General features: G+C 37.9%; 1 protein-coding gene across 2 annotated transcripts; it reads right to left on the bottom strand.

The window, feature by feature from the left end:
- Window positions 1-8575: 8575 nt before the first annotated feature.
- Window positions 8576-51395, bottom strand: PNPLA8 (patatin like phospholipase domain containing 8). 2 transcript variants are annotated; one of them, XM_043463094.1, is made up of 10 exons: window positions 51250-51395; window positions 43171-44185; window positions 42869-43018; window positions 33945-34096; window positions 29437-29531; window positions 26137-26308; window positions 22619-22676; window positions 20345-20539; window positions 13713-13908; window positions 8576-10364 (listed from the first exon to the last, which is right to left on the bottom strand). In XM_043463094.1, the coding sequence occupies exons 2-10, from the start codon at window positions 43927-43929 to the stop codon at window positions 10090-10092; spliced, it is 2052 nt and encodes a 683-aa protein (XP_043319029.1). In that variant the 5' UTR covers window positions 43930-44185; window positions 51250-51395; the 3' UTR covers window positions 8576-10089. The 2 variants fall into 2 exon arrangements, with proteins under 2 accessions (XP_043319029.1, XP_043319028.1); XM_043463093.1 differs by having other exon boundaries at window positions 43171-44322; window positions 51250-51392.
- Between the last annotated feature and the right edge of the window lie 20694 nt (window positions 51396-72089).

Consider the following 72089-nt stretch of genomic DNA (forward strand, 5'->3'; position numbering starts at 1 on the left):
GCCAGTAGTTCTACCAGACAATCTCCCCTCACTCTCTCAGATTTTCAGATCCTTCCAGGGAGAAGGGTAATACCACTCCTAGTAGAGAACCACTGTGGTATACAAGGACACAGAAAGTATTCACACAATTAGATGTTAGAATTATACTTCACAGATTAAACTTGAGTTTACAGATTCAGTTTAGTAAACAGGACCTGAAATCTCTTTACAACATTTCACAAAATGATGTTCTAGGGAAGACGTATAGAAGAGTCATGGTTTAGAAAATGGGTTCATCTGCCACTTCCTAGCTGGGGTATCTTGGGAAACATTTTCTTTCTAAGGGATAATTATGCTATTCACTTCATAGGCTTACATGTGAGTATTAAAATGTGCTACATAATACATGCAGCCTGCTTAGCTCAGCTCCTGGTACTTAGCAAACACTCAAACGTCATGGCTGTAATGCATAAAGGGAGCAAAGAGGAAGTTTATGCATTTAATAGCTGATTCATTCATGAGGAGCACAAATCTGTCAGAATAACATACATTGGATGAAAAAGGTAAATTATGGCAGCTTTAAAAACAACTAAAAAATAAATCAAGCGGTCAACTTCTGCTACTAGAAATGTCTCATCTGTTGTCCTACCAACTGGTAAAAGAAAAATAAGAAAGTGTGCACTTTCATAAACTCACAAAGCCTGAGATGAGCTTTCATGTTTTTAATTTGTTTTAATTGGTGGCTAATTACTTTACAATATTGTGGTGGCCATACATTGTCATGAATCAGCCACAGGTGTACATGTGTCCCCCCATCCTGAACCCCCCCTCCCATCTCCCTCCCCATCCCACCCCTCTGGGTTGTCCCAGTGCACCAGCTTTGAGTGCTGTTTCACGCATCAAACTTGGACTGGTGATCTATTTCATATATACACGTTTCAAGGTGATTCTCTCAAATCACCTCACCCTCACCTTCTCCCATGGAGTCCAAAAGTCTGTTTTTATATCTGTGTCTCTTTTGCTATCTTGCATATAAGATCATTACCATCTTTCTAAATTCCATATATATGTGTTAATATACTGTATTGCTGTTTTTCTTTCTGACTTACTTCACGCTGTATAATAGGCTCCAGTTTCATCCACCTCATTAGAACTGACTCAAATGCATTCTTTTTAATAGCTGAGTAATATTCCATTGTGTATATATACCACAACTTTTTTATCCATTCATCTGCGATGGACATCTAGGTTGCTTCCATGTCCCGGCTATTGTAAACAGTGTTGCAGTGAACACTGGGGTACATATGTCTCTTTCAATTCTGGTTTCCTTGGTGTATATGCCCAGCAGTAGGATTGCAGGGTCATATGGCAGTTCTATTTCCAGTTTTTTAAGGAATCTCCACACTGTTCTCCATAGTGGCTGTACTAGTTTGCATTCCCACCAACAGTGTAAGAGGGTTGCCTTTTCTCCATACCCTCTCCAGCATTTATAGTTTGTAGACTTTTTGATAGACTTTTTGATTCTGACTGGCATGAGATGGTAGCTCATCGTGGTTTTGATTTGCATTTCTCTGATGAGTAACATTGAGCATCTTTTCTGTGTTTGTTAGCCATCTGTATATCTTCTTTGGAGAAATGTCTGTTTAGTTCTTTAGCCCATTTTTTTATTGGGTCGTTTATTTTTCTGGTATTGGGCTGCATGAGCTGTTTCTTTATTTTGGAGATTAATTCTTTGACAGTTGCTTTGTTTGTTTTTATCTTCTCCCACTCTGAAGGCTATCTTTTCATCTTGCTTATAGTTTCCTTCATTGTGCAAAAGCTTTTAAGTTTAATTAGGTCCCATTTATTTTTGCCTTTATTTCCACTACTCTGGGAGTTGGGTCATAGAGGATCTTGCTGTGATTTATGTCAGAGAGTGTGTTGCCTATGTTTTCCTCTAGCAGTTTTATAGTTTCTGGTCTTACATTTAGATGTTTAATCCATTTTGAGTTTTATTTTTTTTTATTCAGAACTGATTTCCTTTATTTTTTTTCAGTGGGTTTTGTCATACATTGATATGAATCAGCCATAGATTTACACGATTCCCCATCCTGATCCCCCCTCCCACCTCCCTCTCCACCCGATTCCTCTGGGTCTTCCCAGTGCACCAGGCCGAGCACTTGTCTCATGCATCCCACCTGGGCTGGTGATCTGTTTCACCATAGATAGTATACATGCTGTTCTTTCAAAACATCCCACCCTCACCTTCTCCCACAGAGTTCAAAAGTCTGTTCTGTACTTTCTGTGTCTCTTTTTCTGTTTTGCATATAGGGTTATCGTTACCATCTTCTAAATTCCATATATATGTGTTAGTATGCTGTAATGTTTCTTTATCTTTCTGGCTTACTTCACTCTGTATAAGGGGCTCCAGTTTCATCCATCTCATTAGGACTGATTCAAATGAATTCTTTTTAATGGCTGAGTAATATTCCATGGTGTATATGTACCACAGCTTCCTTATCCATTCATCTGCTGATGGGCATCTAGGTTGCTTCCATGTCCTGGCTATTATAAACAGTGCTGCGATGAACATTGGGGTGCACGTGTCTCTTTCAGATCTGGTTTCCTCAGTGTGTATGCCCAGAAGTGGGATTGCTGGGTCATATGGCAGTTCTATTTCCAGTTTTTTAAGGAATCTCCACACTGTTCTCCATAGTGGCTGTACTAGTTTGCATTCCCACCAACAGTGTAAGAGGGTTCCCTTTTCTCCACACCCTCCCCAGCATTTATTGCTTGTAGACTTTTGGATAGCAGCCATCCTGACTGCGTGTAATGTACTCATTGTGTTTGATTGCATTTCTCTGATAATGAGTGATGTGGTAGCATCTTTCATGTGTTGTAGCCATCTGTATGTCCTCTTTGAGAAATGTCTGATTAGTTCTTTGGCCCATTTTATTGGGTCATTTATTTTCTGAATGAGCTTCAAGAGTTGCTGTATATTTTTGAGATTAATCCTTTGTCTGTTGCTTCATTGCTATTATTTTCTCCAATCTGAGGGCGTTCTTTTCACACTTATTATAGTTTCCTTTGTTGTCAAAAAGCTTTAAGTTCATTAGGTCCCATTTGTTTAGTTTTGCTTTTATTTCCAATATTCTGGGAGGTGGGTCATAGAGGATCTTGCTGTGATTTATGTTGGAGAGTGTTTTGCCTATGTTCTCCTCCAGGAGTTTTATAGTTTCTGGTCTTACATTTAGATCTTTAATCCATTTTGAATTTATTTTTGTGTATGGTGTTAGAAAGTGTTCTAGTTTCATTCTTTTACATGTGGTTGACCAGTTTTTCCAGTACCACTTGTTAAAGATTGTCTTTTTTCCATTGCATATTTTTGCCTCCTTTGTCAAAGATAAGGTGTCCACAGGTGTGTGGATTTATCTCTGAGCTTTCTATTTTGTTCCTATGATCTATATTTCTGTCTTTGTGCCAGCACCATAAGTCTTGATGACTGTAGCTTTGTAGTATAGTCTGAAGTCAGGCAGGTTGATTTCTCCAGTTCCATTCTTCTTTCTCAAGATTGTTTTGGCTATTCAAGGTTTTTTGTATTTCCATACAAATTGTGAGATTATTTGTTCTAGTTCTGTGAAAAATATTGTTGGTAGTTTGATAGGGATTACACTGGATCTATAGATTGTTTTGGGTAGTACACTCATTTTCACTATATTGACTCTTTCAATCCACGAACATGGTATATATCTCCATCTATTTGTGTCATCTTTGATTTCTTTCATCAGTGTTTTATAGTTTTCTATATATAGGTCTTTTGTTTCTTTAGGTAAACTTAATTCTAAGTATTTTATTCTTTTTGTTGAAATGGTGAATGGGATTGTTTCCTTAATTTCTCTTTCTGTTTTCTCATCATTAGTGTATAGGAATGCAAGGGATTTCTGTGTATTAATTTTATATCCTGCACATGTTGATTCTTTTGAGCCACTGTTTAAATTCATCACTGGCTCCTGTTCTAACTAAATACATTTCAGGAACTTCTACACTTGAGAGTTTGTTAATTGCTTAGCCTATGTAAAAGGATTTTGTTTTATTAGTTAGTATCAACACAGAAATCTACAATGAAGAAATATGAAAAGGAAAGCACGCTAACTTCTAAACCCAAAATCTAGCAAATGTCTTAAGTATCTACCACACTGATCTTCTCTAAAGTAGTCTATAATTCCTGTTTTTCCTGATTGAGACTGAACAGCAACCCAACTCATTCAATCAGAAATAAATTCAAAACATTTTACATAAGAATAGGGAAGACAAAATGTTAAAATCTAACTCAGTAACTTACCAGTTACTGAGCACCTGCAACAATAAAATATCATCTAATGCAGAATTAGATCTGATCTTTCTCAATCAATATTATTTCCTGAGAATTAAATCCCTTACACCAGTTAATTCTTACACAGAATTAACTGTAACATTTAGTATATACACATATTGCTGTACAATTGGAATTGCACACTTAAAAATACTTAGAAATAAATTCTACAAAAGGCGTACAGGATATATACACTGAAAACTATAAAACACTGTTTAGAAAAAAATTTTTTTAATCTAAATAAAATGGAGATAGTCCATGTTCACTGTATACTTCAAAGGACAGACAATTGATCAATACTGTTAATATGTCAGTTCTCTCAACTTAATACACTCAGTGCAATCCCTATCAGAATTTCAGCTCTGTGTATGTATGTGTGTGTGTGTACATGTGCTCCAACAAGCTGATTCTAACATTTATTTTGAAATGCAAAGGAACCAGAAAAACCAAAATAAGTTTGAAAAAGCGTAAGTTGAAAGAATTCTGTCTGATTTTAAAAGTTACATACAGCTATAGTAACAGGACCTGTGGTACCAGTACAGAATTAACATACAGGTCAATGGGACAGAAAAGAGAGTCCAGAAATCAACTCACAAATATAAGGATAACAGACTTCTGACAAAAGAACAAAGACAATTCAGTGGTGTGAGGACTTTTTTTAAACAAATGATGCTGGTGGTGTTGGTGTAGTCACTAAGTTGTATCCAACTCTTAAAACCCCATGTACTGTAGCTTGTCAGGCTCCTCTGTCCATGGGATTCTCCAGGCAAGAATACTGGAGTGGGCTGCCATTTCCTTCTCCAGGGGATCTTCCCAACCCAGTGGCTCAGATGTAAAGAATCCACCTGCAATGTGGGAGACCTGGGTTCGATCCCTAGGTAGGGAAGATCCCCTTGGAGAAGGGAATGGCACTCCACTCCAGTATTCTTGCCTGGAAAATTCCACAGACAGAGGAGCCTGGCGGGCTACAGTCTAGGGGTTCACAAGGAATTGGACATGACTGAGTGACTAACAAATGATGCTGGCACAACTATTATCCGTATGCAAAACAGAGAAAGAGAGATTTGACCCTTATTCACACCATATAGGTTTCCCAGGTTGCTCAGTGGTAAAGAATCCGCCTGCCAATGCAGGAGACATGGGTTCCATCCCTGGGTCAGGAAGATACCCTGGAGAAGGAAATGTCAACCCACTCCAGTATTCTTGTCTGGAGAATCCCATGGACAGAGGAGCCTGGCGGGCTACAGTTTCCATAGGGTTGATAAGAGTTGGACATGACTGAGTGACTGAACACACATGTACACATATACAAAATTAACTCAAAAGAATAAATTGATAACCTGACCATCAAAATTAAAAACTCATATGCATACTTAAAAGACACTACTGAAAATATGAAAAGACAAGCCACTGACTGGGAGATACATATTATCTGGCAAAAGACTTGCATCTAGAACATAAAAAGCTTTTGCACAACTCAATAACAAGAAAATAAACCATTTAAAAATGGGCAAAAGAGATGAATGGATATTTCATAAAAGAAGACATACAAATAACTAATAAATACCTCAAAAGATACTCAACATCAATAGTTACTGGAAGTATTAGTTGCTCAGTCATGTCTGAATCTTTGCAACGCCATGGAATGTAATGAGAAAGAGCCAATTACTGTTATGTTACAGCCTGGATAAATCTCAGCAACATGCTAAGTGAAAAGAAAACAGATGCAAAAGATTATATACTATATGATCCCATTTATAGGAAATATGCAGAAACAGTAACTCTATACAGACAGAAAGCACACTGGTTTCTGGAGTAGGGGACAACAGTAGGCAATGGCTATAAACAAGCATGAGGCAAGATCTGTGGATGACGGCATTGCTCTAAAACTGGACTATTTGATGGTTGCACAACTCCATAAATCTACCACAAAGTGTTGAACACTTGCAGTGGATAACTTTTTTGGTGTGGAAATCACATCTCAATCAAGCTATAAAAAATGAAGGAAAAAAAAGATACATCACGTGAAAGCCAGAATGATCCAATATGGGTGATGTAAAGGGTGGAGTCGATCTTGAAACAAAGACGTCAGTTAATAAATATTTGCAAAATGAATAATGAACTTTTGAACCTGGCTACTTGAGAGAAACAAAAAGTTCAAAATGTTTATGATTTTTCTCTTTACCTCATTTTTATTTAACTTTTTTTTTGGCATGTGTGACCTTAGCTCCTAAAAATCCTCTGTAGTAAAGTGCTGAAATATGGAGTCTTAACCACTGGACTGCCAGGGAAGCTCCTTATTTAACTTTCTTTTTTTTTTTTATTATTAGGGATAATAGTAACAGTACCTCTTCCACAGGGATATAAATAATATAATAAGATAGTGGACATAAAGCTTTCAGCATAGTGTTTGGCATGTAAGTGCTAGATATTAGCTAGTAATAATCATAAAAACATTCACATTTCCTCAATAGATGTGAAAACACTTAAATACATTTATATTTCTCTACTTTCAGAGCTATGAAATTTCCCTTACAGTAAAAATGGAACTACAATCTAATAACTTTATTGGTTTAGCTGCAAAACTATTGACAGTAGATACATTTTGGTTTTTCATTTTTCAAAATATAGCCACCTGCAAGGCACACATTGCTGTATTTTTAAAAAATCAAAATAATTTTAAAAATGAGATAATTCACTAGCATGAATGAAAACTAGTTGATTTAAATGAATTTATCAAGAAGCATAAACTGTGTGCCAAAGACATCAGTTAAATCTTACGAGAATAAGTGATATGAATGAATAAGTAGGAATATCCTAATTTCTTCTTTGACTGACAGACATTTAACTCATTTGATCACTGTTTACTTTTATAAGTTATCACAGAATTATTCCATTAGAAGGAACCTAATTAGGCCATTATCTATCTTTAAAACTTTAAAACATTCTTCTCATAAAGAACTGATCGTACTTTAAAAACAGTCCAATAAAGAATCCATAACCTACTTGGTAGTGTGTCTTCATATTTCAGGAGAATATTCTTTTCTTCTGTTCTTTTCTGAAAAGAAATCCACTCTGCTTTTGGATCCACTGGCTTCATTGTAAAGTGAAGGTTATCTCAGGTGAATGACACAATTCTTCAGATAACCAGTTTCAAGCACAAATGGGGACAACGGAAAATGGGTGTGCCACCCAACTGGGTGCCTTTTGTTGGAGAGTGAGAAAAGCAGAAGCAACAAGAACAGAGACAGGGACATGGGAACATACTTAGATGCCACGTGTGTGGTTCCAGAAAAAAGCTTCAGCTAAAGTACCCTGTGATGTTTAAGAGGGAAATAATCGGTCAAGCAAAAAAAAGGGATGGAGAGTTAACTTTAGCTATAAAACAGATGAACTGCATCATGTTAGGACAAGAATGTAATTTACAAGTATGTAAACTGGATTAAGTAATACTTTTAATGTACTTGAACTTTGCTATATTACAATATAGCAAAATTCAGAATATTTTGATTTCTAATTATCTGCATTTTTCTCATATGTACAAGTTCTTCTAGATGTATATGAATATGCAATATTTGTGGTCTGAAATGACTGTTTTACACTATCTTTAAAAATCAACGGTAGCTTCATAGTTACTTACACTGTGTCTAGAAAGTGTAATTTGGACGTTACAAGGCGATGCTTCTAGTCACATTAACTAGCACTGATACTTATGGAATATTCAAAACTGTAACTGGAATTTCTGGGTTGACCAAAAAGTTTGTTCAGGTTTTTCTGTAAGATGTTACAGAAAAGTATGAATGAACTTTTGGGCCAACCCAATATTTCTAGAGCATAGCAGGTCAGGTAAAATTTTGAGCCTGGAACTCTAGTGGTCCCAGTCCTTCAGTCATTAGCAGATTCATTCCAAGTGAAAGGAGAAGGCAGTTGTCAGAAACTGCTGGGCAGGAAGCGGGGGCTGTGTCCTCTCAGACTGCATGCTCAGTATTCCTGACTTCCCTCCCTCTCAGAAGGTTCCTTTGTCATCTTCTTTCTCCTAGATAAAGTGTGGCGTGGGGGAGGGAGAGGTGCAGGGTGTAATTATAACCCCAGCCAGGCTCTCTCCATCCCAGCCTAGATGCCTCTAAGGACAACTCTTCCCAAGGCACCATTTTTAATAATGGATAACATCAGCAGCAAGTACAGAAGTGAAATATTACCAGCACAGCACTGATCACATAAATAAGAACAGAACTGTCCAAAAAAGACTGAGCTACAACTTTTATTTTCTATATTTTTAAAATAATTGATGAGTTGGATAATTTATTACATTTTCTTTCTGAAACAGAGAATTCTTTGCCTCTTTGAAAAAAGCAGATATTTTACCTGTGTAGGACTGAAAATTCATTTTCACAACTCTTCTAATCTTTTGCTTCTATATTTGTAGAATTTTCTTTCCAGCTGCCCTAAGAGCAAATAAAATTTTAGAGCTAGCTCTTCCCACTTTCCCAGAATAAAATATCTGAAGCCCAGAGAGGTCTTCCACCCTGCTCCAAGTCAAAACCGAAGGACTGTGCATCAGAGCCCAAATTAGCACCCAGACTCTCAGCTCCCCCAGCATCTGTGAACCACGCCTCACTGGCTCTATGCAACACTATTCAAAGACACAATAACGGGTTTAGCTCTAGTTTATGTAGAGAAAGCAGAGGACACCCACCTCTTTTCATTTCTCTTGACAAATCTAAACGTGGTAAAGGATTTACATGGCCGATAGATAATACAACAAAGATGAATTTGGTTAGCATAACCAATGATGCAAGTGGCTGTGTATATTATTAATCTCTGTGAAGTCTAGATGGTTAAAGGAGTTAAGATAAAACAAGCCTGACATTTTTTTCAAAGCATACTGTTGACAGAGCTACAAAGAGATGACAGGCTACATTATAAATAGTAAATAATTAAAAAATGACTTCAGCCTTTTAACAGATTATTTCAACAGTTTATTTTTTGCCAATGATGGGGTATTTCTTCACTAAATTCAAATAATTAATTTTATATGAATGAATGATAAGCTAGAGCTAGAAAACTGACACACAGCATTACCTTGAAATTTTAGGGGGGGGAAGTGGTTGACTGGAACTTCACCTATCTTTTGGAACCAAACAATGTTGAAATAAACATATTTGGAATAGAAAATGGTATCTGGCTCTTTCATATTTCAAATGCAAAATTCCTTTGATAGAGAGAATTCCATTTTTTTCTGCATCTGTTTAGATCACATGACAATCGTAGGAGGCAACATTTGGATCATAGAATGTAGCTATCAAAAACCTAAGTATAGTTTAAAGTAATGAAGAAGAAATTAGGTTTTCCACATGAAAGAAAATCAATGATCAAATAAATTTAACATGATTATGGTGACTAAAGTAAAAATACCAAGTATAATGTGATAGTTTTCAGTTCTTGTTTGGCACATATATTAATAAATTTTCAAACATCAAACAATACAACATTGATATGTACTAAAACCAACTAGGTACAGTAAGATTCCTAAAGCACAGTTAATTATTAACATCATAAAAACCTAATTTCCATATGAATTCTGTAACCAAGTACATTCTCTCTGTACTGTGCGAGGTGGTCCAAACACTGTATTTTCAGGATTCCCCAGAATTCAAGAGCATTTTAGAGATAAATCATGCTGAACCCCACGATTCCTTGTTGAATTCTGTGGATCTTCTTAACAGGCATTCAGTTAGGAGACTACACGCACACACTCATCACAACTTTGAAAAGAATGGAAGGCCTTCATACATGTCAGTTTTTAGTTTTATCCAATCATTAATTTTCTGCAGAGTTGTTTTTTCTTGACTTAATATTTTTGCAAGTTTTTTCATTTTTTCTTCATTTCTTTCTATGTACTTCAACCCTTCCAACTGCAGCTGATTCAGCTTTTCATTTCGACTTTCATCTAGAGGTATGTTTTCACACATAACAGGATTAAATCTAAAATAGGTGTCAGGAGGTAACAGACCATCAAGCATTACATGGACTTCTGTTAAAACAAAGAGAGGACAGGGCGAATTAAAAAAATCAAGTTATTCTGCAATGATCTAATTTTATGTTTATTTAAATTATCCTATTTTAGGCAAATCAGAAAGCCTGCTTATTTTTCACATTCTAGCTAATTAACGGCAGGAGTAAAGAACGGGTAATACTGAATATAACTATGAAATGAAATTCAATTCCTGATATGTACCATATAATTCTCTTAAATTAGGATCCCAGCTCCAGGACTCTCTTCTCTGCTTTCGGTCATACTGCTGAGATGCCTCTTCAACCTTCCTTTTGTCGTTTTTTAATTTCCTGAGGTCATCTTTATTGAGGTATAATTTATATACAATAAGGTTAATAAATTTTAAATGTCTAAACTGCCAGGTTTTGACAACTGTATACACTTGTTTGATCACAACCACCATGACACAGAATATTGTCTATCACCCCAAAAGCTTCTTCATGCCTCTTTATGGTTGATTCCTCCCTTATCTTTTGCCTTTTCTAGAATTTCATATAAACAAACTTACAAATATATACATAGCTCTTCTGTGTCTGGTTATTGTTTTTACTCAGCAAAATGCTTTTGAAATACATGTTGCTGTATGGATCAATAATTTCTTCCTTTTTATTGCTAAGTGGTAATTCATGTAGGGATATTACACAATTTGTTCTCTCTGGTCTGGGTCTGCTTCTCTTCAGTTTTCAGCTGTTAGTAATAATTCTAAATCATTTTGTGGATATATGGTTCTGTTTTTCTTGCATAAATACTCAGGGATGAAACTGCTTGTTCATATGGTAAAAGTTTACTTATCTTATTAAGAACAAACAACACTCTTCCAAATGGTTGCACCGTTCTGCATGTCAACCACTAGGATTATCTGAGTTCCCACTGTTCGTATCCTTGCAAAGACTTGATATTGTTGGTCTATTTTTAATCATCTTAAAGGGTGTGTACTGGTATCTTGTGGTTTTAATATTCACTTCCCTAATGACTAATAATGTTGAAAAATCTTTCATGTACTTAGCAGTCCCCTGTATATCTTCTTCAGTGAAGTGTCTGTTCAAATATTTTGGCCATTTTTTTTTTTCCACTGATTTTTTGTTTTGTTTTCATCTCTATATATTCCTTATATGATATATTGGAAGCATTTTCTATATGTTTTGTATCTGATTATACATTTGGTTCTGATGATAGATCAAACACATTTTACCAATATTTGACTTCAGTAGATAGCTTGTCTCTTCATTTTATTAAAAGTGTCTTTTGAAGAACAAAATTTATAACCTAATGAAGTCTAATTTATCTATTTTGCCTCTTATGTACTATCAAAAACTCTTTACCTAACCCAACATCATTAAGATTTTCTCCAGGGTATTTTAGAAGATTTGCAGTTTTAACTCTTATATTTAGATCTATGATCCATTTCAAGTTAGTTTTTGTATATGATGTGAAGGGTCAAGGTTCAGTTTTTTAAATACAGTTATCTAATTGTCCTGGTACTATTTGTTGAAAGGATTATCCTTTCTTCTTTGAGTTATCTTTGTCAAAAATCTTTTGAGCATACAAGTCTGGATCAATTTCTGAATTATTAGGTACCACTGATCTAATGCAAACACCACCCTTGTTTACTATAGTTTTATGGCCTCGAAGTCAGAGAGTCTAAGTCCTCTAATTTTGTTCTTTTTTAAAACTGTTTTGGTTACTCTAGGTCCTTTGCATACCCATATGAATTTTACAGTCATCGTGTTAATCTCTACCCCACAGAAAGTCTGTTTTGATTTCTATAGCAGTTGCATGAAGTCTATAAATCAATCTGTGGTTTGCCACCGTAACAATACTGACATTTCCAATTCATTAGCACAGTTATCAATTATTTAGGCCTGCTTTAATTTCTCTCAGTAATGTTTTGTACTTTTTACTGTTCAGGTCTTGCATATAACTTTTAATGGGAACTGCTGTTTTTATACATCAATAACCATCTAATATCAGCAATTACATGTTTCACTCTAATTCTTCATTAATTAGAGTGTATGTGCACAAAGGCAGTATTTCATATTTCTTAAAAATTTCAAGTGAGCCAATAATGTGGTTTGCACAAGATATACATATAAGTATCATGAGATTGGGTGATCAAAGCTATCTTTTTCTAAGAAAACTGCTTACAGTAAGAATATTTTATTGATTTGACAACAAAATTGTAGACAGTGAAAAATCCAGAATGTCACCTGTTCTTGGGTTATCATTTAATAGATAAACGTCCTTAGTGGGAAGTTTAAGATGCTCATGTAGGCTGATGACTCAGTCAGTAATAAGATATCAGAGAAAGAATGAGATTCAGAAGCAAGAGGCTGTTAAGTGGGAACAATTCTTTTTACAAATTTAGTAACAGATTTCACGTAGGACTTAAAAATAACATAGTAAAATAACGAGCTCTAGACCTCAAGGCCAAAATTAGAAAGTCAACAAATACTGACTACCTACTATGTGCCAGGCAGTGCAGTCAACATAGCTAGTTGGGTAAGTTCCTGCTTACATTCTGGTGGGATACAGAGATTAGAAAGTGAACAGAAAAGGGCTCTCAGGGAAAGTACATCTGAGCAGAGACGGGAATGAAGTTAAGGGAGGGACTTGAGCACGTACTGACATCTGGGCAAGGCCTTACAAACAGAAGACAGATAGATATCTGAGGCAGGGCCTTCTTAGGAAGCTGAGGAACAGCAAGAATTCAAGTGTAGCCGGACACACTTTACAGAGGGGACACAGCTTGAGAGAAGGGGAAGAGATGCATTCAAAGGCTGTCTTCCAAGGCCTGGTGAATTTCAGTGAATTAGGCTTTGGGATTTTGTTCTAAGTGTGATGGGATGCCTAGAGGGTTTGTAACCAGGTAAAGACATGATGTAATTTACATTTTAAAGGATTACTTAAGCTTTATTACGAAGGCTAGATTACAGGGGCAGCCAGAGTGGAAGTAAGGACTTATTCTGGTTTACCTCCATGTCATTAAATAATCCAGAAGGAATCCAATTCTCTCCCTGTTATCCTGTGTTTGTCTGAACCAACCTCCTTTTTCTTTTTCTTAAGAGTCTCCAACCAAGCCTTTGTGTGACTCCTGCCTCAGCTACTTCTCCAACTGTAAAGAGGCAAAGGTACCACTAGCTCCCACACAGAGAAGTTGCTACTGTAGAAATGAGTGAGGCGAAAGAGAAATGACAAAGACCTGCTCCCATGTGCTTCCTAAGCCTGCAATACAGACATAACAATGTACTTTCTGCAGTGAGCATCAGCATAGTCTACCAGAAACTGAATTCTAAAGATGAAGTATGTTAAGACAGCAAACAGACGAACCTTCTGTGTCTGTAGCACTGTTGATGACGTTAGACAGCTTGGTTTTCAGGCTCGTGTACGTCACGTTGTTCCTCACATCACTCTCGTAACGCCCAGTGCCCAGGGACACTATACACTCTAATGGGACGTCTGGCCAAAGACATTTACACTCGTGCATTGCTAATGCGGAAGGGTTATTCAGGAGCAAACCTCCATCCTGTAAAATGTAAGTCAAACAAATAGGAAGTAAATCTGAACTGAAATTCTTTTTTACAAACATGAAAACAAATTACATTTTCCACAATTTGAAATTTAGCCAATTAGGAAAACTGAACTATGTAATAAACTTAACAAATTATTTAAAAACAAGAGATTCCTTTAAAGTGAATTTATTTTATAAACTACAGCTGCAAAAGAAGTCATATGAAAATTCACTGGTCTCACTGGCTTTATTAAACTTTACTATTACGGAGGTTCTTTTTGAACTTTGGATTGCTCTGAATATTTTGCTCAAAATTACTCAAATGAACAGAATTACTTTTAAAGGTTTTTATCCTTGTTTAGTGGTTAATAGAGTCTATATAAAATCTAACAAAAGAATTGTGGTTTTACCAAATAAATAAAGACCAGTTCTTTCACAAATCCAATAAAACCAAATTGATTAAAGCAATTTAAGTTGAAATTTTATTAACAATACAAAGTATCAATTTCATTTACTGCAGATATAACCTAAACAAAGTAGGCAAGCTTTATATTTCTAAGCATTATCAATAATCTACATTATTTTGAAGAACCCACAAGAAAAGAAAATAATTTTCTAAAAGTTTATAGCTGTTCAAAATTCAGTAGATGTATCACCTGAGGTTTATGCCAGGAATGGGATAAAGAATGATGCCCATCCCATATTCTACTTCTAATTCAGCAGAAAGCTATTTCTTTCATTAAATTACTTTTATCTTCAATTCTGTATTTATACCCTGCAACTTCTAATCATTTGGCTATTTTAGACGAAACATTTCATTATCATAACAACTATAAAGAAGGATAGTTCCATTGGACATGGAACAATAGACTGCTTCCCAATTGGGAAAGGAGTACGTCAAGGCTGTATATTGTCACCCTGCTTATTTAACTTATATGCAGAGCACATCATGTGAAATGCTGGGCTGGATGAAGCACAAGCTGGAATCAAGATGGCCAGGAGAAACAACAATAACCTCAGATACACAGATGACACCACCCTTACGGAAGAAAACAAAGAACAACTAAAGAGCCTCCTGATGAAAATGAAAGAGGAGAGTGAAAAAGTTGCCTTAAAACTCAACATTCATAAAGCTAAGATCATGGCATCCAGTCCCATCATTTCATGGCAAATAGATGGGGAAACAATGGAAACAAAGACTATATTCTTGGGCTCCAAAATCACTGCACATGGTGACTGCAGCCATGAAATTAAAAGACACTTGCTCCTTGGAAGAAAAGCTGTGACCAACTTAGCATATTAAAAAGCAGAGACATTACTTTGCCAACAAAGGTCTGTCTAGTCAAAACTATGGTTTTTCCAGTAATCATGTATGGATGTGAGGGAGGGAATATAAAGAAAGCTGAGCGCCAAAAAACTGATTCTTTTGAACTGTGGTGTTGGAGAAGACTCTTGAGAGTCCCTTGGACTGCAGGGAGATCAAATCAGTCAATCCTGAAGGAAATCAGTTCTGAATATTCACTGGAAGGACTGATGGCTGAAACTGAAACTCCAATACTTTGGCCACCTGATGAGAAGAACTGACCCACTGGAAAAGACCCTGATGCTAGGAAAGATTGAAGGTAGGAGGAGAAGGGGACGACAGAGGATGAGATGGTTGGATGGCATCACTGACTCGATGGATATGAGTTTGAGCAAGCTCCAGGAGTTGGTGATGGACAGGGAGGCCTGGCGTGCTGCAGTCCATGGGGTCGCAAAGAGATGGACACGACTGAGCCACTGAACGGAACTGAGCTGATAAAGGATTACGAAAAGAGAAAAATGGGAGAAAAGAAGAGCAAACAAGGCTTAGCAAGAAGTGATAATAGTAAAATTAATCCCCCATCAAAAGTTGCCAAGTTTTCAATGGTTTTAATAGCTTGCTTCAAAATTAAAATTCTTGTTCCTTAAACTTTCCTTGGTTTCCATCAAAAAAGTGCAGGAGTTGACATTTTTGGCATTCACTGCAGCCCAGTGGTGAGGCATACCATCCCTCATGCCATTTACAGAGTTATTAGCCCACTCTCATTAGATGAGAGCCCACTCGTGTTAGATGAGAGCCCACTCTTGTTAGATGAGAGCCCACTCGTGTTAGATGCCTTTTCTATCAGCAGGTCATTAGGCTATTGTAATGTTTATGGCATCTCCTGAAGCCTTTCCACCCACACAGTATTCATACTCACATTTACTTATTTATTGTGTACTTCGTGTTTATCAGCCACTGCTTATACTAAGCACTGAGGTAAAATAGACTTGAAAAATAAACTTGTTAAGTAAACTGATACTTATCTTTTAGAGGTACACAGGATTGTGTTTTAACTGTAGTACATTGTGCATGTGTTAAAAGCCTAATATCTGGATACTTTTTACAGCTTTTAATGTATACTTAATCATTTCACATCATAAATCAGAATTTATACTAGAAAATAACCGATGGACCATACAAATGAATGTCTCTTAATCAACTCATGTTTAGTTTTTTTAATTTTGGCCATGCAGCAAAACTTAAGGGATCTCAGTTCCCTGACAAGGGACTGAACCTGGGTGATGGCAGTAAAGTGCCAAATCTTAACCACCAGGAAATTCCCTAATAGGGTGTTTAAAAATTTGTCTTTTATTATGAAAAAATATATATAACATAAATTTGATCTTTTTAAGCATTTTAAAGGTTACAATTCAGTGGCATCAGTAACACTCAGAATGTTTTCCAAAGCTTTTTTATTATACCAAACAGGATCTGCAACCATTAAGCAATGATTCCCTGTCCTCTCCATCCTATCTGTATCCTAATCAATTATTCATTCTTTATATGTAAACTCAGAAGAAGACTTCTTTGTAAAGCCAATCATGACAAAATAAATCACATCTGTTATACTACTTCTTAACTCTGTACATATTTTTATTATTAAATTTATCATCTTATTCTAAAACTGTTTATATTCTTCTAGTTTTGAGTCATTTGATGATAAAATCCAGGAAACACAAACAATGTGTCAGCAATTATTAAAAACCTTCATATTCTTTATGGTTAACATAATGTCTGGCACCAAGTAAGCACTCTCAACATTTTATCCAGTTGAAATGAATATTGTTAGTTGTGGCCTGGCACAGGCATAATTTAGCACAGAAAATGCTAGGCAGGCTCTTTCTGCTTAAAACATCCTTTACTTGGAAGGTTTATATGAAATATCATAATTTGTTTTAGGTTAATGTATTCTGAGTTCTGAACCCAACGTTTTAAAATGTAAATAAGGACTAAAAGAAATAATATATTAGAATCTGCCAGCAAAACCTTTAGTGCAAGCTAATTTATCAGGATCTTTCTCCAAAGACAGTGAAAAAATGATTTAATTTTGGAGGAGGAGGTGGAAAGAGAGAAGGGATATGCCTATGATCAACTTCATTAAACTGTATACATAAAATATGTGTAGTTTTTTGTCTATCAATAAAGCTTCAATAAAGCTATTAAAAAGAGAGAAGGGATAATTTTGTAAAAAGTAATTATTTCAAGATAAATATGATGCTACTTAAGTTGGGGGAGACAAATAATACATTAGAAGCTATTCAAGAAGAATTCTTCCTACTTTATAGTTTCCCAGGACATCTAATAAACCTTGCAATACTGTAATAACATTCATTTCTTTACAAAGACAAGTGAAATCTACCCATCCACCAACTTGTACTTCAGTGTTAGTCACTCAGTTGTGTCTGACTCTTTGCAACCCCATGGACTATGGGAGAAGCCTGCCAGACTTCTCTGCCCATAGAATTTTCCAGGCAAGAATACTGAAGTGGGTTGCCATGCCTTTTTCCTGGGGATCTTCCCAACTCAGGGATCGAACCTGGGTCTTCTGCACAGAAGGCAGATTCTTTATAGTCTGAGCCACTAGGGAAGTCCCATAACTTATAATTTATACTCTACCTGATTATAAAAAGGATATGAAATTCCATTAAAACATATGTCAGACACGACAGTTAAAAAGACATGACAGTCTCATTTTAAAAATGAGACCAGAAATATTGAATATAATTATTCTAAGAGCTAAGGAGAAGAGGATTGTAATAAATGGTGAGTGATAGTTTTAAAACTTCTTGGCAACTTTTGAAAATAGGAAGGGAACTTGCTCAACTTTTCTTTGAGCAATAAGATCATTCATATCTTAGAATACGCTAATCAGCCTTACATGGCGTCTTTGGAAGAGAAAAATATCCCATTCTTCAAGTATCCAGAAAGGAATATGGAATAAGGAAAATATTTGCTCACATATGGTTTCCTTAGATGCTAGATTCTATCAGAATATTTTTAAGTCAGATGTGCTAATCTTTCTGGAATCAAGTCATTGATTTACATGAAAGTATATTCTCTGCATATATGATTTTATGCATTATTTTTTAATTTTTTACAATTGAAGAATAGTTGATTTACAATATCATGTTAGTTTCATGTGATGGAGGTGGTGGTGGTTTAATCGTTAAGTCGTGTCTGCACCGCAATTCATATATATATATATTTATGAAATTAAATATTTTCTTCTTCAGATTCTTTTCCCTCAGAGGTCATTACAAACTATTGAGTATATTTCCCTGCATAGTTGCATGCTTTAAATAAAATTTATATAAATTATTTTAATCTGTAGACCAGCCTAAGTTCAAAGATTATGGTCATCAAAATAAAACCTGCTTTGCATGGAAAGGAACATCACTAGTCTAATTTGAAATGGAAAAAGAATCACTGAATTACTTTATGATTTGCATTCTATAAGACTAAATTAAATCTCAGAACTACTTCCTCTTAGATAAAGCATAAAGAGCATATGAGATAACTTCTTTTGAAGTCTGGGAATGTATGGTCACTTATCATTTGAGACTTTCACTAATATCTGGCATAACTGCAATTTTGTAACATGACAGGTCTTCAAGTTGTAAGCTATAAACCTTAACTATTACATTTCCAAATAAACTGTTATTTCTCCATTTATGACATGGTGAAAACACTATGAAATATGAAGAAGTCATCGTTACAAATGGCAACATATATATTAAAATATAATGTTTATTTTGACCAGTAAGTCCTTAAATAAAATGTCAGAACGAAGCTCTACAGCTAGCACTTTCTGCCCTGAGGGGGAGGAATAAAGCAAAGGAAAGTGAGAATGGGAAGTGCCTTACATAACTCTGCAATGACTGAGCTGACCAAGTAGGAAACAGTCTGCACTGACTCCAGAGACCAAACGAACCAATGTTAATCTCTTAACTACCAAGATTATAATATTACTTCTGGTAAGAGAAATAAAATGAGATAGCTGAATGTAACACTTAAAATTAATACAATATATCTAAGCTGGCACATAAAATTATAGAAGATGAAATTGATAACAATGTTTTAGATATTATAACATTAACACATATATAGATGTTACACATTTATATAAAAAACTATGAGTTTTTGAACAATATTTAAAAATTATTATCAAAATAAGTTTTCTTCTCGACTATATCTGAAAACCGAGTCAGACAGGAGAGTTAAGGTTATTGACTCCATCAAAGAATTTTAAGTGCAATAGCATATAATAAACTAAGCATACATTAAAACATATATTTTGGAAGTCATCAGTTCAAAAGCTTTGTTGACTTTTTTATCACTGAGTATAAATTATGAGTTAAGATTTTCATAAATAGTGGGAAAACTTGATAGGGAAAATAATTTATGATAAATAAAAGTCTCTGTCAAAGAAAAAGAATATATCATTCAACATTATAGAAACAATGTTCAGCTTAATAGATCATTTAGCCATAAACTTTAAAATAGTATAATTGTAGACAGCATCCTAACTCCATCGATTAACAGCTGCAACCCTAGTCTGGTCACTTAATTTTTCTTAAGACTTCAATTTCTCATTTGCAAAATGGACATCACTCTATCTGCCTCATAAGCAGTCATAATTATATGAGGATATGTGTACAAAGGACTATATAGGTGTCTGGCACCTAGTTAACCTGAAGTTTAGTATAACTATTTTATTACATCTCCTTCCAAATACGTCCACCAAAACTGTCAACAGACTGCATTCTGCATTTTTAGGGACTGTTTCACTTTTAATTTTTATCACATCTGGAAAGTCAAGCATACATACTACTTCATTTTTCCATCAAATTAAAATTATCGTTAACTGGTCATGAATTTCATTTCAGAAGATACAAACAGATCTTTCCTAAAATACGCTCTCAAGCCTGAAGGCCTGTTAATTTAAGAAAAACAAACAGCTAAAAATATCCTGTACTGCACATACATCGTTCACCACATGGAGACATGAGGAAAGTTTCCTTGGTGGATCCCTCTAAGTTCAGTTGTAAGTGTTGACTCTTTTCAGTCATGTAAAGTTTTAGAAGACAAGCCACACAGTCAACTTACTTGATGAAGATCATTTCCTAACGCATATTCTGCAAAGTAGCCCGGAGCAGCAGATGAAGCTCTGATGGCCTGCCACATTTTATACTGACAGCCTCCCAAATAGTGAGAGTTGATTCCAGGAAAATGTCCATAGTTTCTGAACACAAAGGCCTTTGGTGTTATCCCTCTGTTCACTATGGTACTTACTGCAGCAACCTAGTCAATTAAAAAGTGGACAATATGCATTGTAAGCAGCAATATTTGGGACTGTAAAAATTAAATATTATTTAGTGGTATGAATGAACACTCTTACAACTCTACCCATCAAGGTAAAGTGTATAACATAACCCTAGTGTTAAGCAAAGGGAAGCAGATCCTTTTAAACAGGTTTTTTTTTCTTTTTTTTTACGGGAAAACAGTTAGGGCTGGGACAATTTTGAGAAATGCATTATGAGAGAACAGTAATAAAAGATATTCTTTGACTACACGATTTGATTAGCTATTTAAAAAGATAAGAAGGCATAAATTTGCAGACCTTTATATGATACTGCAGTAGTAGCAATGAACAAAAACTACTTAAAGATGAATAATACACTATTTTCATATCACTTATAAATCACTCTGTTTCTGTGCTCTTTGAAAGTATTATGACTTTAGTAACTGAAACTCTAACACAATAAACTAATTCTCAAGGCTTTTTGATCATAGTTAATAACTGGAAGCTGGGTAATTATTTTTTTAACTAAAAAAAACTAATCTTTATCACCTAGGGTCTCAGATTTTATCAATATCAGTTAAATTTATATAAAATGTGATGTATCTGTTAATAACCTGCAATATGAACTTTAAGAAGCTGAATGGTACTGGTGAGGCCTAAGTTGTTAGGGCTCTATGCCAAGTCCTGCAAGAGGCCTGTGTGCTTTGCTATTTTATAAACCAAAAGTCACATTCTAAGTTCCTGTGAGTGACCCAAGTGTGGCCTACAGAGGCCACTGTGGGTAAGAGCTGACCATAAACTAAAAACTAGAGTCTTTCCATTAACTGGTATACAGGCAGGCTCAATTAAGGAATGTGTGGGTGGTTGCCTCATTTATCAGGAGTGAACTACTTTTTGAGGTGGCTGCAGTTCCCTCACACCCACTCTTTTTTTTTTTCAGTCCAGCATCTGCTCTCATTTTAAGAACAAGTAAGAAGCCCTGAAGATACAGGAGAACAAACAAGAGGTGTAGCATCCATCTTTGGGTCCTTTCCAACGAGCTACTGCATCTCATCCTCACAGCCTCACGTGGTCTGACGGAGCCATCCCTCCAGCCTCGTTGTACACGCTGCCCTTGGATCCCCAAGCTCCAACCTCTGGGGCCTGCATTTCTCGAAGGCTCCCCCTGTACGGACTGTTTCCTTTGCCAGGACTGCTCATCAGCCTTTACACTGAGACCTCAGAGTACATTTCCTTACAGCAGCCTTCCCTCATGTCCTTGTAAATACATGATTTCAGAGAACTGTTTTTGTGTTCCATAGCACTTATTTCAGGAAAACTGCATCTCGTTTGTGTGATCATTTGACTAATGCTTACTTTGCCCTACTGGACTGTAAACTCCATGCGTGCATTTACTCACTAATGTATCCAAAGTCCCCAGCACAGTGCTGGCACATGGGGTACATAATTAATATCTTAAGAATGAATGAAAATATGTGTAAGCAGGAGTGAAAGAGCAATAGAGGGAGTTGTATTTGACTTTTCATGGTTACAGCTTGGTATTCAAGAATAAATACAAGCTGCATGGGATTCCTAGGTACATAAACCCTTATTCCTTAATCAAATAATGAGTCTTAATACAGGACATGGAACTCTAGCAATACTCAATCACAAAATAAATAAAAAGAGGAGCCATACCAAGACATATTCTAGTAACACTGACACTTTAAAAGTTGGGATTCCATTTGTATATTAATCTAATATATATTCACGAGGCACATGAAGTTTCTTTAAAAAAATCTACGGGGGAAAATGCCACAATTTTCCTTAAATCCCTAATTAGATTAACCCTATAATAATTCTTTATCTTTAGTCCCAGTCTTTCATGTTCTTAAACTTTTGTTTTATTTTACTTGATATAGAAAAGCTCCAACATTCACATTCTGTATCTTCATAAAATGACCCAATATATAAGGAATCTATATAATCTACAGCAGTTCCTAAGAAAACTTTTCTCTTAATAAAGGGCCTTCATAATATTCCATTCACCTGACCTTCAATTTCATGTAGGTGTTATAGTTAACAGACTCTAAACTTACCTTAGGACATGTGGGGTTTCTCGCTGTTTCAATCATTAGTGAAGATCCCATCCTGTCCCTTTATTAAAGGAGAAGAATTAAATTATATCAAAATGATTTTATTTCCCAATATCAGGGAACATACATTATGCAGTTCCTGTTATGTGGGACAAAAAAGAAAAATCTCCTCTAGGAAGCTTACAATCCAACTAATGCACATAAAACAATATATAGCTACCTATTAACCTCCAAATCAAACTACAAATATCTACAATCCTGCAGGAGGTTGTGTGTGTGGGGGGAGGAGTCGATACAGGCTTTCCTATCTAGGAAAGATGGATGGAGGTGTAGCTTGACAAGGACACCACTGATGGCAAGAAAACACATTAAAAGCCAGAACATATATAGAGTAAAGGCACAGAGGCAGAACAGATTTGTTGTTTTCAGGGTCCTCCTGATAGGATAAAGGAACTGTGCTGAAATAAGACTGCTGAACTATGGCAGGCTATATATAGAGCAGTCTAAAAACCAGATCAAGACATTCAGACTTCAAACCTGTTTTAGCAATACAGAGCCTATGCCACCCCCCAAAAATGCTTTTTAAACCATCTGAACTGGCATTTGAACTACTGCAACATTATAGAAATTGCCCTTAGGCAGCAATTTTCACAATTCCATTACAAGGAAATTTTATTCAGTGCTTATTTTTTTTCCAGACTTAAAAATTATGTATTTTCCCCCTGTACTGAATATAAAAAATGTTTGTGTTTTTTTTACCAACTTGCCTCAGTAAGGAAAAATGCCTTTCTAACAACATTTTTTTTCAAACAGTACTTACATTTCTCAACTAGAATATTAGTGAATTTCATATATTTAAAAATTAGGTAGCAATATACCCTTTATTATCTTTTATAAATACAATGTAAAATGCTTTCTATAAATGACAAGATCTTTGTCTTCCCTAACCAGATCTACATGTTTCTTCTGCATGAAGATCAAGGCAATTTTGTTCTCCTAAGGGTCTTTCACTTTATCTTTTCATAGAAATCTTCTATAAGATTGGGACAGAGATCCTGGAAGCATGATGCTACTTTCACACTTTAAGCAAAGGTCACATTTTTTGTTGTTGTTGTTTAAACCTTAATTTTATAAAGAGCTAAAAGGTTTTAGTGAATTGTTATGAATATAAACTTGAAGAGAAAATCAAAACATTAACTGCTTATTTTAGAGAAATGTTAAAATAAAATAAAACATTCCCAGAGTCTACTGATGTTGTAATTAAAAATAGTGTCCATTAAGTAACACAAAATCATTATCCCAGGGGAAAAAGAATATAAAAATGTTCTCAATAAACAATGAGAGAAAGAAAAATGACCCAAAAGGCCAGGGAATGGGCATGATAGAGCATTAACAGCAAGGCCTTCACTGAATTTTCCGATCTTCCTTTTCTGATTTCCATATCCTTGTATACAATCCCTTTCCACACAGATCCTGGGTTTGAGTGGTTTTGGTCAATAGGACATCAGCAAACATGTCATTAAACTAAGGTCTGGTGAGTCCTCATGCTCTGGGCTTGCCCTGATGGGATTCTGAGACTGCCACAGTGGGATAAAGCCCAGGAGGAGAGAGACCAGCTGTCCCAGCCATCTCAGCTGAGCTGCCCACTGGCCGCCAGCAGCCATGAGTGAGTTCAAACCACAGAATCATGAGACTTAATCATGACCTAAAAAAAAAAACTTAAACTTCAGGACTAGAAAATAATACAAAGATTTGCCTGATTTTGATGTAGAAAACATTTTCTAAATATCAAAGTTCAAAATTAAAGGAAAAGATCTGACTATATGAAGATTTTAAGCTCACATTAAAAAATACTGTTAATTAAACAGCACATTTTCAACATATCAACAAATGATTAATACATCTAAAATACAGTGCACAATGTCCCAGTAGGAAAATGAGCAAGTACTATGCTCTTGGAATCTGCACACTAAAAAGAAATTTTTTAAAAAATGTTCAAATTTATCAATAACCAATGTGATGCCAACTGGAAATACCAGTTTAAAAATCTCTAAAACTGACAAAGTTTTAAAAATTAAAATGCTTGGTGTTAAGTAATTCATGAAATGGAAACACAAATTGATGCTGGTGGCTAAGCTGGGACAACTGATTTAAATTCAGGTATACACATATATCTATCTTTAAAATGATTCTTAAAACATGTATACTCTCTGACACAAAAAATTTCACTGAAGAAGTTTATCTTAAATACATAACCAGAGATTTAAGTAGAGATGCAGGGTATCCACCAAAACTTTATTTTAGGTGCAAAAATATCTGAAATGTCCTCTTTTTTCACTAGGAAATTTGTTAGAAAATAGAACATCCATAAAATGGACTGTGAACAATCATTAAAACATGTCTCAAAAAATATCTAATGACATAGGAAACTAATCAAAATAAAATGCTAAGTGAAAATGCATATGCATTATCATCCCAATTTTATGAATGGTATGAATACAAATGCATACTCACAACCTCACACACACATACACTTATTTATCTCTGAGAAATTCTAGAAAAATGTACATCACCATGTTAATGGTGCTTTTGGTCTCTGCAGAACTATATATTTTCACTATTTTCTTTCTATATTTTCTATTTCATATTTAATAATTACTTTAGAAAAACATCAACATTGACCCAATAATTATGCTTCTTATAAACTGACCTACAGATATATTCTGAAGTGTGGGCAGAAATGTAAACTTTCCTATAACAGCACTGTTCATAATCACAAAAAAAATCAGAAACATAAATGTCCAAAATATTAGGATATAAATCTTAACACTAGGTTAAGAAAATATGGCATCACCCTGCAGAATGTAGCAGAGTCTTTTTAAAAATTTGGCAAGGGATTTTAATAAAGTTGAAAAAAGGGAAAAAGACAGAAAGTTGTAATTACAATATAACTCCTACCATATAAAATATATATGAAAATATCTATAATATAGGGAAAAAATTAGAAAATATAAGGTCTTTGGCTCTGAATAAGACTGTGGGTGATTTTAAGTTTCTACTTTACACTTATATTTTTTAGAAAGTGAGCATAATGGCTTTACAGTATTTTGAGGAAAATGTTTAAAATTATTAAATCTTTTAGAACAATATCTGTTAATGACTTGAGAAAGGCTAATAGTACTATGCCTTTTTAAATAAGGCCGGTGAGCACCTGTGGATTCTGGTACCCTGAGGGTTCCTGGAACCAACCCACTGAAGATGCGTAGGGGAAACTGTATGTGAAGGAAAAACAGGAGGCAAACATGTCCTATATACAATGTGGTCGCAACTTTTAAAAAGGTGACTGCAATTTTTACAAGCCAATCTCACACATGTGAACCCAACAAAGCAGTGAACAGAATGCAATTCACCAATATATTAACAGTGGTTATTCCTAATGAATGAGGTCAACAATTGAGTATTTACATTTTTCTGCTTTGTTTAAATACAAGACATTTTTAAAAAGAATAAATACAACTTACTTCAGAATGTTTTCCCATGTTTGACTGTCATAAAATGCATGGCTCCAACTCATTTTGACTGTTCCAACAATGACATTTTGTGAAAACACATCTGATCCTAATTTTCGATAAAGTTCCTCACATTCATCCAGGGGCATATGAAACAATCCCAACATGAAGGCTAATATAGCACCTGAAAGAAAGAATCCTCAGTTTTTATCAGCATGATCATTATAGTACTTATAAGATCTTCTGAGTCACAGACCTGGTTAAAATTCTAGCTTTCATACTTTTTGACTGTATCACTTGAGACAAACCTCTTAACCTCCCAGAGCTCTAATTCTGTTCAGCTATAAAATAAGGATAATTACAATAACTAAAATTCATACATTATTGTAACACTGGAATAACACATGTAAAGGCCATTACCAGGCCTCACAGAAGATTCAACAAATACCAACCACTGATGATAATTTTAAAATATATAAAAAGGTGCTATTATACGTTAAATAACATATTAATTAAGATACTGTGGTAGGTAATGTCCTTTCTAACCTTAATTCCTTAGTTTTAGTCACAGAATACAGTATATTTGACAACTTATCAACTCATTAAAATAATTACACCTTCAGGTTGGTCCCAGAAACTCACATAACAAAGAAATTAGGTCTCTGGGATGTCTTTTTAAACAGCTGACTTAATACCCTAGCAGCAACTGATATCACACACTGCCATCTAGTGTACCTAGCTGGCATTACCCTGAACTAAGGAGGAAAAGGGGAGAAGAATGCTTTGGGGGATGCAGAGAAGGGTGTGAGGGGCAAAGTCATTATCATAATGCATTTTAAATATTTTATGTATTTTTTAAGTCTTTTTCTAGTAAAAGAAGTCTTCAGCTTGTTTTAAAATTCATTGTATGGTATTAACTATGTAACAGAAATGGTTATTTATCAAGTTTCAGAAAACATTTACACTGGAAATAACCTGCCAAAAAAATTAAGTTGCTTTTAAGGAAAGCTACTATAAAGATAAACAGATATTTAAAAAACTGAATTTACTGCACGGGTAGAAAAAAGAACAACAGAGATGTTAACTTTAAACTAAATATGTATTTTTAACTTTACAAAAACTATATGTGCAAACAAAAGTTCTATATTAGAATATACAAAATGAAAAAATAAAGGAAGATTATGAGCACTATAAGTTAAGGTTAACATAATCAAGAAGACACAGCGGAAGAGATACACTGTGGTAAGTGCAGAAATGCACGTATCACACAAGATACTTTACTCCGTGGATGAATCTCTGATTTGAATCCCCCTTATCGAGCATCCACCTACTAACCATGGTGCCAAAGCAAGAAGTTAGCCTGTAGATACATTTAAAGGTATGAGTTGCTAGGACCATTTCAAATGTTAACAGAAATGGCCAGGATAACAGCTTCAGGAAAAAAATTCCAGGAACATTTGCCCTGGGAAAGGTCTCTTTAAGAAAAGTTTCCATAGTTAAATAATTGGGTATATAAGTATTACTTTCCTATCCTGTATTACTTTCCTATCCTTCTGGAGAAGGAAATGGCATCCCTCTCCAGTACTCTTGCCTGGAAAATCCCATGGACAGAGGAGCGCGGTAGGCTACAGTCCATGGGGTCGCAAAGAGTTGGACACGACTGGGCGACTTTGCTTTTTTTTTTCCAATCCTGAGAGTGAGTCTCAGTACATTTTTAACATACTAGAAGATTTAAGAAGTGCCTCTGTAAAGAAAACTGTTTGACTTTCTTTGTATGTGTTAGTCGTTCAGTCATGTCTGACTCTTGAGACCCCACGGACTGCAGTCCGCCAGGTTCCTCTGTCTGTGGGATTTTCCAGGCCAAGAATACTGGAGTGAGTTGTCAGGCCTTCCCCCAGGGAACCTCCCCGGCCCAGGGATCGAAGCTCGGTCACCTGCATTGCTGGCCGATTCTTTACCATTTGAGCCATCAGGGAAGCCCCTTAATTTTCTTTAACCCAGGCTTTTCCAAATTTGCTATCATCTGAGGAATCACTGTTTGGTGTAACATCACAGGAATCATCAACTCCTTATGCTTCTGAAATTATCCCCACAACTGTTATTGAGTTTTCAAAATGGAGCATAAATTAACATGCCCTTTGGGAATATGTCATACTTGGTCCAGATAATACAGAGAAATCATTTGGCTTTGATGCTGGTAGTCTTTAGGACTACTATCATAATTCTGAAGAATGAGAAAAAAACAGAAAAAAAAACTCTATGATGATGAACTAATGCAAAGTAAGGAACTCTCAGGTACAGCAGAGATCTGTGATGCTAACAGTCCTTGAGCGTTCCCCGGGCAGTAGGCAACAGCCAGGGTCCCTGAGAAGCCTCCTGGATGTACACACAGGAGAGCAGGGGTGTGGATGGGGTGGCGGTGACACACGGGTGAGACGCTGATACAGGAAACAAAAACAAAACCAACGGAAAGCAAACAAACATTCATCTGATGGTGAGTCAGTGAAAAACTAAAAGTTACTCAGAAACACCATATTCTAACTTGCCAATTTCTTCTACATAAATATGAAACTAGAATTTTAAATGTACATCAGTTAGGGATATTAGAGTAGCAAAAGTGTCCTTCTGTGAGGAAATTGCTTCTTATATCCTTTTTTATCTAGTTGTCTGAAATCAAAACTTAAAACAGATAAATGTGAGAATCCATTTAAAAGATTTCCTCACAGAGGGACACTTTCCAAAAGAAAGCAAAATCTTATCCATCCTTGATGTTCTACTGGTTCAAGTACAATTTTGAATACCCACCATTTTGTGGGCTTCCCTGGTAACTCAGACATAAAGAATTCACCTACAATCCAGGAGACCCAGGTATGATCCTGGGTCGGGAAGATCCCCTGGAGAAAGGAATGGCAACCCACTCTAGTATTCTTGCCTGGAGAATCCCATGGACAGAGGAGCCTGGCGGGCTACAGTCCATGGGGTTGCAAAGAATTGGACATGACTGAGCAATTAACACTTTTTCACCATTTTGTTACTTTCCTTAAGGCAATTAATTTACAAATTGTTCTTGTCACTGTGGCTTATTTAAAACATATTAGAAAAGCACACTAAAATCTGTTTCTGAATGTTAACTTATTTCCAATAGCATTTTTAAAAGTTCATTAAGCAAATTAAAGGACTATTCAGTATCAAAATATGAAACTAACATCCATCATTTCAGGAAATGACCATGATCTTAATCATGAGAGTTTAATGTTCTTTTTCTTAATGCACTGCTGGGATGTACCACTCCCATATAATAATAACAATTACCTGTGCTTACACCACAAATGTAATCAAAGAGTTGATGAACTGGCTTCTGAGTAAGTTCAACCAATTTTCGTAGTGTCTGAAGAGCAACCACACCTCTGTAGGAAAAATAAAAGGCAAAAATGAGAATTCCTGTTTTAAGGAAAGCTAATCTATTGGTCCCATCACTTCATGGGAAATAGATGGGGAAACAGTGTCAGACTTTTATTTTTGGGGGCTTCAAAATCACTGCAGATGGTGAGTGCAGCCATGAAATTAAAGGATGCTTACTCCTTGGAAGGAAAAGTTATGACCAACCTAGATAGCATATTTAAAAGCAGAGACATTGCTTTGCCAACAAACGTCCATCTAGTCAAGGCTATGGCTATGGTTTTTCCAGTAGTCATGTACGGATGTGAGAGTTGGGCGGTGAAGAAAGCTGAGTGCCAAAGAACTGATGCTTCTGAACTGTGGTGTTGGAGAAGACTCTTGAGAGTCCCTTGGACTGCAAGGAGATCCAACCAGTTCATCCTAAAGGAGAGTCCTGGGTGTTCATTGGAAGGACTGATGTTGAAGCTGAAATTCCAACACTTTGGCCACCTCATGCAAAGAGTTGACTCATTGGAAAAGACCCTAATGCTGGGAAGGATTGGGGGCAGGAGAAGAAGGGGACAACAGAGGACGAGATGGCTGGATGGCATCACCCACTCGATTGACATGGGTTTTGGTAGACTCTGGGAGTTGGTGATGGACAGGGAGGCCTGGCGTGCTGCGATTCAGGGGGTCGCAAAGAGTCGGACACGGCTGAGTGACTGAACTGAACTGAACTGAATCTATTGACTAAAACAATCCCTGGTTTTCTAGTTTATAGGCTAACATGAAAACTAGTAATATAAATTAGCATCAGTTAAAATTGCCAAAGGTTTCTGGATTGCTTTTGAAAATACAGTATCTAAATAATGGTATTAAAACCTGGGTTACGGCAGCACATTTTGAATTGACACTAGTATCTCTTTAAATAAGACAATGAAGATATGGCAATATAAGGTATTTTAGCAGACACTATAACTCTGAAAATTCCTTAAACTCTGTATTCACCGGTTTTGGGATGTCATGCATTGGTTTCTCCACTTACCAACATGGTTGGTAACCTGTGCCTCTACACATTTCATTTTCTGTAACTCATCAGTCATATTTTTAAGCTTTATTTATCCATTTTTTTTAAAAACTCTCAACTATCTCAAGACAAGGTTCTGCACTAAGGAGGTATTAATTTATGCTGCTGACTTTGTTCATTTCTGAATCCTCACCAAAGGCAGCAAGTAGCTTCAAATGTGAAAGATGAAACAGCCTAGGAGATACAGGCCAATTTAGGGTGTGTGTAACAGGTGGACAATCCTCAATACTGGAGGACATACATATACAATTAAAAGTTTTAGCCTCAAAACAAGGTGTGGAGCAGAGAACACAGTATTAATCTGGTACCATAAAATAAAATTTAGTGTCAAATTGTGCTTTGATATTGCAAGCACAAAGTCACTAGAAAATACTGTATTATTAAAGTAGAAAATGAAAGATTATTATTAATTGTAGAAATAATGTAAATTCGAAGACAGCTGATAAGATGGTTTATGAGAGACACTGCAGATTTAATGTGCCTTTAATGTGAGACATGAAGAATTAAAGATCATGCCGGATAAAATATATTTAACAGTGTGCCCTCTGTTATCTTATGAAAAGGAAAATAAAACATGCACACACACATGCACATATATATATATTCATACAGAAAAAATATTTGAAGAAATAAATCAAAATAGTAAAAATAATCTTGGATACATGAGATATGACTGTCATGTTTGGCTTGTTTCTCTTTATATTTTTTTCTCCTCCCAAGTTTTACTTCTATAAGCCAGAAGAAAACTGTTTTTAAAATGCAGTATTCATAAAGTAATTCTGGACAAATTTTAAAATCAGTATTATTTCTAGGTCAATTCTATGTTTAATGCTGTACCAGGCTCTGTTTTGTAAAAGAAATACAGGGCATGGGTTCCTTTTCCCATGAGCCTTCTTATCTTACTCGTTCTATACAAATTTCCCACCCTAGCTGCTTTCTCATAGTCCCCTAAACCAGGGTTTCCCAACAGCAACATCATTGACATTTTGGGCAAGATATTCCTTTGCTGTAGGAACTATTCCAGGCATTGCAGGATATTTAGCACCAATTGTTCTCCTCTCACTAAATTAAAGCAGGGATCCCCCAGTTGTAATAAGGAAAAAATGTCTCCAGACACTGACAAATATTCTCCAGGGGGCAAAATCATCTCCAGTGGAGATAATCACTGACCTCAACCCACCCTCATCCTAACCAATCTCTGGATTTTCCCAAATGTCTTCACTTCAATTTCTTCCCTGTATTGACTAATAAAACGAAATCAAATACTCTTTCGTCACAAACCTCTTTTCACTCTATAGATCCCTCACTCTAAACAGACATTTGAATGCTCTTTAAGGTTCTTATTTCAGATCTCAACTCAAATGTTATTTCTTCAAAGACTCACAATCATGATCACTCTTTAAAAACAGCACTGTTATGCTCTATCCCTTCACTTTGCCTTATTTTTCTTCATAGCACACATTATACATTTCTGTTTTTCTAGTTGTTCTCTCTTAAGGGAAGAGTAGAGATAGCAGGGAAGTAGAACACAAGCTAGAAATTTTAGGGGGAAAAGATTTATAAAACCAAGCCAAAGTGTCTAGCCAACAAATAATAAGGAACTACACAATCAGCAAGCATGGATGGATTGCCAGTAGTAAGAAAGGAGTCTGATGGTGAAACTGGTGAATTTTACCAATTGGTGAAAGGAGATGGTAAAATCTCCTTCTGAGCTAAGAATGCATTAAGTATCTCCTGTGTACACCAGAACCGGCATCTACAAGATGTAGGGAGTCGAAGTTACTGACATAGGCTCCTTTTCTAACAATCACTTTATTACTAGTTGACTAATACATATAGGTAAGATACACACAATAAAAGAAAGGTAACATTATACAACACTGCCAAAATTGTAAGAGAATCATGGTTGATAAACTGTCCTCAACTACCAAAAATGTCTGAGAAGATCAAACTAAAACATAAAGACTAGGTCACATTAAAATAAAAGGAAATTCAGGTATATATTAAAAGAAGTTCTTAGAATTAAAAGTTCTTAGATTGATAAATCAGTAAATCAAGAAAAATAATTTTATGTTTCACTTTAGAATTTGATTTTTTAATGACATAATTATACTGAATCAGTTTAAAAAATTCTTACAATTGAACTGATCTATAGGTATGCTTTTTTTTCAATTGATGTATAACTGCATACGACATTGTACCAGTTTCACATGTGCAATGCAATGATTCAACATTTGTATGCACTGCAAAATGACCACCCCATCTGTCACCATATAAAGTATAAATTTTTTTCCTTATGATGAGAACATTTAAGATTTACTTTTTAAAGCAACTTTCAAATTTGCGAATACAATATTATTAACTACAGTTCCTATGCTGCACACTATATCCCCATGACTTACCTATTTCATAATTGGAAATGTGTACCTTTCACTTCTCTTCACTCATTTCACCCACCCTCCAACCTGCCTTCCATATGGCAACCACCGAGCTCTTCTCTGAGTCTTTGAGTTTTCTCTTGCTTTGTTTTCGTTTCTTTTTTTTTTTCCATTTATTTTTATTAGTTGGAGGCTAATTACTTTACAATATTGTAGTGGTTTTTGTCATACATTGACATGAATCAGCCATGGATTTACATGTAGTTTTCCTTTCTTATATGTCATATATAAGTAAAATCAAACAGTATTTGTCTTTCCCTGTCTGACTTATTTCACTTAGCAAAATAACCTCAAGTTCTACCTATGCTGTCACAAATGACATTTCATTCATTTTTATGGCTAAGCAGTATTCCTGTGTGTGTGTATACACATATCCTTCATATATTCTTTACACATTCATCCATCAATGGACACAGATTGTTTCTACATCTTGGCTACCGTAAATAATGTTGTAACAAACAAAGGTACAGATATCTTTTCTAATAATTAGTGTTTTCATTTTCTTCTGATAAATACTCAGAAAGTGAAATTGTTGGATAATATGGTAGTTTTATTTTTTTAATTTAGGATCTATAGTTTTAAAAAGATCATTTTTCTAATACACTAATGGACAGAAAAAACAGTCTTATAGTCACCAAGGGGATGAGGGTTGGGGAGAGATGGAGTTGGAGTCTGGGGTTAGCAGATATAAGCTATTATATACAGAATGGATACACAACAAAGTCCTACTGACCAGCACAGAGAACTCTTTTCAATATTCTATGATAAACCATAATGGAAAAGAATATATTAAAAAAAGAATGTATGTATGTTATAACTGCATATCACTTTTGTTATACAGCAAAAATTAAAACAACATTGCAAATCAACTAACTTCGGTAAAAAGAATTTTTAAAAAATCACTTTTCTAGCTTTACCTGGTTCCTCCACCATCAATTGCGAGAATTCGGATTCCTCTTCCTTTCACTGGATCCACATAGCCAATTAAGGCCAAAATTTCTCTAACTGCAGCCTGTAGAGTTTCATCCTTAATTTGTCTCAGTCGTAGTAAGTAAGGAATAATTTTTTCCTATATTGAAAGTAAAGACATTTTGCTGCTTTTGTCACAAGAGTGAAAATATATCATTGTTTTTAATCAACACATGTAGATCATCTCATGTAATCAGAATGCCAGTGTTTATTACTTTCTCAGTAATCTTAAATGATAGACTAGCTTTTCACATATTACTGTCAACTAATATCTAGAATGTATCTGTCCTAATACCCAGGCCAAAAATTAACTTCAATCCAAATATTTTTTAAAAGGTTCAGTGCTTAAAAATTAGAGAAAATGCCATTTGCTTATTAACACAAATTTACAAAGTGCTGTCACAACAAAAGGTTAATATAATATAGTTCATACAATATTTTGTCCAAATCCTAAAGAGGATGAAATTGCTTCATAGTAATTATTGGAAATTAAACTTGTTATTAACAGAAAAAAATAAACTATCTCATGTATACTGCATATGGAATACAAGGGTAGCTCATTGTGAAATATGAACAAGCGTTAATAAATAAAACTAAGGTAGAAGGCAAAGGGTGACCATTACAAACAAGTAATTAGTTTAAACAAACCTGAGACCTCAAGATTCTAAGCATTCAACTTCATATTGTTGATCAAAGGCAGGAGACTAAATAAATCCTAGGGGTTCTATGTTGAGTTTACCTGAGCTTCTCTAGCTACTATACACAGAAGCATCTCATCTTGTCAGCACCCCAAGTTTAAGAGAACAATTGAGTCACAGCTATACTTGTGCTTTGCCGTTGTTCAGTCATGTCCAATCCTTTATGACCCCCTGGACTGCAGCAGGCCAGACTTCCCTGTCGTTCAGTAAATCAAGTGACCTCACAAGGCTGCAATCATTCTGTCTACTATGATAAATCAGATTTGGAAGGGGGATAACTGCTGGGAAGTATAACTTTTCTTCCCTTGAGGCACTTGCTGATTTGGGGAAGAAAAAAAGGATTGAAAAGCTGGGCTTGGTTCCCACAGCGGGCCATGAATGGAGGCCAGAGAAATCAGCTGAGCATTTAGAATCTCAAGGGTCTGGAGCCACAATACTGAAGCCTTGACGGGCCTCAATCACATGACTGGTTTCACCTCAAGACATTTGCTAGATTCTTTATGTGGAATGACAAGTTCAAAAGCTAGAATGAAAAACTCTGAATGTGAGAATGGGATTTTCTGTAGTTTTGAGATTTTAGTGGTCAAGAGGGTGGTGGTGGTAGACAGCACGCCAGGTTCTCAACTAAAAGTCCTAGAAAAACATACCCTAAAAATTGGGTAAACTAGAGGTGTCAGCCAATTGTAAGCCAGCCATGACGCAGCTCTGACCCTAACTTAACTGAAGCTATCAGTGCCTCACTCTGTATATCAAGTAAAGGAACAAACAGACTATCTCTGGAAAAAGAAATCATCTGATATGGTCTAGAGCCTATGCAATATTTAAAATTTACAACATCTAGCATCCAGGAAAATTATAAGGTATGTGAATCTGGTACCAAATGACCAAACACCAAAAGGTGATCTTGATGGTATTATAATAGAATAAAAATAACAAAAATAAAATTACTATCCCCAAACATATGTGTATATGTGTGTGTGTGTCCCGTCCGACTCAGTCCCGTCTGACTTTTTGCAATCCTATGGACTGTAGTCCACCAGGCTCCTCTGTCCGTGGAATTCTCCAGACAAGAATACTGGAATGGGTTGCCATTTCCTCCTCCAGGGCATCTTCCTTACCCAGGGATCAAACCCAAATCTCTCACATATCTAGGAATTAAATTTTCAAAAAATCTAACAAAAGATATATAAGACACCTACATTGAAAAGTTTTTAAATATTAAGTGCCCTGGTCTGAATATTTGTGTCTTCTCAAAATTTCATATGTTGAAATCTTAACTCTCCCAAAATGACAGTACTAGGAAGTGAAGCCTTTGGGATGTGCTTGGTCATGAGGGTGGAGCCTTTATGAATCAGATTAGTGCCCTTATGAAAGAGGCTCCAGAGAGAGCCCTTGGAGACTCCACCAGGTGAGGACACAGTGAGAAAGCACCCGCTGTGAACCAGGAAGAGGGCCATCTTCAAGAGCAATCATGTTGGCACCTTGATTTTGGACTTCCAGCTTTCAGAACTCTGAGAAATAACTGTCTGCTGTTTCTAAGCTACCCAGTTGGTGGCATTTGTTATAACACAGCAACCTGAATAGACTAAGACGTTGAGGGAAAATAAAAGCAGTCCAAATAAATGGAAGAAGACATGATTTTCAAGGCTTGGAAGACACTACTGTAAAGACTTAATTCACCACAATTACTCCATAAATTTAATGTAATCTCAGTATGATTTTCTTATTTTTAAATTTTTTTGATAGTATCAAATTCCCCAAGAAAAAAAAATGAAGAAATAAAAGGTTGTATGAGGAGGACTTACATATAGCTGAGGAAAGAAGAGAAGTGAAAGACAAAAGAGAAAAGGAAAGATAAACCCATCTGAATGCAGAGTTCCAAAGAATAGCAAGGGGAGACAAGAAAGTCTTCCTAAGTGACCATTGCAAAGAAATAGAGGAAAACAATAGAATGAGAAAGACTAGTGATCTCTTCAAGAAAATTAGAGATACCAAGGGAACATTTCGTGCAAAGATGGACATAAAAAAGGACAGAAATGGTACAGACCGAACAGAAGCAGAAGATATTAAGAGGAGGTGGCAAGAGTACACAGAAGAACTATACAAAAGAGATCTTAATGACCTGGATAACAATGATGGCGTGATCACTCACCTAGAGCCAGACATCCTGGACTGTGAAGTCAAATGCGCCTCGGGAAACATTACTACAAAGTTAGCGGAGGTGATGCAAGTCCAGCTGAGCTATTTCAAATCGTAAAAGATGACGCTGTGAAAGTGCTGCACTCAATATGCCAGCAAATTTGGAAAACTCAACAGTGGCCACAGGACTGTGAAAGGTCAGTTTTCATTCCAATCCCAAAGGACAATGCCAACGATGTTCAAACTACTGCACAACTGCACTCATTTCACATGCTAGTAAGATTATGCTCAAAATCCTCCAAGCTAGGCTTCAACAGTATGTGAACCAAGAACTTCTAGATGTTCAAGCTGGATTTAGAAAAGGCAAAGGAACCAGAGATCAAATTGCCAACATCCATTGGATCATAGAAAAAGCAAGAGAATTCCAGAATAACACCTACTTCTACTTCATTGACTATACTAAAGACTTTGACTGTGTGAATCACAACGAAGTATGGAAAATTCTGAAAGTGATGGGAATACCAGACCACCTTACCTGCCTCCTGAGAAACCTGTATGCAGGTCAAGAAGCAACAATGAGGACCAAACATGGGACAACAGACTGGTTCCAAATTGGGAAAGGAATGTGTCAAGGCTGTATATTGTCATTCTGTTTATTTAACTTATATACAGAGTATATCATGTGAAATGTGGGCTGAATGAAGCACAAGCTGGAATTAAGATTTCTGGGAGGAACATCAATAACCTCAGATATGCAGATGACAACACCCTTACAGCAGAAACAAAGAGGAACTAAAGAGCCTTTGATAAAGGTTAAAGAGGATAGTAAAAAAGCTGACTTAAAACTCAACATTCAAAAAACAAAGATCATGGCATCCAGTCCCAGCACTTCAGAGCAAATAGATGGGGAAACAATGGAAATAGTGAAAGACTTTATTTTCTTGGGCTCCAAAAGCACTGTGGACAGTGACTGCAGTCATGAAATTAAAAGATCATTGCTCCTTGAAAGGAAAGCTATGACAAACTTAGACAGTGTATTAAAAAGCAGAGACATTACTTTGCCAACAAAGGTCCATATAGTCAAAGCTATGGTTTTTCCAACAGTCATATACAGATGTGAAAGTTGGAAGATAAAGAATGCTGAGTACTGAAGAATTGATGCTTTTGAACTGTGGTGTTGGAGAAGACTCTTGAGAGTCCCTTGGAATGCAAGGAGATCCAACCAGTAAATCCTAAAGGAAATCAATCCTGAATACTCATTGGAAAGACTGATGCTGAAGCTGAAGCTCTGATACTTTGGCCACCTGATGCGAACAGCCAACTCATTGGAAAAGACCCTGATGCTGGTAAACATAAAAAGCAGGAGGAGAAAGGGACAGCAGAGGATGAGATGATTGGATGGCATCACCAACTCAATGGACATGAATCTGAGCAGCTCCATGAGATGGTGAGGGACACGGAATCCTGGCGTGCTGCAATCCATGGGGTCACAAAGCATCGACACAACTGAGCAACTGAAAAACAACAAAGCTGATTCTCAAATTTATACAGAAGCACAAGTGCCAAGAATAACTAAGCCAATTACTAAGAGGAAGAACAATGCTGGAAGAGTTATACTACAGACATCAAATTTATTACAAAGCTACAATAAATTGGGCTTCCATAGTAGTTCAGACGGTAAAGCAGGAGAGCCAGGTTTGATCCCTGGGTTGGGAAGTTCCCCTGGAGAAGGAAATAGCAACCCAATCCAGTATTCCTGCCTGGAGAATTCCAAGGACAGAGAGCCTGGTGGGCTACAATCCATGGGGTTGCAAAGAGTCAGACATGACTGAGCGACTAACACACACACTAAATTAGACAGTACAATATTTAAACAAGGATAAACAATGTATTAACAGAAAAGAATACAGTGTTCAAAAATATATCCATAAATAATCACCTGATTTACAATGACACTCTTCAATAAATGGTGCTAGGTCAACTGGATATAGGCATTTCATAAAATCAAGGCTCCTACCTCACACTATACAATCAAACCTATTCTAGATAGTATATGATATTCTATAATAGTATATATGTAAAAGTGAAAGCAATAAAGTTTCAGAACCAAACACAGGATAAATCTTTGCCTGATGTTAAAACAGGTAAAGATTTCATAAATAGGACACAAAGTGCTAATCATAAGGAAAATATTTATAAACTGTAGTATATTAAAATTAAGAACATCTACTCATCAAAAACCATTAGAGAGAGTGAAAGGTAACCCACAGAGTAGACGAATATATTTATAAGACACATACATGTATAACATATACAGGTGTTATAATATATAAAGACATATCCATAATTAATAAAGAAAATTTCCAGATCAAATAGAAAAGGCTGATCAACCCAACAGAAAAATGAATAAGACCTGGCCTAGGCATTTCATGAGGGCAGTAAACAGTTCAGCTCAGTCACTCAGTCATGTCCAACTCTTTGCGACCTCATGGACTGAAGCATGCCAGGCTTCCCTGTCCATCACCAACTCCTGGAGCTTGCTCAAACTCACGTCTGATGAAGTTGATGATGCCATCCAACCATCTCATCCTCTCTCATTCCCTTCTCCTCCTGCCTTCAATCTTTCCCAGCATCAGGGTCTTTTCCAATGAGTCAGTTCTTTGTATCAGGTGGCCAAAGTATTGGAGCTTCAGCTTCAGCAGTAAACAAATGGCCAATAAACACTGGAAAGCTGCTGAACTTCAGTTACCAGAGAAGTACAAATTAAAACCACAATTTAAATCACTAAACATCTAACAAAATGGCTAAAATAAGAAGATAAAATAAGGCATTAGAGAGGAGGAAGCATAACCAGAAGGCTCATACAATCCTGGCGAAAGTATCAACTGACAAAAGCACTTTGCAAAACCACCTGGCAGTACCCACTAAGATGAGAACAGGCATATTCTATAAGCAGGACTGCCGCTGCTGCTGTTGCTGAGTGGCTTCAGTCGTGTCTGACTGTGCGACCCTATCAGCTGCAGCCTGCCAAGAACCTCTCTTCAAGGGATTCTCTATGCAAGCAAACTGGAGTGGGTTGCCACATCCCCCTCCAGGGTATCTTCACAACCTAGGGATGAAACCTTGGTCTGCTGCATTGCAGGCAGGCTCTTTACTGCTGAGCCACCAGGGAAGCCCAAGCAGGACTACTCTTACGTTTTCCAAAAGAGACATCCCAGAAGTACTATTCCTATATATTTCCAAACAGGAAGCTATCCAAATGTCCGCTACATTGCACTATATCATTCAACAGAATACATAACAATGAGAATAAAGGTTTCTTAGCTACACTCATCAGTATAGAAGGTTTCCACAAACATAATGCTGATGGGGGTGGGGGGGCATAAAAGAGCACATTCAGTACCATTCCATTTATATAACAAGCAGAAAGAGGTACTACTAACTAATCTATACTGCTAGAAAACTGGTCAGTCTTTTTAAAGATAATGATTGGAAAGGAGTATAGAGAGGCTTTTGGAAACATTCTGTTTCTTAACTGGGTGGATGTTATATAGATGTGTTCAATTTTGAAAATTTATGGAGCTGTATACTTATAGTATATACATTTTCTCTGTATAATATTTTTACAAAAATTTCAAAAAAGACACAAGAAACAGCTTGAAGGGCACCCTACTAGTCAAAGTTAAAATAAATTACACATTTAAAAAAAAGGATGAGGGAAAGATTATGGAAACACAACTTATGAAAAATTATGAGTTCATAATGATAATAAAAGGAAAAAAACACCAAGGATTCATCTCACCATTGAAGCAGCTTTTAGAGCAAACTCTTTACTTTGAAAACTGGAGACTAAGTAGAAAGAAATTACACATTTCTTTTACTTTTCCCGAAACATTGATTTCTGAGAGTAACTAAATAGCTTTAGCTGGGTGAAGAAAGCTCTACTTTACAGGAACATGTCAATTATAAGGCAGAAGGAATGACAGAATTAGAAATTTATCATTCTGCAACCCTAATAAAATGACAAGTTTTGGAAACAATTAGGTTAACAGTTGGTGGACTAATATTTTTAGCCTAACTGTACAGTGAAAAGATAAGACTGTAATCTTCCAAATTCAGTGGTAACCTCACTATTACTAATCGTTGTTTAACCAATTATGTTTAGACATGATGCAATATACGGTGAATAATATCATCTGCAGTGTGTTCCAACAAGAAAACACTAACGCAATCAAGTCTTTATATTTAAATTCCAATGTGCAAGAAACAAAAAGGAAGAAGGAATATATCAACAATACCAACAAAAAGGAAGCTAGGTAAGCTCAGAAGGTTAGTCAGTCTACAAGAAAATATATATCAGATTTCTCCAAGGTATTGAAGGGTCCCTGGATTTAAGGTCAGTTATGAGTTCTCAAAGTTTCTATTAACAAAACAGGTCACAAGAGACTAAAACTGAAAACTATCCAGAAATCCATCAACACTACCATGAGTAAATAAGCTGCAATACATTCATACAATGGAATACAAAAGAAACAAGAATGAATGACCTACAACTACCCGCAACAATCTAAAAGATTCCTACCAGTGTGCTGAGCGACAGAAACAACAGTTTACATAATGTACAAAACCAGACAAAACTAACTTGTGATCCTTTTTTGGGAGACTATGATTGAAATGGAGTCCAGGGGAAACTTCTGAAGTGCTGACAAATTCTACTCTTCATCTGGGTGCTGGCTATGTGAAGGTGTATGAAAACTCATTGAGCTTTATACTTACAATTGCATGTGTATCATACTTCAATAAAATGTTTTTCTTAAAAGTTCTTTAAAGTATGCATATTTTTCTTAGACGTTTGCTTTCAGTGTATCACCCAAATGTTAAAATGACTTAAAAGCATATCCATATTAGGAAAATTTATCTTTTAGGTAAGAGATTATACATATATGAAAGATAATTACAAATTCTATGAACATGATATTCTAAAGTTTAGCTATTACAATATATGTATTGTATGAAATTTGAGGGAAAATTAATTAAAAATGTGTAACTTTTTAGCAAGACTGTTATCAAACTGTTGAATAAATATGAACTAAGTTAACTGACAATTTTTTGGATGGCAAGTAAAAAATAAGCACTGATGGATCTCTAACAAAATATTAACACTATCCATTCTTTATATGACATGTCCAAATTGTTAATTATATGTTACAAATAATCATAGCATTGAGGTAGAGACATCATTCACATTTTATGGCATTTCAGGGCTTCCCAGGTGGCACGAGTGGTAAAGAACCTGCCCGCCAATGCAGGAGGCATGAGACAAGTTCGATCCCTGGGTTGGGAAGATGCCCTGGAGAAGGGAATGACAACCCACTCCAGTACTCTTGCCTGGAGAACTCCACAGACAGAGGAGCCTGGCGGGCTACAGTCCATGGGGTCGCAGAGAGTCAGACACAACTGAAGCGACTTAGCACGCATGCTACCATGAAAACAGTCTACTTAAATAGATCTAAATTACTTTCACTGTTTTATATTTGAAAAAACTGAGGCAAAGAAAATCTATTTGTTTTATTAATAGAATCACACGTTCAACTGCCAATAAGATCATAAAAATTTTTAGACTTTCAAATACAAAAAGATCATGAAATAAAAACAAGTAATGGTTTTACTTATGAATTACAACTCCTGTCCGAACAGTAGCTGCACAGCATGAACACTTAACATTGCATTTAAGAAAACCTTGGTAGCTATTAGGTAATTCAACTAATACACTAGATATATCTTCTTATCTTGGAAGTATCTTAAAAATACAAACAAATATGAGTACTAGGAGCATAACAAATGACAGAAGAAAAATGAGCATTTAGTGCAATGCATATCACAAAATAAATGGGCAATTACTAAGTATGTAAAACACCACATGTATGATAAAACCATGAAAAAAAAAAAAAGAAAGGTGTTGCCCTCCCCATTTCAGAAGATTTACTAGTACTTTTATTCCAAGAAAAAACCAGACTAAAGGTAATCAAAATTACCTTGACAGCCACTCCTTTTCCCTCAGGAAATTCTAGAAGATGGAAAGTCAGTTCTTCAACTCTATTAATGCAGAGCCTTGGGTCAGTTGTTCTTCTTAATGCTTGAACTAACGCCCGGGTTCTGTTATCAATACTCACTCTGGCAATGATCTGCAACGACATATTAAAGTATGTATGATTCAAGTCTGAAAACTGCTCCAGTGATACCAACAGATGATCAAAGTTCTTCAATCACATAAGGAAATGAAACTTAGAAATCTGATAAAAATTAAAACTTAAAATCACAATAAATTACGACTTGCCTTTTCTCGCTGAAGAGATAACCGCCTTTTCTCCTCTATGTTTTTGTCTTTGCTGACAGCCTGCTCGGCTTTTGTCGCCTCTTCCCGCTCTTCTAACTGACTCTTTGAATCATACTTTAGTTTGGGGACAAGTCCACCAATATAACCACCTACTAAGGCTTGTACACCTTCCGTGGGACGAGACAGAAAGTTAGCAATACTCTGTTTAGTAGAAATGGGAAGAACCTCAGGTGTCTCACTGGGACTTCCAGGCTTGTCCTCAGAATATAAAGAAGCTTCTGAGTCTAGCTTCTTATCAGACAGGATGCCAGGATCTGGAGAACTGGGTTTCTCATCTTCAACCTTTTTAAGTTCAAGTTCTGATTTTTCCTGGAAATGTTGATCTTCCTTCTGTTGAGACATTTTTTCCTCACGCTTGAAGTATGAATTAATATGACTTGACAAAAAGTAGAATGACTCTCCAAATTTTGTGGTTATATTATTTGTGTAATGAAAAAGGCTTGGTTTACCTATATTGTCTTTCTCTATAACCTGACTTTCCTTTGCTGGAAGAGAACTCTTTTCTGCTGACTTGTCACTATACTTTTTCAGAAACTTGATGGTTTGTTTAACGCTTTTCTGTTTTAACCAACCGCTATCTGTCACTTTTCTTAATATTCGAGAACTTGGCTTAAGCTGAGCTAAACGAGAAATCATTTCATTTTGCTTGCCAAAGACAGCCTTTGAAACAGAGTTCAAAGTGTTTTTAATACGGGACATACGAGGGCTCACTTTTGTAAGTCCCTTGGGAGCAGAAGTGCTAAGTCTCAAGATTCCAAGATGTAAACCATGGTGGCTTAGGGGGGAACAGTGCTTACTGCAAGAATGAGCTTCACTTTTGGTCCATTTACATCTTATTCTGCTTGTATGAATACCTCTCTGTAGACTGATGTGGCTTATCCTCCCGTAATGTTCAGGTGAGCACAAGAAAGGCAGCTGCTTGCTCCTCTGCTTCCCACAAAGACTTCTCGCATTACTAAGGAGGTAAATATAATATAGATCTATAGTCAAATTAATAGACATAACTTAAAAATTACTTATTTTCTATACGTTATGACTTTCACTTCATTCCTGAATGCTTCATTTAAGAAATGCCATAATTCATGGTCTTACCTAAAATGGCAAGAAAAAAAAAAAAAGATTAGGATTTAAGGTAAAACTGAAGTTGGGGAAGAGATAAAATACATTACATTACTTGAACTAAACTCAGCAACTTGTCTCAAAAGAAGATAGGACAATATATTTTCATGATGGCAATAGAGATCTCATTTTTAAGCAAATAGAAGGTAATTAAATCTTTTGGTATAGAAATCAATGAGAAAAGAAAGTGAGTAGTAGGATGTTTCATGAAAACTAATTTAGAGAAACTACCGGATAGATAAGGTCTCCAAAACACAAGACCGAACATGCAACTGTGAAACAAAATCTGTATTCATGGTAAGACAAGGAAAACTTAAACATAAAAGTTCTTCTCTGCCCCTTGGCCTCCTTTCTACCTGCACTCTCGACCTACCATACCTCCCCCACCAGCAGGAATCCCTGCTCCACATTCACAGCAACATTCTCCCAACATCAGCAAGACAGAACATCTTTTCTTGACCTTGTAAAGGGTCCCATGGCCCACTGTGATGGTACTTAAGTCTGGATTATGCAAACTGTCAATACACATTATTTTATGTACAGCCCTCTGTTTCAAAAAAACTTATATAAACTGTGTCTCAACTTCTAACAGGTGGAACAGTTCTCAGAGTTTTCTGAGATACTCTTCCTGGGTTATAATCCTCAAATTTGGCTCAAATAAAATTTCCCAATTCTTTTTTAGACCTACTGATTAATTTTTCATTGACACAATTTAAATATTCTGCTGTTTTTCTTCTTTATTATTGAAGTCTCGACTAGTTTATGTGACACTAGACATTAAGTTCTTTGAGGACAATAGTCAAGTCTTATACTCCTATTCACTGCAAACCATTTATAGAATATTTAATCTGAAACTTAGTCCCGCTGAAACCGAGTCCCTCTGCTGAATTTATTAACTTCTATCCAAAATGTTATTCTCCTGTCCAACACCTGTTCCCCTCAGGATTGAGGCATATCAAAGAAAAGGGGGGACTCAAACCAAGTAGGACCCTATGGGACCCCCTGATGCATGAAAGCCTCTGTGTCCCCAATTTCTTGTTTGTAAGAAAAAGGCCTTCAGCCTCCGAGACCCTCCCTGAGTTCCAAAGGGCAGATTCAAACAGTTAATTAAGACAGTGAGGGAATGCAGAGACATCAGTGCAGAGATGGGGCAGGGTCCTGGTTTATCCTGGGGGGATGTATATAACAATCAGATAGAAATCTCTGAGTTCTTCTAGGGGAACTAAGGCCCCTCCCCAGGAAGACGATGGTAATGTCAGGCTGAGCACAAGACCCAGACTGGCTGGAACCAGAAAGCTGATGACTGAGATTCCTGGGACACCATTTTGTCACCTCAACCTATCAGAAGAGGCCCCCCACAAATTCTGCTTATAAAATCTCTTCCCCCAAACCCACCAGAGTTCAGGTCTTTCAAGCAGGAGCTGCCTGCTTTATGGCTCTTGCAATAAACCCTTCTCCCACTCCAAACGTGGACATTTCAGTTTGTCTGGCCTCACTGTGTGCTGGGCACACATTCAACAACTTGATGCCAGATATAGTCCTAAATGCTGAGACCACAAAGAGGATACCAAGAAACTTTCAGTTTAGAGCTTGAGATAGCCTTGTAAAGAAGATTTCACAGTCTAGTAGTAACTGCTCATTTAAGCAAAGAAGTCAGACTAGAATAAACTATGTGCATACATGCTAAGTCGCTTCAGTAGAGTCTAACTCCTTGAGACCCCATGGACTGTCCATGGGATTTTTCGGGCAAGAGTACTAGACACCTTCTCCAAAACTATGTGTAACACCTAACAGACAGGGGCTCATAACCACAACATGAATGCCATTTAAAACAGACATTTTGTTCTTTCAATTGGTAAAATGCAAATAATGGATAATATCCAGTACTGATAATAACCTGGGGAAATGGGACTCAAAGGGCTACCTGACAGAATCTAAGGAAATTTTAATAGCTATCTATTAAAATTTTAAAGGCACATGTTCTTTGATTAGTAGTTCCACCATAAAGAATCTATCCTACAGAAATAACTGCACAGGAGTACAGGTATATATACACATTCTTTGCCACATTGCTTGAAATATCAAAACACTGATAAACAACTCTTAAGTGTCTTCTAGAAAGGGATGGTTAAATAAACTACGGTAGATAACATACAACACAATGAATTACAATGTAATGTTATATAGCAGTTAGGAACTAGATGATCCATTGTATCCAATGTATATATCCTTCATATACAGTATAGAGAGGAAGGCAAACTGCAATAACTTATGTATGAATATCAATAACACAAGGATACACAGATGTAGACACAAAGGTATTATGTAATACAAGAAAACAAAAACCTACATATGCAGCTGAAATCTGTGGCTACACACACATACACACATTCTGAAAGGGTAAGCATCTGTTTATTTATTCCTGTGAACTGAGAAGTGGAATTGAAAGAGAAGGGCTTTCGAGAGAACAGCTTTTGAGAAGGGCTTTTACTTTTGGATGGATTCTATTATTTACAAAGAGAAGGCATTGTATTTGTAATTTAAGAAAACAATGCAATGCACTTTAATAGATGGTACTATATGAATGGAAGACACAAAGTCAGAGCAGACATCCAGGTAAGTCTGAAAAAAAAAAAGATGCTGAAAACTGGGCAAAACAGTAATTCATCACATGGTAAAAGATGAGAGGGGAAGGAGAGAATTCTAAATAATGCGGAAAACAAACACAAACAAACAAAAAAAAGCATTTAAGAAAGTACACACAGTATAAGCAGGGAGCCAATAATGAGGGAGAAGCTGAAGATGATACTGCAAAGACAGGAGGAGCCAGATTATGAAGGGTCCGACAATCTTGCCATAGAGATTAAAGATCGAACTGTCAATGAACTATGTTAAGCAAAGGAATGAAATTAGGAAGGCGCTTCCAGCAGATCTCGACAGATGGAGTAATGGGACAAGACAGAATGACAGGAATCAAGAACCCATTGTGACTCTTCAGAAGATAGTCTGAACTAACATCTTTCCAAATTGCACGTGAACATGCTATTTTAAAATCTGTAGAGGGGAGGAAAGAAAAGAAGCAAAACTATCTGCCTTGCTGACTCTTCAGAACCCCTCAGGATCTGCAGTCAATGTAATAAGCTGAATTAACACAAAAGTTTCACAATCTCCAACGCAGAAATACATGATAAAATACATCTAAAGGACTCGTGGATAAAAAAGCTATACTCAAAACTAATAATGGACTCCTGTAACTCAACAACAAAAATCAAATAATTAAAAAATGGGCAAAGGACTTGAATAGATGAAAGATGTCATCCTTCTCTAAAGAGACATTCAGTAAATAAGCACAAGAAAAGATGAACAACATGACTGATATCAGAGAAATACAAATCAAAACCAAATGAGGTATATATCCCACACTTATCAGGGTGGCTATTACCAAAAAAAAAAAAGAAAAAAATACCTGAGAAATAAAGGACACTTCCAAAGCTCAGGCAAGAGACTCTCTCACTCAGCAATCCCCACTGAAGGAAAAATTGTAACCGAGATTAGAAACAATAGAAAAAAAATTAAGTAGGTTTAAGACGTTCAATGATAGAACAAAAATAAGGCAGCAAAAAAAAAAAAAAAAAACTGTGCAAAATGTACAGGAAGAGTAAAATTTTAGAAATGAAAATTCCAGCTACAAGCTAGTTACTAGATGTTACTGTAATATAATGACAAAGAAAGGCTGAAAAGGAATACGGGAAATATATACCAAGGCCTATATAATCAAAAGAAAGCAAAAAGCACCTTAAAGCAAAAATACTAAATAAGATTAAAAAGGCATACTATTCCATAGTAAAAGGAATAATCCACTTATTGACAGTTATTAAACCTCAGTTTCCTAGGTCTTGGAGAACAAGACAACTTATTAATAAACAAGTAACTGATACAATGTATAACAACAGATCGAGAAGTACCATGAAGAAAAATAAAGCTGGAGGCTGGGTAGAAAAGGGCCCAGGGACGGCTATTTCAGCTGATGTAGTCAGAAGAATTGAGTTGACACGTTACTGGAGATCTGAATGAACTGAGGAAGCAAATTATTTAAAAGTAGCCAGGAAAAAAGCACTCAAGGCAGAGGAAAAAGCAACCAAAGCTTTGGAGACAGGAATGACCTTTGTCTATTCAAGAATAGTAAGATTAAGGTAGTTAAAGTAAAGTAAGAAATAGGAGAAATGGTAGACACGGGCCCAAGGGTCAAGCAGAGAACAGAGCTATAAAAGCCAGGATTACAATAAGGGATCTGCATTGTTTCTTTCCAATAAGAGATAATCCTCAAGACCAACAAGAATACACCTATCAACTTGGCAAAGAAATACAGTATATAAAGCAAATCTGAAAAGGGGAACAATTAAGTCTAGACAATCTCATGATCATACAATTTTAAAACACTCTTCTAGAAGTGATAGTTATCAGGCCAAAACTGCCGAAAAGAGCTGTCAACAAAATCAACAAGCTGAATTTAACTGCTCCTAAACCACACTAGTAAATGCAGATAAGGGTTTGGAGAGCAAATTGAGCTGAGACAAAACTTAGATTGCAAACAGATAAGAAGATAAACTGTAAAGTGCCACCATCAACTGAGAAAAAAGCAGGAGGACCAGACTCTCTATTTATAGGTAGTACAAATACAGATGCAGGCATAAATAGAAGAGTGAGGCCTAGACCAACCACTGGGGAATGGGATGAAGTTGTAACTAGAAGAAATTCAGGAATTGCTAGGTGGAGGCTCCGCTAAGGATGGAAAGAATTAATTTATGGGGGACTTCACTTGGTTATACTGCAATTATGCAGACATGAAGTGACAGAGGTTTGGATTGGATTAAGATAAAAGTACTACAGGAGATGACTACTGCTCTGAGCCACACTTTGAAAACGGAGCAATCAGCGAAACACTGGACTTGGTGACAGCAAAGAATAGGGTCAGGAGAGGGAGGTGTCAAGACAACTTAAGGGTTTTTAATCAGAGAAACAGGGAGAATGCCATTTGTGGATATGAGATAGCTTGGAAGGGGGCCAATTTGATTAAAATCTCTTGGTTTTACAGAATGCAGAAACAGTGGGGCATTCACATGGAGACATACTACAGGAACATCGGCTGTTGGATTTATGTTTGGAGTTACTAGCACAGCGACAGCTGAAATCATAAGACTGGATTTACCAAAGAAGGGTGTATACAGGTAATACTTCTCCAGAATTTGGGGATCGCAGAGTTTGATAAAAGTTTTCTCTGCCTCAAAAAAATGCTTATCTGCATATATACACTATATTTTCCAAGACATTTCAGGATATTTACAGAAGTACTAAAGTATTCCTTGGGTTTCAAATTTTAAAATTCTGGTGTGGAGAGAACAAGGATAGAGCCTTGACAGCCATTCAGAGTTAGGAAGAGGCAGTTTGCCAAGCAGGAAAAAAAAAAAAAAGCACAGGAGAAAAGACATCCAGAAAAGCTCAGGGCAATGGCAGGACGTCAGAAAAAGTACTGGACACTGAATGAAATAAAATATAAGACATGGGAAATAAAGGTCAGAACTAAGTAAGACAAGACAGGAAGATGTTCGGCTAAGAGTTCTATGATCTTTTCACAAATATATGCTCCACACACGAAGCAGTAAGTACCCTCTGGCACAAATCCTCCGTCATTATTACTAAGCAAAAAAACAACTCAAAGATGTACCTTGATTAACTCTGCACTTGAAGCAAGTAAACATATAAACTAGTGAAAGTGATCTTTTCATCCAACATGACTTGTTACAACGACATTGCTCTCAAGGTTTTAACTGAGATCTGACCCAGGAACAGAAAAACAAGATCAACACTGAGAAAAAAGTTTAAGAAAAATGATGAAGTAAGAATATGTTCTTATATTCAAAGTACAACTAATGCGCACAAGAGATTTGACATAAACAGCTACAATGGGCATGAAATATTTGACTCATAAGAGGCATTAAACTCTCGGTTCACAGTGCAACAAATGTTTCTAAAACTCCCGGATTTAAAAATTCTTAGTATTTCACTGTCTTAACAGCATTTCCTCGATACACCAAAACCTACTTTTGTCATTTTTGAAAGCTCAATAATCGGGACTGTAGATTGGGATGCAGTTCCACTGGGATGTTACCGGAAGTAAAAAGCACCACTTTAAATAGGATTATGTGATAGTTCCTCATCTAAGTTCTCCCTAGGTGTCACCACTTTTTATTTAAAGTTATCATAGTATTAGGTATAGAAACCAGTCTCCTCCCCGCATGATGACTTATATGACAGCGACTGGAAGCAGTGCAACAAACCTTCACCTACTGAACAGCACACATCTGAAACCGATTAAGCAACAGGAGCGAGAGACAGAGTTCAGTGTGGGTGGGGTGACATAGAAACTGCTGATAATTAAAAGCCTGGAGCAGCCGACTCATCAGGTGTACTGACAGTGGGGAATGATGTAGGTAGAACAGGGACGCGGTTTTGACAAGCAACCGGGACCTGCCGGAGCACCTACTGCCCAGGGGAAGTCAGAGAGACTCAGGGAACCTCGGCTGCGAGGCTCGGGGGTGGAACTGACAGCTCCGGGCGGGACCAAAAAAACCTAAACAGTCTGAGCCGTGCGGACCAGCAAAGCCCACCAGGCCAGAAGAGGCGGAGAGCATCGCGCACCCCTCAGGCCTGGGACCGGCGGACCCTTCCGGTGCCCGGTCGCCTTATGGAGCCCGGGTCCGGGCGTCTCCCCGCCCTCTCGCCCTGGAAGCGCCCTCCAACGAGAGATAAGAAGTCCCGGAGGGGCAAATGAGTCCCCGGGGCGACTCGCGGCCTTCTCCCCTCGCCGACCGTCCCGCCGGCCCCCCACGGGCCACCTACCGGGATGCAGGCCGCAACTACTTGGGCGGCAGGGGCGACGCGCCTTTCCCCCGTACGCGCGTCCCCTCTGCCCGCCAGCATCAGCTGAGCTTCCAGCACAAACACCAGGGCAGCAGCTGGGGTGCCACCCTCCCCCAGCTCCGTCCCGCCCCAGCGGAAGTGACGCAGGGCGGCCGGGTCTACTGGCCGGCTGGGGAGGCGCTCCTCCGCCTCGCTGAGGCCTCTGCCTGCCCGTCAGCCGCCGCTCCGCCCCCTCCCCAGACATGCGCAATAGAGCAGGGCTGAGCGCGGCCGGGAGGCGTGCGTGCGTGCACTTGCCTGGGGGCACCAGCGGAGCCGCCGCCTGGCGACCAGCCGTGGCAGTTTCTTTGGCTCCGCGGGCTTGTGTGCAGGGCTCAGTACGCGCTTAGCTGAGCTAAGCATCCATCTCCGCGTCCATTGAGATTTTGTCCGCTCTCCTTCAGGTTCCCGGAACCCGGGCTGTGTACCAGCCGCCTGGAGGATGGTGAGCGGCATGGACCGGGGTCCTAACCACTCTGCCGTCATCATTCCTGAGCTTCGCCACTTGGACTAAAAATCGCTGGAAAGCTCTTTCACATACGTTATCCTGTTGGAAGTCAGCCAGGAAAGCCCCGCTACCCTCTTCTTTCCAAAGGGTCCCACACTTAACACATTCGTTTTTCAATCCTAACATTTTATGCCTACCAAGTCTGCAAATAGCCTATACAACCCATAAGGCAAATACAGCTCATGGCCTGTTTCTGTACGTCTGCAAAGTAAGAATGGGCTTTTCATTTTCAATAGTTTAGGGGGGGCGGGGAAAAAGACTTTTGGGACACGTGACATTGACACCAAATTCAAATTCAATGTTCTTTTAAGAAAAAAAAAAAAAGGTATTTTTTAGAGCATAGCCTTTATATGTCAAGAAGCTTTACTGCTAAAACAGGAAATTTGGATAGTTACTGTAGCTTCCTCTAAATAAGTTGAGGTTAGAAAACAGAAAAGTAGCCATTACTCACCTCAAAATGTTACCATGACAGATTCTCTTCTCTCTAGACTTGACTTGTCTCGCACGGGTGAATGTTACTGCTCTAGTCCATGTAAGATGATTGTGAGGTGTTTAAGGAAGGAATTGTATGAGCTGTCACATAGTGGGTGTTGGACTTACACCTTGTTTTTTCTTTTTAATTAAGAGGAGGAAGCCCGCTTGCCAGGCTCTTGGGGCACAAATGGCTGGATTATGTACATCATAATGCCTGATAAACCCCTGCAGTGCGTGATCTAGACAGGTTGTTTAGGCATACTATAGTTAAAAGGTACATGCATAAACTAAACTTTAGAGGCATATGGAAGTAACCTTAGTTCCAAAGAGACGTTCCTCCCTATTGTTAAAAAAATTATACTTGTTAAAACAATAGACTTTACTTAGGACTTTTGCCATAGGTGTCAAGGTTTTTGCAATTGGGGAGAGAGATTGGGCTGAATTACAAATACAACAGACACAGTTGGATATGTGTAGCCAAAGAACAGAGAGGCAGGGGCCAGTGGATTGAAAATTACTAAGAGGGGACGCCAAGGGTAGGGGTGATTCTTGCTAAAGCATTTTAACAAGATTCTTGCTAAAGACTGACCAGTGTGACTAGATATCAAGGTTGGGAGATGTTCTCTAAACTGACTCAGTAGGATTCTTGGTAAAATTGGACTTGGAAGACCAAAGCCAGGACCTGGGGAGGAAGCCTTGATGGAAGAGGGCTCAGAGAAATCAAATTAAAGTTTGACAAATGAGAAAGTCTTTGTCACCATCCAATCATCCATCCCCCCCACTTGTTTTCCTTCACTTCCTAATTTAGTCAGACTTTATCAAATATCTAAATTTTTCTCCCTTGCCAGAATTTTTTTTTTAACTCGTGAATTCTTCTCCTTTGCTCTTTCTTTCTCACTGTTGTCCACCTCCATACCTTTAATCCCCATAACTTTAACCAGCCTGAAGTCTGAGGATCTTAGTGCAGGATCTCTCAAGTCTTTCCATTGCTCTACATCTTGGCCTCCATTGCTTTAGTTTAAGCTTTCATCTTCAATCTTGTTAAACTGGTTTTCCAGCCTGTAACTGACCTCTAACCTAGAGTTATTCTCTTCTGGGCAGCCAAGATAATCTTTCTAAAGTGCAAGTCCAATCACGTGATTTCACTAATTAAAAAGTTTATGCTTCATCTTCATGGAATCAAGTGCAGGGCATGATACGCGTCAAGCCTAACAAGTTTCCAGCCTTAATTTCATTACTTTCCCCTTGCTCTTTACCCTCTGTCTGTACTTCAGTGTTCAGTCACCCAATCGTGTCTAACTCTTTGTGACCCCAAAGACTGGCCGTAATTCAGTCAGTTCAGTTCAGTTCAGTGGCTCAGTCGTGTCCAACTCTTTGCGACCCCATGAATTGCAGCATGACAGGCCTCCCTGTCCATCACCAACTCCCGGAGTTTACTCAAACTCATGTCCATCAAGTTGGTGATGCCATTCAGCCATCTCATCCTCTGTTGTCCCCTTCTCTTCCTGCCCCCAATCCCTCCCAGCATCAGGGTCTTTTCCAATGAGTCAACTCTTCGCATGAGGTGGCCAAAGTATTGGAGTTTCAGCTTCAGCATCAATTCCAATGAACACCCAGGACTTATCTCCTTTAGGATGAACTGGTTGGATCTCATTGCAGCCCAAAGGACTCTCAAGAATCTTCTCCAACACCACAGTTCAAAAACATCAATTTTTCGGTGCTCAGCTTTCTCCATAGTCCAACTCTCACATCCATACATGACCACTGGGAAATCCATAGCCTTGACTAGATGGACCTTTGTTGGCAAAGTAATGTCTCTGCTTTTTAATATGCTATCTAGGTTGGTCATAACTTTCCTTGCAAGGAGTAAGCGTCTTTTAATTTCATGGCTGCAATCACCATCTGCAGTGATTTTGGAGCCCCAAAAAATAAAGTCTGTCACTGTTTCCACAGTTTCCCCATCTATTTCCCATGAAGTAATGGGACCAGATGCCATGATCTTAGCTTTCTGAATGTTGAGCTTTTTTTTTTTTTTTTTCATTTATTTTTATTAGTTGGAGGCTAATTACTTTACAACATTGCAGTGGGTTCTGTCATACATTGACATGAATCAGCCATGGATTTACATGTATTCTCCATCCCGATCCCCCCTCCCACTTCCCTCTCTACCCAATCTACCCAATCCCTCTGGGTCTTCCCAGTTGAATGTCGAGCTTTAAGCCAACTTTTTCACTCTCCTCTTTCACTTTCATCAAGAGGCTTTTTAGTTCCTCTTCACAATCTGCCATAAGGGTGGTGTCATCTGCATATCTGAAATTATTGATATTTCTCCTGGCAATCTTGATTCCAGCTTGTGCTTCTTCCAGCCCAGTGTTTGTCATGATGTACTCTGCATATAAGTCAAATAAGCAGGGTGACGATATACAGCCTTGACATACTCCTTTTCCTATTTGGAACCAGTCTGTTGTTCTATGTCCAGTTCTAACTGTTGCTTCCTGACCTGCATATAGGTTTCTCAAGAGGTGGGTCAGGTGGTCTGGTATTCCCATCTCCTTCAGAATTTTCCACAGTTTATTGTGGTCCACACAGTCAAAGGCTTTAGCATAGTCATTAAAACAGAAATAGATGTTTTTCTGGAACTCTCTTGCTTTTTTGATGATCCAGCGGATGTTGGCAATTTGATCTCTGGTTCCTCGGCCTTTTCTAAAACCAGCTTGACCATCTGGGAGTTCACGGTTCACGTATTGCTGAAGCCTGGCTTGGAGAATTTTGAGCATTACTTTACGAGCATGTGAGTTGAATGCAATTGTGCGGTAGTTTGAACATTCTTTGGGATTGCCTTTCTTAGGGATTGGAATGAAAACTGACCTTTCACAGTCCTGTGGCCACTGCTGAGTTTTCCAAATTTGCTGGCATATTGAGTGCAGCACTTTCACAGCATCATCTTTCAGGATTTGAAATAGCTCAACTGGAATTCCATCACATCCACTAGCTTTGTTTGTCATGATGCTTTCTAAGGCCCATTTGACTTCACATTCCAGGATGTCTGGCTCTAGATGAGTGATCACACCATCGTGATTATCTGGGTCATGAAGATCTTTTTTGTACAGTTCTTCTGTGTATTCTTGCCACCTCTTCTTAATATCTTCTGCTTTTGTTAGGTCCATACCATTTCTGTCCTTTATTGAACCCATCTTTGCATGAAATGTTCCCTTGGTAGCTCTAATTTTCTTGAAGAGATCTCTAGTCGTTCCCATTCTATTGTTTTCCTCTATTTCTTTGCATTGATCACTGAGGAAGGCTTTCTTATCTCTCTTTGCTATTCTTTGGAACTCTGCATTCAAATGGGACTATCTTTCCTTTTCTCCTTTGCTTTTTGCTTCTCTTCTTTTCACAGCTATTTGTAAGGCCTTCTCAGACAACCATTTTGCCTCTTTGCATCTTTCCATGGGGATGGTCTTGATCCCTGTCTCCTGCACAATGTCACAAACGTCCATCCATAGTTCATCAGGCACTCTGTCTATCAGATCTATTCCCTTAAATCTATTTCTCACTTCCACTGTATAGTCATAAGGGTTTTGATTTAGGTCATACCTGAATGGCCTAGTGGTTTTCCCTACTTTCTTCAATTTAAGTCTGAATTTGGCAATAAGGAGTTCATGGTCTGAGCCACAATCAACTCCCGGTCTTGTTTTTGCTGACAGTATAGAGCTTCTCCATCTTTGGCTGCAAAGAATATAATCAGTCTGATTTCGGTATTGACCATCTGGTGATGTCCTTGTGTAGAGTCTTTTCTTGTGTTGTTGGAAGAGGGTGTTTGCTATGGCCAGTGTGTTCTCTTGGCAGAACTCTATTAGCCTTTGCCCTGCTTCATTTCATACTCCAAGGCCATAATTATGGTTCCTCAAATGCCTTGTGCTTTTTCATGCTTCAGTACCTTTGCTTATACCTCCTCCAAAACTAGAAAAGCTTACAAACTAAAGATACTCTTACTATACAATCCAGAAATTGTTATTCTTGGTATTTACCTGAAGGAGTTGGCAACCTGCATGTAGATGTTTATAGCAGCTTTATTCATAATTGCCAAAACTTGGAAGAAACCAAGATATCCTACAGTAAGTGAATAGATAAGTAAACTGTGGTACATCAGATAATGGAATATTATTCAGAGCTAAAAACAAACTTTCAGCCATGAAAAGATGTGGAAAAATCTTAAATGCTTATACCAATCTACAAAGGCCATATATTGTATGATTCCAACCATATGACATTCTGAAAAGGCAAACTATAGAGATAGTAAAAACAAACAAACAAAAAATCAGGATTGGGATGGGGGCAGGGTGTGAATTAGGCAGAACACAGAGGATGTTCAAGGCAGTGAAAACACTCTGTGATATTTAATGATGGATACCTGTCGTTACACATTTGCTCAAACTCATAGAATATACATAACCAAAAGTAAACTCTAAGATACACTATGGACTTTGGGTTATTATGTTGTGCCAGTGTACATTCATTGATTGAAACATATATGTACCACTCTGGTGGGGGTGGCTTTCCTGATGGCTCAGATGGTAAAGAACCTGCCTGCAATGGGGGAGAGCTGGCTTCGGTCCCTGGGTCAGGAAGATCCCCTGGAGAAGGAAATGGCAACCCACTCCAGTATTCTTGCCTGGAGAATCCCATGGACAGAGAGCCTGGTGGGCTACAGTCCATGGGGTCACAAAGAGTCAGATTCGACTGAGCGATATCTTAATCTGTAATGTATGTGTGAAAGCAGAGGTAAATGAGAAATAGCTATACCTTCCTCTCAGTTTTGCTGTGGACCTAAATCTGCTCTGAAAAAAAGTGTAATTGAAAAGAAAAGAAACAGCAACACTGATTCATTGAATAAAACATGCCTTCCATGCGTGTTTGCTTCCCCAGGTTCCCTGCCACCACGGTATTTTTATTTCTTTGTTTATATGCCTGTGAGTTGCCTGTAGGCACGGAGTATAACATGACTATATGTGTATCCTTTGGGTCTAGCATACTACCCAGCAAAGTGTAGATTCTCTAAAATTCTGTATTATTGAATTGATTTTTAATTTCATTCAGATTACCATTTAATAAGTTACAAATGGAAATTAAAACCCTTTCATGATTCTTTTGATGTTAGAAAAAAATTTAAGAGAAAAGAGAAGTTCAGTTCATTTTAAACACTATAAATTCAGTGGTGTGCAAAATAGGAAATTGTCTTCTATTTTTAATAGCGGGCTAATAATATTTAATATCCTTCAGGAAAAGATCACCCACTCCAGTGTTCTTGCCTGGAGAATCCCGGGGATGGGGGAGCCTGGTGGGCTGCCGTCTATGGGGTGGCACAGAGTCTGACACGACTGAAGCGGCTTAGCAGCAGCAGCAGCAGCAGCAACAGGAAAAGATCACACTTGCAATAATGTTAAACACAGTAATTGTCCTACCCTATATCCTTTGGCTACTAGATAAAATAGGTATCCACATTGCTCCTGTATTATTTATTTGTTCTCATTTGATTTACAAGGTTTACCAGTGATCTGTTTTAGACCTTTCTTTCTCTAAATCAATAGTCAACTTCTCCTTATATTGATTATTAAAGTTTGGCTTATAAGAACTCTTCAAAGAACTTCTAGCCTCTTTATTGTTCAAACATAACTCAATGCTCTAGCCCAAATAAATTAAGCAATATTGCTGTAAGATATTTCTCCAAATCATCCAAGTGAAGGATATGCCAGAAAATAATCCTAGAAGAATATATACAGTGGTAGGCAGAATAATGGCCTAATCCCTTGAACTTCTGAATATGTTACATTATAATACATGGCAACAGGGACTTTACAGATGTAATTAAGTGTACCGATTTTTAAAAAGGGATATTATCCCAAATTATCCAGGAGGTCTCAATCTAATTACACGAGCTTTTTCTCATGCTGGAAGCAGTAGAGATGTGGTAGAAGACAAGACAGAGAGAAGCCCAGGTGGTAGGGGTGGTTCAAACTGCTGCACAATCGCACTCATCTCACACATGAGAAAAGTAATGCTTGAAGTTCTGCAAGCCATGCTTCAATAGTACATGAACCAAGAGCTTCCAGATGTTCAGGCTGGATTTAGGAAAGGCAGAAGAACCAGAGATCAAATTCCCAACATCCACTGGATCATAGAAAAAGCAAGAGAGTTCCAGAAAAACACCTACTTCTGCTTTATTGACTACACCAAGGCCTTTGACTGTGTGGATCACAACAAAGTGTGGAAAATTCTTCAAGAAATGGGAATACCAGACCACCTTACCTGCCACCTAAGAAATCTGTATACAGGTCAAGAAGCAACAGTTAGAACTGAACATGGAACAACAGACTAGTTCCAAATTGGGAAAGGAGTGCATCAAAGCTGTATATTGTCACCCTGCTTATTTAACTTATATGCAGAGTACATCATGAAAAATGCTGGACTGGAAGAAGCACAAGCTGGAATCAAGATTGCCGGGAGAAATATCAATAACCTCGGATATGCAGATGACACCCCCCTTACGGCAGAAAGTGAAGAAGAACTAAAGAGCCTCTTGATGAAAGTGAAAGAGAGTGAAAAAGTTGGCTTATAACTCAACATTCAGAAAACTAGGATCATGGCATCTGGTCCCATCACTTCATGGCAAATAGTTGGGGAAACAATGGAAACAGTGAGAGACTATTTGGGGGGGCTCCAAAATCACTGCACATGATGACTGCAGCCATGAAATTAAAAGATGCTTGCTCTTTGGAAGAAAAGCTATGACAAACCTAGACAGTGTATTAAAAAGCAGAGACATTACTTTACCAACAAAGGTCCATCTAGTCAAAGCCATGGTTTTTCCAGTAGTCATGTATGGATGTGAGAGTTGGACTATAAAGAAAGCTGAGCACCAAAGAATTGATGCTTTTGAGCTGTGGTGTTGGAGAAGACTCTTGAGAGTCCCTTGGACAACAAGGAGATCCAACCAGTCCATCCTAAAGGAAACCAGGCCTGACTATTCATTAGGAGGACTGATGCTGAAGCTGAAACTCTGGTACTTTGGCCACCTGATGGGAAGAACTGACTCATTGGAAAAGACCATTATGCTGGGAAAGATTGAAGGGGTGGGGAGAAGGGGATGACAGAGGATGAGATGGTTGGATGGCATCACCAACTCAGTGGACATGAGTTTGAGTAATCTCCGGTAGTTGGTGATGGACAAGGAAGCCTGGTGTGCTGCAGCCCATGGGGTTGCAAAGAGTTGGACATGACTGAGCAACTGAACTGACCTGAACTTTTTAGTATAAGTATGTCCCACAAAATGTCTATAAACTGTGTAAAGGTAATTGTATTAATTTTCTTTTGCTGCTAAAACAAAATATCACAGTCAATGACTTAAATCAAATTTATCTTGTCACAATTCTGTAGGTCAGAAGTCCAGGCAGGATCAACTGGGTCCTCTGTTCCAGGTCTCCCAAGATCAAAATCAAAGCGTCAACTGGCCTAGGCTGACCTCTGATGGCTCTGTCAGAGGACATTCTTTTAAAAGCTATTTGAGATGTAGGCATAATTCTGTTTTTACAGCTATAGGGCTGAGGTTTTGATTCCTTTGCTGGCTGTTAGCCAGGAGCTGCTCTACACTCCTAATGCCAGCTGTGTTCCTTGTCAAATTGTCACTCCTTCTCCCCACCAACCTTCAGTTCAGTTCAGTTCAGTTGCTCAATCGTGTCCGATTCTTTTTGCAACTCCATGGACTTCCCTGTCCATCCCCAACTCCCAGAGCTTGTTCAAACTCTGGGAGTGATGCTATCCAACCATCTTATCCTCTGTTGTCCCCTCCTCCTCCTGCCTTCAATCTTTCACGTACTGTTGAAACCTGACTAGGAGAAAGTTGAGCATTACTTTGCTAGCATGTGAGATGAGTGCAATTGTGCGATAGTTTGAACATTCTTTGGCATTTCCTTTCTTTGGGATTAGAATGAAAACTGACCTTTCACAGTCCTGTGGCCACTGCTGAGTTTTCCAAATTTGCTGGCATATTGAGTGCAGCACTTTCACAGCATCATCTTCTAGGATTTGAAATAGCTCAATTGGAATTCCATCACCGCCACTAGCTTTGTTTGTCGTGATGCTTCCTAAAGTCCACTTGACTTCACATTTCAGGATATCTGGCTCTAGGTGAGTGATCACACCATCGTGATTATCTGGGTCATGAAGATCTTTTTTGTATAATTCTTCTGTGTATTCTTGCCACCTCTTCTTAATATCTTCTGCTTTTGTTAGGTCCATACCATTTCTGTCCTTTATTGTGCCCATCTTTGCATGAAATGCTCCCTTTATATCTCTAATTTTCTTGAAGAGATCTCTAGTCGTTCCCATTCTATTGTTTTCCTCTATTTCTTTGAACTGATTGCTGAGGAAGGCTTTCTTATCTCTCCTTGCTATTCTTTGGAACTCTCCATTCAAATAGGTATATCTTCCCCTTTCTCCTTTGCCTTTTGCTTCTCTTCTTTTCACAGCTATATGTAAGGCCTCCTCAGATAGCCATTTTGCCTTTTTGCATTTCTTTTTCATGGGGATGGTCTTGATCACTGCCTCCTATACAATGTCACGAACCTCCGTCCATAGTTCTTCAGGCACTCTGTCTATCAGATCGAATCCCCTGAATCTAATTGTCACTTCCACTGTATAATCGTAAGGGATCTGAGTTAGGTCATACCTGAATGGTCCTGTGGTTTTCTTCAATTTAAGTCTGAATTTGGCAATAAGGAGTTCATGATCTGAGCCACAGTCAACTCCCAATTGTGTTTTTGCTGACCGTATAGAGCTTCTCCATCTTTGGCTACAAAGAATATAATCAGTCTGATTTCGGTATTGACCATCTGGTGATGTCCACGTGTAGAGTCTTTTCTTGTGTTGGAAGAGGGTGTTTGCTATGACCAGTGCATTCTCTTGGCAAAACTCTATTAGCCTTTGCCCTGCTTCATTCTGTACTCCAAGGCCAAATTTGCCTGTTACTCCAGGTATTTCTTTACTTCCTACTTTTGCATTCCAGTCCCCTGTAATGAAAAGGGCATCTTTTTTGGGTGTTAGTTCTAGAAGGTCTTCTACATCTTCGTATAACCATTCAACTTCAGCTTCTTCAGCATTACTGGTCAGGGCATAGACTTGGAGTATTAGAATGGTTTGCCTTGGAAATGAACAGAGATCATTCTGTTGTCGTTGAGATTGCATCCAAGTACTGCATTTCAGACTCTCTTGTTGACTGTGATGGCTACTCCATTTCTCCTAAGGGATTCTTGCCCACAGTAGTAGATATAATGGTCACCAGAGTTAAATTCACCCATTCCAGTCCATTTTAGTTCACTGATTCCTAAAATGCCGATGTTCCCTATTGTCATCTCCTGTTTGACCACTTCTAATTTGCCTTGATTCATGGATCTAACATTCCAGATTCTTATGCAATATTGCTCTTTATAGCATCAGACTTTACTTTTATCACCAGACACATCCACAAGTGGGCATTGTTTCCACTTTAGCTCAGCCTCTTCACTCCTTCTGGAGCTATTTCTTCTCTCTTCTCCAGTAGAGTATTGGGCGCCTAACAACCTGGGGAGTTCATCTTTCAGTGTCATGTTCTTTTTGCCTTTTCATACTTTTCATGGGGTTCTCAAGGCAAGAATACTGAAGTGGTTTACCATTCCCTTCTCCAGTGGACCACGTTTTGTCAGAACTCTCCACCATGACCTACTCGTCTAGGGTGGCCCTACATGGCATGGCTCCTAGTTTCATTGAGTTAGACAAGGCTGTGGTCCATGTGATCAGATTGGTTAGTGTTCTGTGACTGTGGTTTTCATTCTGTCTGCCCTCTGATGGAGAAGGATAAGAGGCTTATGGAAGTTAGTTGTTGCTTATCTGAAACTTACATTTAACAGGGCATCTTGTGTTTTATTTGGCTAACCTAATTAGGAAGAATTGATGAGAAGCCATTGATAATTATTTCCAAATGGAAGTATGTGTAAAATGTAGAATAGGTAAAGAAAAACATTTAGTATAGGAAGAATGACAGCACAAATAAATGAAAATAAGGGCTGTACACAGCTTTTCCTGAGAATGGGGTAAAAGCCAAAAGTTTAGATGTTGGGTTGGAAAACAAAGCTGAAAATTTTACAAAGAGCTAAATCACAAATAGCCTTGGATGGCTGACCTAGAAATTCACTCTTTGATGATGATTTACAGTGGGGTATAATTTTGGTGAAATAGATATTATAACTTTTTGTTCCATTTTTTAATTCATTACAAATGCAATGTGGCTATAATAGTGGCAGAAGCTATTAATGAGCTAATTTAAATTAAATAAATGAATAAACAATCAAAAATACTTGAACACCTTGAGAAGAGGAAAAGATCTGTTTAAAAGAAATGGGAAGTTAGTTCTCTCTAGGAAAATTAGTTAATACTTAGGAATGTGAGTCATAGACAAAGGCAAAGCAAGCCTGTATGCAGTTGAAATATTCAGAAACTATGATGTACTTATAAATCCCCAAAGAGCAGGAAGTGAAACTATTCAAGGGAATCACACTGTGTGAGTCAAGAGAGAATCTTAGCACATCAAGAAAGCACAAATGGAAAAGCTTTCCATTTCCCCCAGCCAAACATGTACAAATGTCAGAAATTTGGCAGCATGGTGGAAGGAGAGGTGCCCTGCTAGCTAATGTGCCAGGTACTATAATTCAAATGAATGGTTTTGAGTTAACTAGACTGTATGGGGGAGAATTTCCTAAACTGAAATAAAATAGTCCACCAAACGTGGTGTGGGCAATGGGAAGAGATAGGGAGCGTGCTACCCCAGTAACATCCATAACACTACCTGCTGGAAACCATCTGAGGATATTGGCATTAACTTCCTCCTCTTCCTCTGACATTACCAAAGTAATTTTAACTTTAAAATGTATTTGCTATTCAAATAGAAAGAGGAAGTAAAACCTGATTCCAACCTCCTTGGAAAATAGTATTTCAAATATTTTCAAACTTCTTAAGCAATTTTGAAAGCTGCAAAAGGCACATTTTACACTATTTTCTGTATTCTAAAAAAATGACTTGTCAACATATAGATGGCCAATAGACACTGTGAAAAGATGCTCAACATCACTAATTATTAGAGAAAGACAAATCAAAGCTACAATGACCTCACACTGGTCAGAAAGTCACCATTAAAAAATATACAAGTAACAGATGCTGGAGAGGGTGTGGTAAAAGGAAAACTCTCCTACACTGTCGGTGGGAATGAAAGTTGGTGCAGCCACTGCAAAGAACAGTATGGAAGTTCCTCAAAAAAACTAAAAATAGAGTTGCCATGTGATCCAGCAATACCACTCCTGGCATATATCTAGACAAAACTATAATTCAAAAAGATACATGCACCCCTATGTTCATAGTAGCACCATTTACAATACTCAAAATATGGAAACAACTTAAATGTCCATCAACAGATGAATAGATAAAGAAAACGTGGTATATATATACCATGGAATACTACTCAGCCATAAAAAAGAACAAAAATAATACCATTTGCAGCAACATGGTTAGACCTAGAGATTATTATACTAAGTGAAGTTAGTCAGAAAGAGAACGACAAATATCATTTTTAATCACTTATATGTGAAATCTAAAATATGGCACAAATGAGCCTATTTATGAAACAGAAACAAATTCACAGACCTGGAGAACAGACTTGTTACTGCCAATGTAGGGGAGGGATGGATTGGGAGTTTCGGATTATCAGATGCAAGCTATTATATTTAGAATGATCCAAATGTATAGCACAGGGAACTATATTTAATATCCTATGATAAAACATATTGGAAAAGACTGAAAAAGAATGTGTATGTATATGTGTGTGTGTGTGTGTGTGTGTGTGTGTGTATATATTTGAATCACTTTGCTATATAGCAGAAATTAACACAATATTGTAAATCAACTATACCACAAAGGAAAAAAAAAACAGCTTCTTTAAACAACAAAAGAAATGATTAGTAGCACTATATAAGTGTGATTATATACTCTATATTATAAAGTCATTATATTCATAGTTTTTTTTTTATAATTTATTTATTTTTTCAGTGGGTTTTGTCATACACTGACATGAATCAGCAATAGATTTACACGTATTCCCCATCCCGATCCCCCCTCCCACCTCCCTCTCCACCCGATTCTTCTGGGTCTTCCCAGTGTACCAGGCTATTCATAGTTTTTTTAAACTTACACTCAAATTTCTTGCCTTTGCTTTATGCCCAGAATAAAATCAATATATATATATATAGATTCCATATAATGGATCTTAAATCTAAAGAACTCAAGATATTTTGACTAGTGTGATTTGGTTAGCTTTATAATACTTATATAGATATCTTAAAATTTCTTGTTAAGCATAATTAAAAAATAATGTTTATTACTGATAAATAAATGATGATGGAATCATTTCTCAGAGGTCTAATAAATTAGAACTCCTTGGTATAGTTCTAATGTTTGATTAAAAAACAAAGGTTAGGGGAGACTGGGATTCTTCATAAACTCAGCCAGATCCTGCTGCTGCTGCTATTGCTGCTAAGTCACTTCAGTCATGTCCGACTCTGTGACCCCATAGACGTCAGCCCACCAGGCTTCCCAAATGATTTGTACAACTGGATGTAAAGCCTCATTGCCTCTACACATCTCTCCCAACTGACAGTATTGTGCTGCACAAGGTTGGCAAATTGTTTCAGAATGGGCTTTCCATGGATGCAATATTCTGTCTTCAAACATGTGTGTTTAAGAAAGCAGTTTTATACCTTCAGGTATGATCAGACTTTTAGAAAATGAATTAACTCTAATCAGATTCATAAGAGTTTTTTCCCCCCAAGCAGTACATTTTAATTACATTTGTTCTTTAATAGCTCTATCTGTGTATACAGACTGGGCAGCATACTCACTTATTGATAAAACACTTCACAGCATAGAAAGTCAGAAGAATTCTTTATTACATGTGCTCTCTCTCCCTGTCCCAGATTTGAGATATAATTGAATACTACCTTGTGTAAGTTTAAGTTGTGAAAAATGTTGATTGGAGACACTGACATATAGCAAAATGATTACGAAAGCCACAGTGTTAACTAACACCTCTGTCACCTCACTGAATTATCATTTCTTTTTAATGGTGAGGACATTTAAGATACAATCTCTTAGCAATGCTCAAATATAGGATACAGTATTATTAACTATAATCCCCATGTGGAATACTATATCCCCAGAACTTCATCTGGAGGTTTGTACCCTTTGACAAATGTCCGCATTCTACCCCACCCACTTCCCTGTAACCACCATTCTACTCTTTGGTTCAAAAGAATGCCAATATATTTTTTTACATTAGAAGATATGTGGCTTTTTTGGATACATGCTATCTAAAACATCCTCTTTCAGATGAAAAATCGAAGTACCAGAGGCAAAAGAAAAAAATCAAAGTACCTGGCAAATATCGGTTGGCACAGCAAAATGATGGAAAGAAGTGATTACAGAAAACTTGGAAACAATAATAGTATGCTTTTCTATAACACAAGAGGTCCCTCTGAGTTTTTTTAAAATTTTTATTTAATTTTATATTTTTTAAGACTTGTTGGGTGAATTTGGTTACAGTTTCTGTGTGTGCTATAATGTCCTTCAGGAGGGGACTTAGATGGTGGCCAAGTGTACCAGGGGAAAACAAAACATACTCACCTGGCCACGAGGAGACAAGGTTGGCAGCTTGAGGAACTTGGCCTGGTTGTATTTACCAGACATGTTAGCCAGGGAAGCAGCACTGTCAGGGGCGGAATGTGCCAGAGCAGGACCCCCACTCTCTCCTCTTTAATGGTGTGCGTTCCGCTTACAGCAGGACAATGAGATCTCAGTGGACATTGGCTAGCCCCTCTACCCACCAACCCTGGGGTGCGAAGTAGCTTACCCATCCCAGCAGAACTTCCTACCTTAAATTGCAGTAGATAATGCCACACCCAGGCATGATGGGGCTTGGTATTCTCAGCAGCATAGCTTCTTCATGCAGAGTGAGACTCAGGGCAAAAGCTGTTTCTGGTGACTTCTATAACTTTATGGTGTTGGATGCCTCAGCAGAAGTCCCCACTCTTGCATACAGGGTAAGAGGCCCTCGTGTTTGATCACTCAAATGTAAAATAAGCCTGGGACAGTACTTCAGTTCACCTGGCCAAAGTGGTTTTACCTGTTAGTAATTTAATCTGTTGCTTTAATAGCCCATTCTTTCTTTTTTACCAACCAGATTACAGGGGAGACAGAGCCTCCATTTAATGTCATGGTCTTTTGATCAATCATGACCTTTGAAATGTGACCACTAATCACTGTCAATTTTATTCAGGTATTCACACAAGCTACTCAGCTTCTCTAATCCAATAAGGGAGGCACCCTTTTTTGCATAATGACAGGAGAAAGCTTTAGTTAAGCCAGACAAGGTGTCCACACAAACCAAGGCACATTTAGAACTTTTACTTATAGGGAGGGGGCCCAATATAATCAATTTGACAACCTCTAACCAGGTGGGGTCTCCAGTGTACCCCCAGATTCCTTTGGCAGTTGCTTTGGGCATTGTTTAGAACATCCAGGGCATGCTATTGCTGCTTTAACCGAGTCACTGTCTTTCAAGAGCAACCCAGCGTCCTTAGCAATATGGTATCTTACCAGGGCATTGTGGTGGTCACTCTTTCTTTGCACTCAATCTGTTGTATATACTGAAAGATCAGATCTTTGGATTTGTACCAGAGCTAGGCGTCAAGTTCCTGATGACCAGGGGGTGTCAGTGTTTTCTGAGCTGAGACATGGAAGACAGTGAGGACAGCCTGAGGCTCTTGCAGGTGAACACAAATGTCTTTCCATATATCCTGACCCCACAAGGGTTTATTTATATCACCTGTCCCTTGGTTTTTCATTGTCCAAGCCATGGGGTTAATCTCTTTAGAAGGGCCCAATTGTGGGTTCAAAGGGTTAATGACCAGGGCTTCTGAGTGACCCCCAGCCAGTGTTCTGAGGTCCACCCACTGGCTGCTGCTGTCCTGTTTTTATCCAGATGGTGTCACTGTTGGACCGAGTGACGACTACAGACCAAGTGGATGAATTGTCTCCTTTAGATCCATTTGTTTATCAGGCATCAGTGGGGGTTTCCTTGCTTCTCTCTCTATGGGGTGCAGGGGCCACCACAGGAATAGGGGTGGGCATTTGGAAGATCTGCTTACTCTACTTGCCCAGCTCAGGGGAGGCAAGTGGACTGCACAGTCCAAGGACAGGGGAGGGGAGGAGGGAAGAGCCTTCAGTTGCCTGGGTCCTGCTCAGAGTCAGCCAGTGGCCACATCCTCTTGGTTACTGCCTTCAGCAGTTTGTATTGTCTTGATATCAAGATCATGTTTCATTTCTTTATTTTAACAATGGGAAAGGAAAGGGAAAGAAGGAACACAAAAACCAACTAAAATATTCTTTTGTTGTTCAGTTGCTCAGTCGTTTCTGACTCTTTGTGACCCCATGGACTGCAACACACCAGGCTTCCCTGTCCTTCACCATCTCCCGGAGCTTGCTCAATTTCATGTCCATTGAGTCGGTGATGCCATTCTTACCACATGTATTTATTCTCTTGAAATAGCTTTAAAGCACAAACTAGATGATAAAATTGGGGCTTCCCAGGTGGTGCTAATGGTAAAGAACCCACCTGCCAATGCTGGAGACATAAGAAATGTGGGTTTGATCCCTGGGTAGGGAAGATCCCCTGGAGGAGAGCATGGCAACCCACTCCAGTATTCTTGCCTGGAGAATCCCATGGACAGAGGAGCCTGTTGGGTTACAATCCATAGGGTCACACAGAGTCAGACATGACTGAAGCGATTTAGCATGAATACACCAGATGATAAAATTAATGAATCATTACTGGAATCAAGCAAGAAGTCTACAGGTTTCTAAGTTGCATGACTCTCAGAAATTATTAAGCATTCACGTTTTCATGGGCATGCAGAAAAGCATGACTTCATATTATTTCAAAAACAGAACGCAGACTACTTTCTTACAACATTTGTGAAGAAATGTTTCTTCACTTTCCCTTGAAGAAGGAAGTATGTTAGTGTTTCAATATCTGAGATGTTTGATTAATATGGAATAAAAAGGAGGTTGGAAGATGGAATCTTTGGTTTTGAAATGGAAAGTGAGAAAACGTCCATGCTAAGATGTGCAACTAAAAGTGTCTCAACACAAAGGTTGAGATGACCCTAAGAGAAGACTCGGAGGACACTGTACAGGAGGATGTGTGTTGGGAATGTATGTTGTGTCCTAGAGTAGGATAAATGGAAGAAGGATTGGCAGTGCTCTAAGTTACATGCAAAAGCTTAGCTCCTTAACCTGAAATTTACCGCCTTCATTTAATAGTGGACAGACCATAAGGGGTTAATTGTGGACCTGTTCTCAGCATTCAGAATTCTTTAATCCTGTTCCTAAGATAACAGATAAAGACACTGCTAATTGCCTCCTGAAAAGATCTACCCGATCCCTCCTTGCGCACTGTACCACAGTACTTTTAGTGTACTAAAGGGAGCCCTCTTCTCAGCCACAGAATGTAAACCATAGAGGTTTTAAGATTGGATGAGGCGCCAACAAATAACCTCTCTGGCCAACAAGGTGTAAAGACAGTTCTGCTAGAGGGCTTCCAGCATGTCTTCTTTCCTGATAAAAAGAGTCACCACGGTTTTTTGTCTGCCTCCCCACAAGGTTGTGTGAGGACAACTCTAACAACAGCCACCATTTTGTATCTGTGAGAGCAAAGTCATGAGACACATGGGAAACCAGCCCAGAGTTCTGCCAGGCCTGAGTGCTCAAGAGAAACCTGCCCTGGAGCCATCTGTCCTGGATCTCTTGCAATGTGAGAGAAGAGCTTTCTCATCTTATTCAAGACAATCATATCGATATTGTTACTTGAAGGCAGAAATCACTAGGCTGTAAATCACACAGTGAGGCTAATTGAGATGTGTATTCCCACTCTGATCTGCCTTTAAGCCCCACCTCTAGGGTCATACCTCTCAGACTATAATCAATGCAGGAGGTAGGGCAGGATGTTTTGCCAGTGTGTATACAGTGAGCCTGGCTACGGAGGTAGACATTTTCTACCTACCAGTCTGTTTCACGGTCCATAAAGCTGTGTCTGCCTCAGTGTCTCCTCTGAAACTTGAGTTTCCTTGGAGGCATTTGGCCCCAAAGTAAACTCCAGTCCTCCACCTGAAGGATGAAACCCACTCTCACCCTTCTCAGAAGTGGTCCTCTGAAGGATTGCATCAGGATAAATCAGGATGACCTGGCAGCTTATTGAAAGTATGGGTGCCTGGCCCCATCCACAGGCTCTCAGGAAGTGGTGTCCTAATAAGCGTCTAGTTAACACTGATTTGGTGAAAGCTGAAAACTCTGCCTTATCCTCTGACTGTCCTTTCACTGGGCCCACACAAGAATAAGCACAATGCCAGTCTCATTGCCTCTGCCTACCCAGATTTGGGTTGCATCCACCTGGATTTCCTCTTGCTTTTTGCCCTTCACGCCAGGTTGAGCCGGCCAAAGTCTGTCACTTCCACAGGACATGTCACTGGACTGCCCACCTGCCCCCAGGGACAAGTCCACTGAGTGGAGTCCGTTTCCTCAGTCCCATCTTTTCTAGCTCAATCTTTCTCCCCAGTGCCCGCTATTAAGCCAAAATTAGTTAATTATCACGTCCGTTAAGTTCTCAGTGAGCCAGTGTCCAAGTGTCTGAAATCCACTAATTATCAGAAACTCAGATTTTTAAAAAATTCCCTAAAAGAAAAATCTGAGCCATAAACTTAGAGAATGATTGGAGTGTGAGAGCTAGGTCAGCACTGCATGGTTATCTTATGAAATCAAAATGCTTTTGATGTATCTGTCAGCTTTGCATTTTGTTCCTTAAAATAAAAAAACTCATAGGGCAGGGAAAAAATTCTATGTTGCTTATTTTATTTATTTATGTATTCATGTATGTACCTATGTATGTCTTTATTTAGAAAAGCCCAAAACTATTTTTTGACCATGCCGCAAGGCTTGTGGGATCTTAGTTCTCTGACCAGGGACTGGCCTGGGCCCTTGACAGCGAAAACCCAGAGTCCTAACCATTGGACTGCCAGAGAAGTCCCAAGAAAACCCAAAACCTTTAATTTTCAACATGAGCTACATGGTCATGAAGACTGTGCAACATGACCCACTCCAACCCATCAGCCCAAGAAACCCTCCCTTCCCCGGAACCCAAGAGCCTCCTGCTCCCAGAGACGAAAGGGGTGAAAGGTGAGTGGAGAGTAAAACTGAGGGCCAGGGGTCCTGCCTTCCTGCCAACCCCTTAGAGGCAGTAGTAGAAAGGGCTCTAGAGATGATGCCTGAGGCCCTGGGTTTAAATCTCCACTTTGCCCTCACAGAAGCTATGAGTCAAGGGGGTACAGTCAATATGCTGCCTATTTTAAAAATAAAGAGATTCAAAGACTCTCTTCCTTGCCCAAAGTGATATGGTGCCCATCTGAGTCCAAACTCTGGTGTAAATAAGCAAAAAGCTTTCCTCATTAACAGCCCTGGTTTAGTTTTATATTCCATTAACTATGCCTGTTCTCCTTCCCATGCCTCTACAGTCAACGGGCAATTTTCAAACTTTAGCTTATTTGTTCTCGTGGCAATATTTGTTCCTGTTGACTTTTGAAATCCTTTTATCCTTTGGATTCCTCAACAACTCTTCTCCCTGGTTCTCCTTTGCCCCACCTCCTCCAGCTTCAGGCACACCTGCTGATCCAATCAGCGCTTGTTATTCTCCACATAAAAGCTGGCAACCTACAATTAGAAAAGAAAGCAGGTGGGATCACAAGGAATAGGGACTATTTAATGCATGTGTTTTCCTTACTAAATCTAGTCAACAGAACCTTCTGTAATTGAGCATTCAACTTATGACTGAGGAAGTGAATTGTTTTAACTTAACTAAAATGGCCACAATGTGGAGAATGGCTACCATATTGGACAGTATAGTGTAGAGTCTCACAACATAAAGGATGGTGCATGGTGCATGGTCTGTGGGACCAGCAGGTTGGGCATCACCCAGGTACCAGTTAGAAATGCAGAACAGGCCCCACCCCAGATCCACTGAAATAGAATTTGCATCTTAACAAGATCACCAGGTCATTCATAAGCACAATAACATTTGAGAAACATTGCTTAGAAAGTTTAATTTTGAAGCACTATAGTGACGGACACCTGTTTATATCCCAGTACATCTGTGGCTATTATTATACCTGAAGAAGTTTCCTTCTGTGAATTTTTACAAAGTCCCTCTCAATACACTAATTAAATACTTCATTAATCATATCTTGGTTGAAGTCCCACTGGATGTCAAAATTCTAAGATAAGTCTTTTATTTCAGAAAGCAACTGAGTTTAATCTATTGATCTGAGTTACATCTCATCCTTCTCTTGAGGGGGTATCATGTGTTAGTAAAACCACTACTTCCTTTCCTTTGTTCTGAGGAAGTATTATCTTCCTTTCGTAAAGGAGTAGAATATAGAAGAGAAAAAATTAAACCACATTGTTCAATAATCTCCAAACAGGTAACCAGCTTGACTGTGAAATCAGGTCACACCCTATGGCTTATGAGAAGACTCACGCAAAGCATTTAAAGATCTGAAGCTAAATAGATTAGAGAAAAAGTTCACGTTAAACAAATGTTTTCTCATTTTCTGTTGAA

This window comes from Cervus canadensis, chromosome 3 (assembly GCF_019320065.1).
Source record: "Cervus canadensis isolate Bull #8, Minnesota chromosome 3, ASM1932006v1, whole genome shotgun sequence".
In the NCBI taxonomy this organism is placed as follows: Eukaryota; Metazoa; Chordata; class Mammalia; order Artiodactyla; family Cervidae; genus Cervus; species Cervus canadensis.

What these genes read in the sequence shown, in the direction of transcription:
- PNPLA8 (XM_043463093.1), bottom strand. Translation starts at nt 44,232, where the DNA reads ATGTCTATTAATTTGACTATAGATCTATATTATATTTACCTCCTTAGT. An exon ending in TATCTCTTCAGCGAGAAAAG is followed by an intron (nt 43,019 to 43,170) that starts GCAAGTCGTAAT and finishes ATGTCGTTGCAG; the next exon opens with ATCATTGCCAGAGTGAGTAT. An exon ending in ATTGATGGTGGAGGAACCAG is followed by an intron (nt 29,532 to 33,944) that starts GTAAAGCTAGAA and finishes TTTTTCCTACAG; the next exon opens with AGGTGTGGTTGCTCTTCAGA.